The 53,519-nt window shown below is 24.7% G+C and overlaps 9 protein-coding genes across 12 annotated transcripts; 4 read left to right on the forward strand and 5 right to left on the reverse strand.

Annotated features, from left to right (window-relative positions):
• Positions 1 to 2,228: 2,228 nt before the first annotated feature.
• Positions 2,229 to 7,134, forward strand: LOC122509695 (histone deacetylase complex subunit SAP30 homolog). The gene is made up of 4 exons (XM_043623926.1): positions 2,229 to 2,951; positions 3,495 to 3,630; positions 3,883 to 4,110; positions 6,194 to 7,134. The coding sequence occupies exons 1-4, from the start codon at positions 2,917 to 2,919 to the stop codon at positions 6,320 to 6,322; spliced, it is 528 nt and encodes a 175-aa protein (XP_043479861.1). The 5' UTR covers positions 2,229 to 2,916; the 3' UTR covers positions 6,323 to 7,134.
• Positions 7,036 to 12,159, reverse strand: LOC122509693 (exosome complex component RRP45). Its single transcript, XM_043623923.1, has 9 exons — positions 11,961 to 12,159; positions 11,727 to 11,821; positions 11,379 to 11,601; positions 10,830 to 11,047; positions 10,433 to 10,660; positions 10,169 to 10,305; positions 8,113 to 8,228; positions 7,697 to 7,829; positions 7,036 to 7,299 (listed from the first exon to the last, which is right to left on the reverse strand). The coding sequence occupies exons 1-9, from the start codon at positions 12,024 to 12,026 to the stop codon at positions 7,238 to 7,240; spliced, it is 1,278 nt and encodes a 425-aa protein (XP_043479858.1). The 5' UTR covers positions 12,027 to 12,159; the 3' UTR covers positions 7,036 to 7,237.
• A 47-nt stretch (positions 12,160 to 12,206) lies between these two features.
• LOC122509696 (mitochondrial import inner membrane translocase subunit Tim8 B) lies at positions 12,207 to 13,200 on the forward strand. Its single transcript, XM_043623927.1, has 2 exons — positions 12,207 to 12,468; positions 12,980 to 13,200. Exons 1-2 carry the CDS (start codon positions 12,349 to 12,351, stop codon positions 13,142 to 13,144), a joined length of 285 nt encoding a protein of 94 aa, XP_043479862.1. The 5' UTR covers positions 12,207 to 12,348; the 3' UTR covers positions 13,145 to 13,200.
• Positions 13,201 to 14,455: 1,255 nt separating this feature from the next.
• LOC122509598 (zinc finger C4H2 domain-containing protein) lies at positions 14,456 to 16,780 on the reverse strand. Of its 2 annotated transcripts, none has more exons than XM_043623779.1 (5): positions 16,474 to 16,780; positions 15,720 to 15,891; positions 15,386 to 15,567; positions 14,949 to 15,161; positions 14,456 to 14,712 (listed from the first exon to the last, which is right to left on the reverse strand). In XM_043623779.1, exons 1-5 carry the CDS (start codon positions 16,527 to 16,529, stop codon positions 14,583 to 14,585), a joined length of 753 nt encoding a protein of 250 aa, XP_043479714.1. In that variant the 5' UTR covers positions 16,530 to 16,780; the 3' UTR covers positions 14,456 to 14,582. The 2 variants fall into 2 exon arrangements, with proteins under 2 accessions (XP_043479714.1, XP_043479715.1); XM_043623780.1 differs by having other exon boundaries at positions 14,958 to 15,161; positions 16,474 to 16,777.
• A 975-nt stretch (positions 16,781 to 17,755) lies between these two features.
• Positions 17,756 to 20,075, reverse strand: LOC122509607. The gene is made up of 4 exons (XM_043623791.1): positions 19,809 to 20,075; positions 19,427 to 19,604; positions 18,569 to 18,809; positions 17,756 to 18,434 (listed from the first exon to the last, which is right to left on the reverse strand). Exons 1-4 carry the CDS (start codon positions 19,889 to 19,891, stop codon positions 18,163 to 18,165), a joined length of 774 nt encoding a protein of 257 aa, XP_043479726.1. The 5' UTR covers positions 19,892 to 20,075; the 3' UTR covers positions 17,756 to 18,162.
• A 3,151-nt stretch (positions 20,076 to 23,226) lies between these two features.
• Positions 23,227 to 26,349, reverse strand: LOC122509650 (peroxynitrite isomerase THAP4-like). Its single transcript, XM_043623855.1, has 4 exons — positions 26,129 to 26,349; positions 25,360 to 25,540; positions 24,114 to 24,342; positions 23,227 to 23,955 (listed from the first exon to the last, which is right to left on the reverse strand). The coding sequence occupies exons 1-4, from the start codon at positions 26,221 to 26,223 to the stop codon at positions 23,747 to 23,749; spliced, it is 714 nt and encodes a 237-aa protein (XP_043479790.1). The 5' UTR covers positions 26,224 to 26,349; the 3' UTR covers positions 23,227 to 23,746.
• A 744-nt stretch (positions 26,350 to 27,093) lies between these two features.
• On the forward strand, positions 27,094 to 34,688 carry LOC122509649 (protein suppressor of hairy wing-like). 3 transcript variants are annotated; one of them, XM_043623852.1, is made up of 12 exons: positions 27,094 to 27,330; positions 27,480 to 27,533; positions 28,689 to 28,772; positions 29,163 to 29,245; positions 29,611 to 29,806; positions 29,932 to 30,220; positions 30,424 to 30,526; positions 30,876 to 31,139; positions 31,327 to 31,350; positions 32,036 to 32,357; positions 32,638 to 32,981; positions 34,268 to 34,688. In XM_043623852.1, exons 1-12 carry the CDS (start codon positions 27,315 to 27,317, stop codon positions 34,532 to 34,534), a joined length of 2,046 nt encoding a protein of 681 aa, XP_043479787.1. In that variant the 5' UTR covers positions 27,094 to 27,314; the 3' UTR covers positions 34,535 to 34,688. The 3 variants fall into 3 exon arrangements, with proteins under 3 accessions (XP_043479787.1, XP_043479789.1, XP_043479788.1); XM_043623854.1 differs by lacking the exon at positions 28,689 to 28,772; XM_043623853.1 differs by lacking the exon at positions 31,327 to 31,350 and having other exon boundaries at positions 27,096 to 27,330.
• Positions 34,689 to 35,723: 1,035 nt separating this feature from the next.
• Positions 35,724 to 42,337, reverse strand: LOC122509603 (translation initiation factor eIF-2B subunit epsilon). The gene is made up of 3 exons (XM_043623787.1): positions 41,535 to 42,337; positions 37,482 to 38,611; positions 35,724 to 36,005 (listed from the first exon to the last, which is right to left on the reverse strand). Exons 1-3 carry the CDS (start codon positions 42,327 to 42,329, stop codon positions 35,888 to 35,890), a joined length of 2,043 nt encoding a protein of 680 aa, XP_043479722.1. The 5' UTR covers positions 42,330 to 42,337; the 3' UTR covers positions 35,724 to 35,887.
• A 167-nt stretch (positions 42,338 to 42,504) lies between these two features.
• LOC122509604 (FGFR1 oncogene partner 2 homolog) lies at positions 42,505 to 52,748 on the forward strand. The gene is made up of 4 exons (XM_043623788.1): positions 42,505 to 42,619; positions 42,878 to 43,012; positions 43,602 to 43,853; positions 52,051 to 52,748. Exons 2-4 carry the CDS (start codon positions 42,878 to 42,880, stop codon positions 52,267 to 52,269), a joined length of 606 nt encoding a protein of 201 aa, XP_043479723.1. The 5' UTR covers positions 42,505 to 42,619; the 3' UTR covers positions 52,270 to 52,748.
• The last annotated feature ends 771 nt before the right edge of the window (positions 52,749 to 53,519 follow it).

The raw sequence follows: 53,519 nt of genomic DNA on the forward strand, positions 1-53,519 counted from the left end.
GTGACCAAAAACGGTCGAGTTTATTTTATTTCACCACATTTGGCAACTCGCTCAATTTTATTCAATGAAATAAATGATCAAGTGGCCCGCGATCCGAACACATTCGAGTCACCAATCGTCAAACGAAATGAACGAAAAAAAAAAAAAAACACCAAAACAATTTCGTCCCGAGCGGCAACGATTTCCAGCGTCGCGGTCCACTTGGTCAAAACACAGAACAAAACCTCACTCACAGGCAGCCATTTGCCTTTGACGGTTGCTTGCTTGTGAAATAAAAAGAGTGACAATCATCATTCACTGAATCACATTCGCATTATAGTTACAAGCACCATTTACCGATCGATATCACTTAATAATATAACGCGTCGCGAAAATCTGTCAACACATTGCTCACGAGCTATTTGGAATTTTTCTTACCTGATACACGGATCTCTCTGTATACAGCTAAAAGGATTCTCGCTTCGAATATCTTGCGACCCCACGCCACTCGTGCGGCATATGAGAATTGCTTGTGTTGGAAAATGCGTTCCACCATTGGCGCATTTCAGATAAGCCGCAAAAAGTACACCAATCAGCGTCAACCTTTTACGTTTTCGTCGAGTTTCTTTTCACCCCACCAATCTACGAATGTCTGCTCGGATAAAAGCGCGGGAATTAGAATATTATCCAATGTCCCAATGACAATATTCACTCGAAATTCATGACAAAAATTATTCACAATCTATATCAACTGTAAATTATCTTTTCCCCACACTGTCATAATTTTAAGAGAAATTTTTTATCAATTTTAAAGTTTGTCAATAATTTGTCTTTTCGTTGGGGTCTAGAAATTGACCGACAGGGCGCAGCACATTGTTGATGGATGAGCAGCTGTCGCTTAACTATACAGGGCTGCCAGCATTTTAAAAAAAAGTCACGACGACCTCGACATATCAAAACAAGGAAAACAAATTTAAATGTTATTTATTGTCACCAGACTCATTTCAATGTAATTTAAACCATTTATAAATGATTTTAAACAAAGAAAGAAGAAAATTTTTATTTGATTTTTATTCGAAATAGTGGGGAGGGGGGGGGGGAGAAGGAGAAATAGAAATTTGTCGATATTTTTTCCTTCTTTTAGATTGTAGTCGCAAAAGCAAATTTATAGGTTATGATGAATTATTCGAAACAAAAATCTTAGTTTGTAGTAATTTTTACGAAAAATCGCAGTGGAATTTTAAAAGTGACGTTTATTAAGTTTTTTTAGAGAGAAAAAGGGGCGGTGTGCGTCAATTTGCTGCGCAATAGTAAAGTTGTGTGCAATACAATCACAAAGACAGGAGTTATAAATGTCCTCAGGGCCGTAACTTGTATTTTTATATTTTCTGAATTTCTTTTTATTTATATAATAACTTTTCGTGTCCAATAATAGAAAATTTAATAATAAACATATTTTTTTAACTAATGAAACAATTTAAGCCGTACGCATTTTAATCTTCATTCAGCCTCAGGCGAATAATTAATTGACATTAAATTATAAAATTCCCTATTTTTTTTAGAACAATTTTCTAAATTTTTCAAAAATTATTAATTACTGTAAACAGATTTTAAAAATAAAAATAAAATTTTTTATAAGTAATATTTACCCACTGATTTACAATTTTTATTTTTTGGTAAGGTAAGTATTTTTACTTTATCGACTTTTAAGCCAAGTTCACATGTAAGGAATTGCATTTTACTTCACAGCTGATTTCTTTGTGCATGATGATCGTCATGGTAACGTGAAAGAGGAAGAGAAATAAAAAAATTCTCTATCTCTTTTACTCTTACATGTTACCATGACGACCATGCAACATGCAAGTTGTGATCGCTCCTTGACTTTTTGGCAACTACCCAACCTTGCTATTGTGCATGAAAAAGCTATTGTGCATCGACCTTTAAAAATTTCTTTCAACAGGGTTGGGCAGTTGGCAAAAATGTCGCATTTGGCAAATTAGGAAAGTTGCCAAATGTGCCATTTCTAATTACCTTCGTCAACTGCCCAACCTTGCTGTATGAAAAATTCGGAATGGTCAGTTTTTTTCATGTCCAATATAAAAACACACCATTGTGAGGACAGCTTTAGAAAAAAATTTCCTTTCACGTTTTCAATGCGCCTATCTATCTAAATAACTACTTCACTGGCGCGCATGCGCATTTCATGAAAAGTTGACAAAAATTGAAAAACTCATTGTGTTTATAATGTTGGCAACAGTGCCTCGTACCTAGCAAAGCCGGATTTTATCCCCCAACACGACGACGTGAAAACTACGTGTGTGACGCATATGTGCCGATTTTTAACAAAAATCAACTTTCTCGACATAAAATAAAAATATTCATTAAAATAAATTGAATTCATAAATTTTTGTTGAAAAAATATTTGTCAATACGACAAGTTAAAACACAAGGACAATTTAACGAAACTTTAGTGAATTAAAACAATAAAGTTTCTCAAGTGCCGAAAACGAATTAAACACAGCGGACGATAAATTTTTCAACCTCCTGTCATCTTCCGAAAAAAGTGAAGTGAACCTTGAAAATAGTGAATTATTTAAATTTATTTTATATCAATAATTTCAAATTATAAGTGTAGGAAAAATTTGTTTAAATTTCTTCTCCTCCGAATATCCAAAATATCCAAATTTTCGATTAAACATTTGCATTGATAAGAAAAATCTAAAATTTGATTAAAATACATAATAGGAAAGGGGAAAAAAATTTGTCGGTGTACTAAAAAATCATGTGTGAAAAGTGTGATCTTTGTGGCAGAAAATTTTTCCGTGAAAAATCGTGAAATTATCGACATTTAAAATTTAAAGGAGAAATCGTCTTTTTTTTTCTTTACACAACAAGTGCGTTATAACACAAGTGTTTATATTATTCTGACATAAGAAAATGAACGGATTCAGTACCGGAGAGGAAGATTCCAGGTAATTTTTCGTAATCGCGTCATTTTTCCCCTCTTCCGGGGTGTTTCCAAATTTTGTTTTTCAGTCAAAATTTATCCTTACAAAAAACAAAACGTGGAAATTTAAAAATAATTTCGGAGTTTTTTTTTAGAATTTTATTTTCTATTTTTATTCTCGTTTGTTGTGTATTTTGATCATAGTTTACAATGAAATGTCTTGAAATGGAAAAAAAGAATTGAAAGTTTTGTTAAGTGTTTTTTTTTATTAATAAAAAAAAAAATTAAGAAAAATTATAATAAAAAAAAAATTTTTTATAAAAAATTAATGAAAATAATAATGTTGAGTAAACAATTTTTTGATCGTTTCTGCTTTATTAAATCTTTTTTTGTAGATAAATATTCCAGAATAAATTTAGAAAAAAGCTAATATAATTTTTTTTAGTAAAAATTATACGAAAAATGGTTTAAAAAAACGTAAATTTATATTTTCTTAATTATTTTTTTTTTTATTTCCATGAAAATGATTCTGAAAATATTAAAATGTATTTAAATTGAAAATTTTCAGAGGAGCGGCCGATCAAATTTGTTGTTTAACTGACGAGGGCGAAAGATGTTCGCAACCGGCAGGAAATGCTTCGTACAGCAAACGCATTCAAAAAACCGTCACTCAACGACGATTAAAACTCAACATCGATCCAATGGTTCTTATTTTTATTTATATAAATTCAGGCTTTCGATTTTCTCCTTTTTTCAAATATTTGAAACTATTTTAAACTATTTTCCAAAAACGGCGACTTTTCTAGAATTTCTTTTTAACTTAAAATCTTTTTAGTAAAATTTTTGAAATTTAAGAACGATTCACGACATTAAAAAATATTTTTTAATTTAAAAAATTTAAATTAAGGAAAAAATGAAGTACGGAGAAAAATCAATAATAAAAATTAATTTTACAGGCTCGTCACATTTATATTTGTGATTATCACAAATTAGTTATTCAAAATGCGAGGACGAAGCAACAACAACAGAGACGAAGGAAAGATTCTGAGGATGATTCAGGTGAAACGGATAACGATCAACCGGAAGTTAATCTTTTTCAACTGCAATTTGGAACCTTGAAGCGATACAAGCGGCATTTTAAAATTCCCACGAAACCGGGGATAAATAAAAATCAACTTGCCGACGTAATTATTTTAAAATTTCACTACATCCAAAATTTATTATTTTCTTAACTAGCATAAATGGACGCACAAGAAATTTTACCGCTCAGTATTAGAAAAAAATAACTTTCTTTTTCAAATTTAATGAAAACATTGTTATTTTTTAAAAAATTAAATTTTTCGAAGTATAATTCTTCAAAAATAGGATTATTTTTCAAAACAGTATTTAAAAAGTGATAAAATTAAATTCTTTCAAATATAAAACCTTTTTAAATTTAATTATTTCTAAAAATTCGATTAAATTCGAGTCAAAATTTCAATTATCTTTAAAAATATTAAAATTCTTCTCCGAAATTCAATTATTTTCAAAAATTTTAATAAAATTCTTAACAAAATTTCAAATATTTTAAAAAATAATAAAAATTTCACAGGAATTTAATTATTTACAAATTTTTTATAAATTTCATCGCAATAAATCAATTATTTTCAAAAATTTTAATAAAATTCTTGGCAAACTTTCAATTATTTTCAAAAAATTCCCGCAATTCAATGTTTTTCAATATTTAATATTTTCATAAAATTTGACAAAAGAATTCAATTATTTAAAAAAAATTTAATAATATTTCTACACAAACTTTTAATTACATTAAAAAAAATAAAATTTTTACAGGAATTCAATTATTTAAAATTTTTTTTATAAATTTCTTCACAATAATTCAATTATTTTCATGAAAAATAAAATTCTTTTTCAAAATTCAATTATTTTCATAAAAAATAAAATTATTTTTCGAATTCAATTATTTTCAGAAAAAAATAAAATTCTTGTTTGAAATAATTTTAGAAATTCAATTTATTTGAAATTTTTTTTTAAAAAATCACGCGAAAATTTCAATTATCTTCAAAAATAATAAAATTCTTCTACAAAAATTTAATTATTTTCAGAAGTTTTTATAAAATTCTTGACAAAATTTCAAAAATTTTCCTCAATTCAATTATTTCCAATATCTTATATTTTAATAAAATCTGCCAAAAGAATTGAAATATTTAAAGAAATTTTTGATAAAATTCTTCGCAAAAATTCACTTATTTTAAAAAATAATAAAAATTTCACAGGAATTTAATTATTTACAAATTTTGTTATAAATTTCTTCGCAATAATTTAATTATTTTCAAAAATTTTAATAAAATTCTTGGCAAAATTTCAAAAATTTTCCTGAATTCAGTGATTTTAAATATTTAATATTTTAATAAAATTTTTCAAAAGAATTCAATTATTATTTAAAACAAATTTTGATCAAATTCTTCGCTAACATTCATTTATTTTCATATAATAATAATAATTTCCCAGGAATTCAATTATTTAAAATTTTTTTTTGTAAATTTCTTCACAATAATTCAATTATTTTCATAAAACTGAATAAAACTCTATCGCAGAATTTCATTTATTTTTAATACAATTTTAATCGAATTCCTCGAAAAATGTAATTATTCTAAAATTTTTTATTAAAATTCGTCGAAAGAATTTAATTATTTAAAAATTTATTAATAAAATTCTTTATGAGAATTAAATTTTGAGAAACATTCAATTATTTAATAAATTATTTATTTTTTCTATGTATTTAAATATGTAATTGAATTCTCGTAGAATTTTCGAATCAAAATTGATTCAAACATGAATTTAAGTTAAAATTTTTAGTTAATAATTGAATATTAAAAGAATTTTTCCGTCAATTATTAGAAATAATTGAATTTTGAAAAGGTTTCAAATTAAAATCTTTAATTTTAATCTTTAATTTTAATCTTTAATCTTTTAGTTATAAAAATTGTAGAAAATAATAATTGAATTGAAATGATGAAAATAGTTTTGAAAAAGTTACAGTAACAATATTCTTATAATTAAAATACTGATTTTATCACTCGGTCCGAGTCGAAGACTCGGAGTAATTGATTTCTTCATGTTTTATAATATATTTTTATAAGTTAAATGAAAATTTAATTTTTTTTGTCTAACTTGGATTGATTAATAATTATTAATTATATATATTTTTATAAGTTTGTTGAATTTAAAAAAATTAATTCTGAAACTTTTTTTTTTGTCTTTTTACAGACCCTTATGAAGCACTTCAAGACAATTCCAATAGTTGAAAAAGAAGCGTTGAGTTTCTTTTTTTATGCCGTGAAGACAAATGCAAATAAACTCGATCAAAAAAATGGATTGAACAGTGATACAACGTAGCCGAAATCTCCATCCGTGGAGTCAATCGACGTTGTCACATGAATTTTTACTCCCGACAATTATATATAAATATATAAATATATATATAGTTTTCGTTTGTCAAAATGAAATTACAAGACGTCCTGCGTAACAATCGTATGTGCGACTGTAATGAACAAAAAAAAAAAAAAATTTCCCCGCCAAAAAACATCGAGAGAGGTGAAAAAATAGACTGAAAAAAATTCGATCAAATCTTAAATGTAATTAATTCTCTTAAGAATACTCGCGAAATGTATTTAACTCCAATTTCTAGAACAATTTTTAACTGATTTATAAAACTATAGGAACAAATTTAGAAAATTTAAAATTTACATTTTTACATTATTGATTTTTTTTAAACTTTACAGATTTTTTTTTATTGTATTTTACAGAAAATATTTGATTTACAGCAATGAAAGAGAAATTTTTTTTTAATGATTTTTTAAACAGGAGTTAAATACGAGAAACGTGTAAAGAAAAATTGTCTAAATGATGAAAGAATTTAGAGTAAAAAAAAAATTTACGTTCATGTGTTTGAAAAAAATCAAGTGAAAAAGAAAATCTATTTTTGCATTCTCTTGTGTTTGTGAATCTCGAATTGAATGATTGGAAAAAGAGAAGAGTGACTGGAAATTAATTTTCCCCTTTGTTTTCTTTTCTCCTTTTTTTTAAAGTTACGTTAGTGACGTCCATTCTTTTTGTAAAAGAAATTTTTTTATTTGTAAGATAATAATTATAACTTACTTATTAGGGAAAAGAAAAGTTATATAAATAGATATATTTGCAGAAATTCATCTACTGTACGTCTTCTTCTTCTTCTTTATGTAAATCAAGTTAGGAAATTTTGAAAAACCTTTTTTTTATTCGAAAAAAAATACTTTTAAATTACCGCAAATTTTATTCCAGGTCCTTGGTTGAAATCGTTGTTGTCGTTTCTTCCTCACTGTCCCCACTTAATTCTGAAAGACAAAAAAAAAAGGTACAATCGAATTCAATTTAGGGGAAAAGTTTCTAAATTAAAAAAGAAATTTCCAAAAAGAAAATTTTTTTTTTTTTCAAAAAGAAATTTTATCTTAAAATCTAGGCATGTGCATTAAAAATTGTAAAAACTTTCTATTATAAACTTAACCAAATTTAAATAATAAAAAATAAATCGACCAAATATGGAATAAATAGAAAAATTATAAAAAAAAGAAAAATATTTATTTTAAATGTTTTTGTATATTTATTGCAACTTTTAATTTATACTTTTTCTTCAAAATTTTTAGCGAAATGTTTAGATTAAAAATTAATAAAAATAAATGAAATTGTTACTTTTGATTTTACGATAGGAATAAAAATACACAAAAAAATTACCAATGTCATCGAGAACTCTTTTTTTTGTTTTTGTCACTTGCACTATTTCAACGTCCTTTATGCCCGGATCATCATCATCCTCTGAATCGGAACTATGCCAAGTGTTGAAACCGCCCATGCCGATCATTTTACTCTATAGAAGGAAAAATTTTTGAATTAAAAGAATTATTATTTTATATTAAAATATAAAGATATTGTCTGTCCAAAATGGAAATTTTAATGAATTTAGTGGAAATTTTATTTTGTTTGTATAAATTTGGAGAATATTGTAATATTTTGTTATTGAATAAAAAATAATGAGTAAGTAGAATGTTTAAAAGATATTTTAAAAGAAGAAAGAATAAGTGTGGCTATGTGCACAAAACTGTGAATCATTTATGAAGTTTTAGAAAATACTTCAATTTTTTTAACGTTACCTTATCTTCGAATAATTCGGCAGATCCTTCTCCTGTTTTTACGATTACTTCCTCACTGTCCAAGTCCATTTTCACGTCGTCACTCTCCTCACCCTCGTCCATACTTTCGTCCAAAACTATTTTTCAACAAATTTTTATATTTTTGTCATTTAAAAACTTTTTCAGTATTAAAATTATTATTATTATTATTATTATTATTATTAATATTATTATTTATTATTATTATTATAGCTAAATTAATATTCTTAATTAACAGAAAATATAAATTAATACATTTCAATGTTTTTAAAATTTTTAAACTATTTTTTAATTATTAATAATTAATATTTTCTTTTAGTTAAATCCGTTTTTCGATTATTTATAATAACCATATCTAGCAGTGTTTTAAATTCAAATTTTACAAAATTTTAGTTCTTAATAAATTAAAATAGAAATTTTAAAGAACTTAGATTTTTGAAAAATTTTAATAATTCAAATTCTTCTGAAATTAGTTAAATTTTTTAATATATATATATTTAATTATTTATTCAAAATACTGGATTTGTAGATAAATTTTTAGTTAATAACATTTTTAAAAAAAATTGAATTTTGTAAAAATTTAAGAAGTAATTGAAGAAATTCAATTATTTTCAAACGTAATAAAATTCTTCTCCAAAATTCAATTATTTTCAAAAATTTTAATGCAATTCTTGGAAAAATTTCAATTATTTTTAAAAGCGAGTCAAAAGTAATAAAATTCTTTGTAGAAAATCAATTATGTTTAAAATTTTCTTCAAAATTTCAATTATATTAATAAATAATAAAATTTTTTTTGGTGATTAATTATCAAAAATTTAAATAAAATTCTCTGCAAAATTTCAATTACTTTCAAGTTTTCCTCAATTCAATGATATTCAATAACTAAGTTGAAAAAATTCAATTATGATCAGAAAAATTTAAAAATAATTCTCATCAAAATTTCAATTATCTTTATAAATAATAAAATTCTTCTTCAAAATTAAATTATTTTCAAAAAAATTTTAATAAAATTCTTGTCAAAATTTCAATTATTTTAAAAAGTTTTTCTCAATTCAATGATTTTCAAATCAAATTTCCGGGTAGAATTCAATTATTTAGAAAAAATTTGGATAAAATTCTACGCAAACATATAATTATTTTCATAAATAACAAATATTTCACTGAAATTCAATTCTTTTCAAATTTTTTATAAATTTATTCCCCTTAATTCAATTATTTTCATGAATAATGAAATTATTCACAGGGTTTCAATTCTTTTCATAAATAATAAAATTCTTTTTAGGAATTCAATTATTTTCATGAATAATAAAACTCATCGTAGAATTTGAATTACTTTTAACACAATTTTAATCGAATTCCACGAAAAATGTAATAATTTTTAAAAATTTTATTAAAATTCGTCGAAAGAATTCAATTATTTAAAAATTTATTGATAAAATTCTTTACGAGAATTGAATTTAAAGAAACATTCAATTATTCAATAAATTATTTATTTGCATTTTATTTGTATTTAAATAATTGAATTCTCGTAGAAATTTCTTTTAAAAATTAATTTAAAAATGAATTTCAGTTAAAATTTTAGGCAATAATTGAATTTTTAAAATGTTTCAAATTAAAATCTTTGAAAATTTGAAATTTTCATATTTTTAACTAACAATTCTGTGGAATTAATTTTTTTTTTGAGAAACTTTAAATGCTGATTTTTTTTTTTTTTTGAAATTATTTAAAGTTTTTATTTTCTAATATATATATTTAATTGAAGAATTTACGAATAATCGATGAAATTTCGTAAAAATGAATTGTAAACAAATGGATTTGAAAATTCTCGAAGAACTTTTTAAAAAGTTATTAAAAATAATTGATTTAAAGAAGAATTTTAGTTAATCATTTAATTATTATAAGTTTGTTGAATTTCAAAAAAGTTTGAATTTAAAATGTTTTGAAGAATCTTAATTCTTATGGAAAAATAATTAAAAATAGTAAAATTTTTTGTTTTAATTTATATCGAATAAAATTAAAGGAAGAGAGGAATTCATACCAGGAACTTTTGGCATAATTCCAGTGTGCCAGGCGGACAATTGAATAATTATTTTTTCAGCTTTCAACGCAGTGACTTTGTCTTGCGTTATACAATCCTTAAATGTGAGACCTCCCTCGTTTTCCAATTTTGCATACCTTAAAGAAAAAAAATTTTTTTTTTAATTAAAATAGTAAACTATAAATGTTGCCTTTAATTGTTAGTAATATTACTTAGTATAGTATTATTATATTATATAGTATAGTATTTATTTAGTAAACTTACCTAGCTTTTATATCCTTTTGGACAACTTCTTTAATTAAACTAGTCAATTGACTCGCGTAATAAGCGGCGAAATCGGAAACAGAGGGAATAACATCAACGGCCAACGTCGTTTCGGTTAAATAATCAAAGTGTAAACAACAAACTTCTCTGTAAGAATTGATGCCCATCGTTAATTGTGCGACGCCGACTCTTTCTTCTAAATACGTTGGATCAATTACCGTGTGCCCACTGAAAGAATAAATAAATAAATCAATCAATCAATTTTTTTTAATATATTAAAATTTAAAAAGCAGTATTTTTATTATTATTATTACTATTCATTATTAGCAAATATTTTTAAATATAAAATATAGTTTCAAAGTTAAAATATTTTTGTGAAAAAATAAATTTTTCTTACTTTTCGAATACAATGAAGGACACACAGACTGGATAGTGATAAATAGTGAGTGGCAGTGGATCTCTTTCGGAAAATGAGTGGATCGTCACTTCCTCTCCATCGCAAGTGACATCGGGTCGATGAAAGTGAGAAAGGGCTGTGATTGCTGCTATGGAGGCGCAATCAATTAAATTTCCGTCGTGATTTATTATATTTATGTCCACTCTTATGTCCCATACCTGTAAAAATCAGGTTTTAGACTTTAGTTTTAAAACATACGCTTAAGTTTTAAGACTTATGCCTCAGGTCTTAGGCTTTAGTTTAAAGTCTTAAATTTTAAAAGTCTTAGGCTTAAATTTTAAGGATTTTAAGACTTAAGCCTCAGGTCTTAGGCTTAAATTTTAAGACTTAGGCTCAGGCCTTAGGTCTAAGTTTTAAGTCTAACGCCTTAGGTCTTAGGCTTAAGTCTTATGTTTAAATTTCAAGACTTATTCCTTAGGCCTCATGCATAAGTCTTAGGTCTTAGTGCCTTAGGCTTAATTTATTATTAATATTTAAATTAAACATTACCTTCTTGTCGGCGACAATACAAAGTGATTCTAAATCCACGCATTTCGAATCCTTTATGCATTTTTCAATTTGTCTGTTTATTAAGGCCGTGACTTCTGATTGCTTCGACGTTTCTGATTGCACAGCGATAAAGGAGCTTAAATTTACATAAATATGTAGAGTGCCTTCGTTTGGTCGCGATCCTAATGGCGCTTGAATATCGCATGAAACTTGAGCGAAAACCCTGCAAAAAGAAATTATTCGCAAATACTTAGTTTTTATTCATATATTCCGAACTCATTTTATTAAATTTTAAATAATTTCAAAAAATTATAAATTTTGTAAATTCCAAACAAATTTTGTACTCACTTGGTTCGTCCTAAAGTTACAAAACAACTTCCCCAATTTGAGCCAAAATAAATTTTCACTGGTCGTGCTTCGAGAAATTTTCTCCCATCTAAACGCTATAAAAATGCCAATACTTTTTCTATTATTGCCAAAGTGGTTGTTATTTTAAAAAATATAAAATATAAAACAAAATTATAATTACAATAAATGAAATTATTAAAAATAAGAAATATAGTTGACGTAGAGAAAAAATACCGTATCGAAGGAAATTGCTTTGTTGACAAAATTACGTTCACAATTCGATAAAACCGTCTCCTTCATTTTGCCCCCTTTTTTCTCTCTTCTTTTTCAATTGTAAAAAATATAAAAATTCTATTTCCCTCGAAGCATCGATTTTTCTTTTTAAAAAAAAAATAATCTTTACGTTCCTTGTAATTAAAAAAAATAAACTCTTTTATTTACAATTGTTAAAATTTCGTTCTTAAGATTTTTAAGGTTATGTTCGACAAACACGTGCGACGTGCGTTAATGACTGACGCATGCGCATTAGATTGTTTAAAGAGCGGCTTTCATTCTCATTTCTCAACTGGGATTTTTTTAGTTAAAATATTTTACTCTCATTTTTTAATAGAAAAAACCAAAAATGTCTGATTCCTTCGCAAGTACTGGCTTTGACGATAATACTGATAAACAAAAAGGCATTGAAACTGAACTCAAGGATTTAATAGAAACGGAGAAAAATCAAATGGAATTTAATTCACAGGTAAGATTTTCTTTGCAATATTTTGAGGTTAGAATATAAACGAAAGGAAACATCGTTTAATTATATCAATTAATGTTTTTTTAATTTTAAAAAATCGATTTTTTGGTCAATTATCATATCTTAAAAATGTTGAATATTAGTAATTGATATTTGTACCTAATTTAAGATTGAATTTTGATGATTTTGATTAATTTTAAAATAGTGTAATTTTGATTTTTGTTTCATTTTTTTCCATGAACTTTAATCCTATAAGTACCAGGGGTCGAATATTAATTAATTCTCAAAAATAAATTAGTACCGTCAAGCAGGGAAACTATGGAACAAAAAACACAATTTTTTAGAAAACTCACTGTTCATACTTATCCAAAATCTTCAACCCCTTTCCCTCTCTACAATTTTTTATAAAATTATTTCAAAACACTTGGTGGTTGAAATACTCATTCATAGTACTAAATATTGTGCAAATATTAGCCGGATCCAACAATTAATATAAAAATATATTAATTTTCAGTTGCACGAATTTAACGGCATTTGCTGGGACATGTGCGTAGACCGACCAAGCTCGAAATTGGACAGTAAAACAGAGAAATGTTTAAAAAATTGTGTCGATAGATTTATAGACACATCACTTTTTATCACCACCAGATATGCGCAATTATTGCAGAAAAATTTGTAATTATTTTAATAAGTTCAACACAAAAAAAAAATAAATAAATAAGTAGGTAATAAATATTTTCAATATTTTTTGCTTTTTCTTCAAATTCACCGTGTACAAAGAAAAAGTATTCTTTGAATACTTTTTTTAATTACTTAAATACATGGGAAGAAGCTTAGCTTAGCTAAGGTTCAGTCTAAGACACTTAGACATGAATGGCTTAATCTTTGAGACAATTTATTTTTTTTTACAACAAATTCCGAAACTATTTTAATAATTAGTTTTTAAACATATTTTAATGTAATTTTTCGAAAATAATTGAATTTCTTAAAAGAATTTTTGTATAATTTAAAAAAAAAACTAATTTTTTGATGAATTTTAATTAAAAATTTTGAGCATGATTGTTTTCTTCAAAATGTTAAAAATAATTTTTGTATGTATGTATTTGAATTTTCGGAAATATTTAATTGAAAATATTGAATTTTAAAAAATTAGAAGCTACTTTTCATTTTTAAATTTACCTTTAAAGATTTTTCATTAAAGTTTTTTATAATTCAATTATTTTCAAAATTTGCAATTAAAATTCTTCAAAAGATGATTTTCAAAAATTGTAACAAAATACTTAAAATAAATGAATTTAATTTAATTTCAATTAAATTTTACAAAATTTCAACTATACAAAAAGATTTTTATTTGAAAAATTTGATTATGTTAAAAAATGATTCAAAATAACAATTTTTAAAATATTTGTTTATAGTTATTTTTCGCATTATAAAAATCAAAATAAGTTGCACTTTTTTTTACTATAAAAAAATTGTGGTATTTTGTTGCAATGTTTGGAAGGAAAATCGAAAAAGTCGCAATTCAAAATTTCTAGAAGCAGGTTTTTGAAATTATTTTTGATTAATAACTCACAACACATTTGTTTTTTTATCATACATTTATTTTATTCAATTAAATAAAAACACAATATTGTATTCTAAATCGAAATTTCGTGTTGAAAATAACAAAGTGCGATACAACTCTTTTCTTCTTAAAAATTAAAACCTTGTAGCAAATACAAAACACACAATAAGCAAAAGAAAATTATCTAACTCCTAATCTTATAGATAATAACGATAATTTATCATTAACTATCAAAAGTAGCTAAAAAATTAAAAAAAAATAATTACCACTAGTTTTTAATAATTATATTCTAAAATATCAATAAATGGAAGATTTTAAAAATCTTGATTATTACGCACAATAAAGTCATTTCTCAAATTCGACTAAAATACGATTAGTAATTTAAAACAGTCTTGGAAGATTTTCTTTCTCCTAAATTCTATATAAATTTGCATTGATGAGAAGATTCGGAACTATAGTTTGTTACATTCTATAAATACCGTTACATTGAGTATTGCAATTTTAATTAAAAAAAACCGGGATATCGAACACATCGTAGTTTTTATTTTTACTTTTAGTCTTTCTTCTTTGGCTTCTTGGGATTTCGTGAACGTGATTTTGCCTTACAGAGAGGGCAGATGGGTGCGTTTCGGTGAATTTGCTGATGGCAGGATAGACACGATTTCATTGGCGGTGGTTGTTGCCTGAAAATTAGAAAATATTTTTTTCAATTTCAAGTTCTATTCTCGATTAATAGTAAAAAGCACTCTTTTTTTATATATATTCAGAGAACTAGAAAATTTGTTCGTTTAAAGAAAAATTTGTTTTTTTTTTAATTTTATTTTATTTTTTATTTTAATGGGTGCGAAGGCTGATGTTGGAGAAATTTGTGAATAAAAATGGATTTATGTAAATTTTGCAATGAAAAATTGAGTTATACCAGGAATACCTGAATGTGGGCCCTGGAGGAGGACAAGGAGCTGGTGGTAGTGGCCTCTGTTCGATTTTACTTGATCCTTGAAGTGGTTGAGGAGCTAGAAATGTATTGCCTCCCGGATGACCCGGATGTCCGTGAATATTCACTGATGACATAATTTCCTCATTGCGAATGTCCATTCGCCATTCGGACTTTTGTACCGGACGATCGAAGTAACTGAGATTGAAAAATCAAAAATTAGTCACATTTTTTTTTACTTCAAAGGCATTTCAAGTCAGAAATATCATAATTTCCAAAAGGTTGGCCGATTTTCGCGAAACTTCGTGGGATTATTTTTAAAAACTTCTTTTCCTCAATTTTTTTAAAAATTCAAAATTGTCGAAGATACGCCATTTTGAATTTTAATATTAATTTTATAAAATTGTAAGTGGTGGACTTACTCGGAAGAAATGAGATCAGATTCCACTTCGCACAATTCAGGTAATCTCTCGAGGCCCAAATAATCTCTTCTCATTCGGTCAATGTCGTGTTTAAGCGGTTGATAATCGTTTATGTGAATCATTTTTGCCGTCTCTCTTGATCTGTTTCGCGATTCTTCAGCTTGCTTTATCACAGTTTCCATCTTGAACAATTTAATTATTTGAAAAACTTATTTTTGCAAATAAGTCGAAAAAAGTCGCATTTTTTGAAAATTTGCGAAAAAGTCATAATATCCGAGGCTTGAAAATTATATAAGTTGTTGAATTAAAAATTGTAGAAAAAAAAAATAATTACCGTGTTTATATCAGCGTGAATCTGACGAAGTTCCTCGACATGTGCCATTTTTTCCTGCATCAATAAATTCATTTCTTGTTTGTATTCGAATAAACATTTGTCCTCTTGTTCTGTTTGTTCAACTTCCTGAACTATTCTCTGCTTCACTTTTTCCAATTGTACAGTTTTCGATCTGGAAAATTTATTTTTTACATACAATTATAACGATAAATAAATTTGAGTAAATTTAGATCGATTTAAACGTTTTTCTTATTTTATTTATTTATGTATATAAAATTTATTTATTTATATAAATAAAATAAAAATAAGAAAAACAATATGTAAATTGGCAAAAAATTAATCTTTTATTAATTGTTTCCAGTTCTTAAAAATTCTCTTTCGTTTTTTCAAATTTACCAAAAAATAATAAACGAAAATTTAAATTTCGCGCCAAACGAATGCGCCATCTGGAATTTTTTTGACATTTTTTATTTCAGGAAATTTCACGCCCCTCTTTGTCTATTGTTTTCATATAGTTATTAGAAAAATCATTAAATATCAACAATGTTTTGTCAACAAACTGGTTTATTTTTTTTTTTCATTTTAAATCTTCATTTTTAGATCTTTTCGTAATTTTTTCGATTTTTTTTAATACGATTTCTACAAACAACAATGTTTGCATTTAAAGGTTTCAGTTACAGAAAAAACTAAATTAACTACCGCGGAAAGACCCGTAATTTTTATATAAATTGAAAAGAAATATTTTTTTACTTACCTGATATCTTTTAAAGCCTCTAGCTTTGCAAAGAGAACTGTCGCTTCAGTTGTCATTGTTTTGAGGTTATGGTCAATAATTTGACAAGTGACGACTTTAAAAATGTATAAAAATTCTATTATTTGGCAAAATTTTCACTTCGGTCACACATTAATTTCACTGTATTTTACTTTTAATCAGTATTATTTTTTATTCGACTCGCGAGATGATGAAGAACAGAAGAAATTTGAGAATATATAGACGAAAAGAGAGGAAGCGTCTAGTCGTCAAACGAGAAATAAAGTTGTCTTATGAGCATGTGTGACTTTTTCACACTTGTGTAAGTGTCATTGTTGTGATGATTGCCACGATCACCACCACATACGTTACAGGATTATTATATTCTACCGCAGAGAGTGGATCGATTTTTTATATCCTGATCAAACGCTTATAAATTATTTATATAAAATCATTATTTATTTTAATTAATAATTTTTATAAAATAATAATTATTTATTTTTACAAAATTAGAATTTAATTTTGTCGTTATATTTTCTATTTCGAATAAATTTTATTCCTTTAGCTAAAGCAGAATTATTTCGATTTGAGGAACAGAGAATATATTAGAAAAGGACAGAGACTATCGATGTCCTTTTCTATCTCATGTCCTGTGGCTAAAATCTGCTTTTGACTTTATATACTCTTTTAAGTATTTTTAAAGTTCGAATTTTGACTTGATTAAATTTTATAATTTATTAAAATCCATTTAAATAGAAATCAAATATAAATTATTCATTGAATATGAAATAAGTAATAGAACTTTATTTTATTCATTTTTTTTTTTAAATTAAAAAAATTTTTTTTGATTTATTTTCAAAAGAGTTATTTGCGGTTAAATACTGGGCTATAAAGTATTTAATAATGAAAAAAAGATTTCGTTAATTTAACTGCAAGAGAAAAAGAATGCTTTTATAGAAATAAGCATTTTGTCAAACGATCATATTTTTTTATAATTAAAAAATTTGTTTCTTATTTATTTTAAAAAGAGTTATTTGCGGTTAAATACTGGGCTATATAGTATTTATTAATAAAAAAAATTTTCGTTAATTTAACCAAGAAAAAAAATGCTTTTAAATGAAAGCATTTCGTCAACGATTAATTTAGCTGAATTGTATAAAATAAAAATTATATATCTACATATAATTTTTAAATAAAGACACATGGTTAACATGTATGTTTTTTGAAAGTTTGAAAATATGGAATAGATAAAAGTCATAATAGGTGAAAGTATATAGAACAAATATTTTCTGAAAAAATTATTTTTTACGTATATTTTTTTTACAAAAATCTATAAATTACAGGTACAAAAGAAATTAATGTTACTTAACAGTGCGGTAACTCTCGACATCTTAAATTCTATCAATGTTTTACATATATAAATAATACTATATACTTTTTTATAACATGCACTAATACTTTACAATTTTATTTTCTGATGTCTTTAATAATCGGCAGAAGTTCGATTAGTATATTTGTCATGAATATAAATAACACAAAGAAAAGTTGAAAAATTAAACAATATTTTCTGCAGTTATTTTCGAAAAAAAACGAGAACGGAAAAAAATTGACGAAAATTATATGAAACACGATTTTTAAACCCTAATGGAACAAAATTACATAAATTCAAATATTCAACTTATCTTTTTAAAACTAATAAATCTTAACGGTCATTGTGTATTCGGAAACTGATTTTTGCAGTTTATTTATCTCTTGTCTCAAACTATTTATATCCTTTTCCATTGTCATTATATTTAAACTAGCAAGACGCAGTTTTTCAGTTAGTTTATCAGCTATTACATTATTCTTGTGATAATTATTTTTTTCCTCACAACTGTCTTGATTTAATTCTACCTTTGGAATTGTGATTTCTTTTTGTGGTGATAGTGACGTTCCTCGATCGTTAAACTTCTCTGGTCTCAAACCTATAAAATATTTCTTTTGTAAAATTTATAAATTTTTAAATTCTTTCTCCATGAGGAATAAAATCAATTATTAAAATTTTTACTAAGTGGATAGAAATATAATTTTATAGTGAAAAATGTTTAAATAAACTTACGAAATTTATTTTCATTTGTTACTTCATCCTCTTTTCGAACAACGGATATTTCTAAGAAACTCTTATAAGGTGAATCGAAAATTAATGATGGTGATCTTTTTAATGTGCCATCGCATTCAACAGAAGTTATAAACGCATCGAGATTATGTAGTTTTTTAGGTGAAAACGGTGAAAATTTCTCTTCCTCCGATTCACTGACTTGTGAATCATTGTCGACTTCCTTCTTTATTTCACATGCGTACTAAGTTAAAGTGAAAATTAATAAATTAATAAAAATTACGAAAGATAGTTCAAACTTTTATTTTCGAAAATTTTGAAATAATTAAATAATTAAATAATTCAAAAATTATTAAGTAATTAAATTTTTTTAATTTTTCGAAGTATATTATTTAGATGAGTTGAAATTTCACTGGTCCCTCCCCTTAAATATAAGTAAGTTCAAAATTATAATTTAAATTATTTATATTAATATAATTTATTAAATACTTTATAAATGTAAATTTATTAATTTAAATAATTTTCGTTATTTACATTTTTTATTTATTTATATATTCTTATAGATTTTTAATCTCACAAAAATCTTTATTTAAAAGTCCCAAAAAGCAAAATTTTAAGATTTTATCATTTAAAAGAAAAATCTCCGCCATATTGGTTCCGCCATTTTGAATTTTAAAAACCTAAGAAATCGACAATAATTTAAAAATATTTTAAAATAATTATTGACAAATTATATATTTTAAAATTATAAATAATTATTATTTATTAATTACTAATTTCTTATTGTAATAATTATCCTCCGAATGAAGATATAAATCTTAAAGGTTTATAAAATAATTTTGATTAATAAAACATACTTACAAAAGAACTCAAAAAAGGAATGGCATTCTTTTTCACTCTTATTCTGGACGATATACTTTTGTCAATATCATGTTTTAAAAAATGTTTCGAACAAACCCGTTGATTATTGAGAATAACATCTTTACCTAATTGTAAAGCTCTCGCCCATTGTTTTCTAAGAAATGGATCTTTAGGAAACCTAAAAAAATTTGTTTAATTTTGTTTTAAAAAATAATCGATTTTTTTATTTTTCGTCCCACTGTTAGAAAATAAAAATTCTAACTGATATTTGCTTATTTTTTTAAACTGATAATTGAATGAAAAATAGGATAGGATTTAAATTTTTAACCTCAAAAATAAACACATGGGGTATATATCTATAAACATTAATTATATTTCTCACCGATGATATGTAATTCCGGTTCGTTTACGCTGTTTACTTCTTGTTAATTTATTTTCACAATTTTTTACAACACACTGAACCATTTTTTCAAAAAAAAAAGTTAGAAGTACATATAAAGAAAATTCTTCTTCTTTTGTGTGTTGTTTGCTATTTTTCTCAATATCTTTTCGATTCTTAGAATTTCAGTTTATGTCATGTATTGTGTGACCAATCACTGATTTGGCCCCCACGTGTGTGTGTTGTTAATTCTGCATCTTAACCAAAACGTAAATAGGCCTAAAAGCTGAATGAAACCTAAATCGTATTTCGTAATTTTTACACGTGAGAGAGAGAAGGATAGGAATATCGTTTAGCTTTTTCTAGAAAGAAGAAAGAGATATTTCTATCCTTTTCTCTCTCGTGCAAAAATTACAATATACGATTTAGTGGTTTGCATTTTGCTTGTAGGCTTAATTGTGCGATAAAGAAAAATGGAAGATGTTTTTATCCTTTTCTCTCTTATTATCCGACTTTCCTACCATGAAATCTTGCAATTTTAAAGTAAGTATAAAATTAAGGACGTTATGCACGTAGAATTCTGTGTGTAATTTTTTCTTCTTTCTGAACTCACCTTAAGGTCCGGTAGCTTTTAGGTACTGCCACACCGGAAATGTAACGGAAGAATGAGTTAAAGAAGGATAAACACTATACCTATCTTTCTCTAACTCATTCCTCCGTTTGCGATTACGGTTACGATTCCTAACCTCAAAATTAAACAATAAAATGAGAAGCAAATGCCTGCATGGGATAGAAAAGGACAGATGATATTTCTGTTTCTTTCTATCACACATGCAAGCATTTCCGTTTAATTCTGTCCCATGTGAAAAGATTTCGGAAATAATTTTTTTTCGAAAATTCTTCGTAATTTTCATTGATATATGAAAATTAAGGAATGTAATATTATTAAATAGGAAAAAAACAAACAACAGGGATGAATAAGTTTTATTTTTCATAATATTTGTTTTGAATACTTATACGTTTAATTTTTTTTAAAATAGAATACATTTTTTGTAGGCTATGTTACAATTTTTAATATTTAATAATTTTAAAGTGTAAACAAATTGCAAAAATATAAGTTACTAAACTTGTTCTATTAAAGCTAAATTAACTTTAAATAATAAAAATTTTTTATTTGTCACTTTATATTGGCTATAAATAATAATACACTGGAGCTTCACTTATTTTCACTAAGTCCAAACAAACTGAAAGGCAAAGTCGCACTTATTTTCACTCTGAAACGTAACATTCGAGTTGATTTGATTGGTGGATTCTTTAACATCAACCAATGAGAACGCACGGAGAACCATTTAACTGAAAATAAGTGAGACTGGAAATGGTGAAAATAAGTGAGACTGAAAATAAGTGAGACTGAAAATAAGTGAAGCTCCAGTGTATGACAAAATTTTAAAAAATTAGCTTAAAAGCTAGAATTATCTATATAGACTTATGTCAACGAACATTAGATCAGAATTAAAGATTATTTTACATATTTTCTGTTTCAAAAATACTGTTATCAAAAAAATATAAATAAATATCGAAAAATAAAATACAGAGAATTTCAGGGCTTATTAATAAATTTGTTGCAAAAATATTTTCAATAATTTCGTTTGCGGGCTTGTCTTTCAATTTCGAATTTATTCTACTTTCAGAAATAAGATAATTATTAAGTTTTTTTTAATAATTTGACATTCTTGAACAGGTTCAAATTACGGAAAAAATGAAAAAAAGTGGTCCTTGGTAAAGACCAACATTAAAATCCTAAAAAAATTAAAATTCTATTCATATATAAATATAATTAATATTAATAATATTCAATAAAAATTTTTTTTTATTTCAGGTAATAAAGTTAAAATGGTTAAAAACTAACACAAGTACAACTTAAAGTATTTTGAAGCTAAAGTGTCTTTTATCGTTGTACTGTGTTGTATTGTCGTTGTTTGTGCTTGTGATAAAAATGAAGAACAATATGTGATATTTTGACAAAATACAGTATTTTTATTTACAAGAATACAAAATGAACTCTTTTTACAAAATACAATTTTAATAAAATGAAAAAAATATTTTACCTTTCATAGATTTGATACAGTGTTTTTACAGTAAGTACTTCGACGATGCACTTGTAATCAAATAATTTATAAAATCATATTTTTCATATGCTCCTTTTGTAACAATGAACGAGATGAAATTAATAACGATTTTAAAGTTAATAGACAGACATTTTTTTCCGAAAAACTTAGTCTATCTAAAATGAGTGAAGGTTACCCAATAGGATTTTTTTATGATAAATATATTAGTTAAAATTTTCAAAAATTTTTAGGATGAGTAAGTCTAAACCAGTTCTACTTGCGTATTACTTAAATTTTTTCAGATAAAATTCTCGTCAACATCATAAGTCTGTAATCCAACTTCCCTGTGGGTATTGCAATGAATTTGTATGTGACAAAAGACAATCCAATATATGAAGTATTAAAAGAAGGTACAGTTGGTACAATAACGTTAAGTTATAATGGTATTAAGTATGCAAATTTCAAATAATTTATAAAATCATATTTTTCAGATGCTCCTTTTGTAACAATGAACGAGATGAAATTAATAACGATTTTAAAGTTAATAGGACAGACATTTTTTTCGAAAAACTTAGTCTACCTAAAATGAGTGAAGGTTACCCAATAGGATTTTTTTATGATAAATATATTAGTTAAAATTTTCAAAAGTTGTTAGGATGAGTAAGTCTAAACCAGTTCTACTTGCATATTACTTAAATTTGTTCAGTAAAATTCTCGTGAACATCATAAGTCTGTAATCCGACTTCCCTGTGGGGAAGTCTGCACGTATAAAACATCTGCATACAAACAGATTGTTAAACATGATTATATGGTGCTGTCTGTAAAGCAAGCTTGTTTACTAGCTATGGAGACATTTGCCTTAGTAGGCATGAAGTATTAAAAGAAGGTACAGTTGGCACAATAACGTTAAGTTGTAATGGTATTAAGTATGCAAATTAGTCTAACATTACTTTTAAGAAGGTTGATGATAAACATACTTAAATTTTTTCAAATGAAATCTAAATTGAGATGCTAATTTCTTTTAGCATTCCCAAATGATTACATTAATTATGAGTGCAAAATGCAAGTGAAATATTGAGTTACCTCAATAATTATATTAATTCCTTTTTCCTACAAAAATTTAAAACTTAATCAAAAAGTTCGAAAAAGTGTAGGTTACAATTAGTTATTAAATATTTATTCAATTTGTCCTTTATGAAATTATATAATGAAAATTATTATAATGGTTATTGTAATTATTATCCTAATGAAAATGTTTTATGAAAATATTTCTTTTATTTATTTCAAAATATATTTGCGGTTGAATACTGGGCTAGTGTTTATTAATGAAACATTACTTAAAAAGTAAGAATATAAAATTGTCTATGTTTACTTCTGGAAACGATTTCGAATTTATTTTGAAACCGATAGTAAATCTAGAATTAAATCACATTGTCATAGACAAATTAACAAAATAGTAAAATTAACTAAATCGTCTCGAGCAACAACATACCCTATAGTTTTTCAATTAAACGAACTATAAAACCACTTAAAACAGTTATTTACAATCTTTTATGAATAAAAAAATAATTCAGAAGAGTTTTATTCAAAAGAATAAATTAAATAAATCTCTAGAGACAAATGAAGTGAAAATTTTAGTACTAATTTAGAACAGTAGGAGTTCATCTCGTTCACTTTAGTTTTATGAATAAATTGTTAAAAATTTCGCAAATTTTTCATCTTTGACAAAGACTTTTCTTTGTTATCAAAGACTTAATATTTTCAAAATATGTGAAAGAATCTAACCAAGAAAATGTTTTACATTACCAAATTATCAATAATTTGATGAGTTTTCTAGTTTTGTTGTTTCATTTTCAATAATTCTGCTTCTAGAGATGCAATTTTTAAGTAAGCTTCTTCTAAGTTCTGCTTTAGAATTATTATTTCCTTTTTCTCATTTTCTTCTCCTTTGCTGCAATCTTGACTGGCGGAAGTCTCAACTACTTCCTCTGGAATTGATGAAATTGATGTTGAGCAATCCAAAAGAATCCTCTCATTCGAATCTGGAAAATTTTGATTTCAATTAATTTTTAAAATAAATTCATCTACTTTAGAAGAAAATTAAAATAATTTATAATTATTAGTTAATTTATCCAGAAAGGAAAGAATTGTCCCAAATTAATAAACGAGAAGTTTACAATTTTTTTAATTTATTACTCACCGTCCCTTTCGTTTACTGTTGTTTCTGCTTCAATTATCGTTTCCTCGAAATTAAATTCTTCATTTTTGAGCGTATCCAAACGAAGTGAGGGAGATTTTTCCAAAGTTTCCTCTTCTTCAAGTGTTAGAATTGCTTCTGAGTTGTTCAACACTTCTGATGATGAAGTTAATTTCTGAGATTCTCTGCTGCTTGAATTACTGTCGATTTGCGACGTTGTTTCACATTCGATCTGAACAGAATTTTTTATTTTAAAAATCAATTCTTCTAAGAAAGTTCTACTAGAATTTAATTATTTAAATACAAAAATGAATAATTTATTGAATTCAATATTTCTTAAATTGGAATTCTTATAAAGAGCTTTATCAAATCTTTTTTAAATAATTGAATTGTTAGGATGTATTTTATTAAAATATTTTTTAAATAATTCAATTGTTAGGATGAATTTCATTAAAATTTTTTTAAATAATTCAATTCTTTCGACAAATTTAATTAAAATTTTATTGAAAATAATTATTACGAATAAAGAAATTATATCTAACTTTTTAATAATAATTCAGTTCTTTCGAAGAATTTTAATAAAATTTTTAGAATTGCATTTTTTTAAAGGAATTTATTTAAAATTATATTAAAAATAATTGAAATCCTGAGATAAATTTTCTGTTATCTTATTAATTTATGATTTACTTAATTATTAGTTTATTAAAATACAGAAAGTAAATATAAAATGAAATATTTAAAATGCAAAAATATTTTTATATGGGGCCGTCCATAAACTACGTCACGCCTTAGAGGGGGGGGGGGTGGAATTCATTTTTTATGACGTTCTGTAGAAAAAATGGCGCTAAAGCATGTAAAATTTGTGACGAGGGTAGGGGGGGGTGGAAAAATTATGCAAAATAGTGTGACGTAGCTTATGAACGGCCCCTATATAACAATATAGAAATTTATATTATAAAATTAATTTATTTCTTTTTTGGAATTATTAACAATAATATTTTAAAAATAATTAACAATTATATTCTATTGTTAATTGTTCCCAACCAAGAAAAAAGTTTCCATTCTGAGAAGGGTCAGAATTTTAACGGTTGTAAATTTAAATAGTAACGACAGTTTAAAAATTCTTCTTAGTTTATTTCTTTCTATGAGAAAAAAAATTTATAATACTGAGTCTGCCAAATATAGAAAACAACTTTTAATGTTAAATATAAATAAAAAAAAATTTGTTTAAAAATAAATTAATACTTACATAATCATGATTTAAAAATGGAACCGCATTTCTTCGCAGCCTCACTAGAGATGGTACTGTTTTATCAAAATCCCCTTCCAAAAAGTGTTCAGAACAAAGACGATGACTTTCGGTGATATTTTCTGACCACAACTGTAACGCATTCACCCATTTTTGCCGACTTATTGAATTCTTCGGAAAGCTATACATAAAAAAACAGAATTTTATTTATTTTTTCTTTTCTTTACTATTTATTATATATGTGTCTTTCTATTTATACTAAAAATTGATTATTAATTAGTTTTTGATTCTGTATAAAAATGGCTCCAATATAAGGGTGTAATATTTTTATTTTCCAACGAATTCTAATTTATTTATTGAAAAATTTATGTTCTAACTGTTGCTAAATTGACTCCCTGAAAAGGAAATCTGTGGAGTAACATTAAACAAATCTTTGTCTGAATGACTTCGATTTTCTTTCTTATTATAATTTTAGAAAATTTAATAAAAAATTTTTAATTAAATTCCATTTTTTCGAATTAACGGAAAATGATTCATTGAAAAATAGCTCTCACCCCCCCATACCCGTTAAGCAAGGAGGGGGAGGGTTAAGCTACTTGTTACAAAGGAAAGGGGGGGGGTTTCAAACAAAAGCGTTACGTATTTTTTTTTAATAACTTTGTTATTCAAATTTTGAATTCTTTTTCTAAATTTAATTTTTATTTATTTTCTTTTTGGGAAAAAGGTGTTTTTTTTGTAAATTGAAATAAATTAAATTGTGTATAATTACCGGTGAAAAGTCAATCCTAGTTGTTGAGCTCGATTCCTTTTTATTGTTTTAGCATATTTACAATTTTTTACTATGCACCTTCCACTTGTAACCATTTTTTCTTTTTTTTTGGTAAAATTTAAAAAAAGAAATTGATTTGTGACTATCAAGGCATTTTAAAATTACACGATGCAAAACGGAGCGACTTCTCTCCAAGAAGGGACATGATGAAATGGAAGAATATTTCAATGGGCGATGATTTTTTCCGGCGTGGTTATTATGGTGATTTTGCAATAAACACCAAAAGCGAGGCTTGAATGTTTCTTAAGCCTTCTTCACAAGCATTTTCTTTGCAATTGTCTTCTTAAGTTCTGTTCACAACCACTATCTTTGCAATTGCTCTTGTGGTAAAATTAATAAAATGTGACAACTTGAAACCGTTAATTTCTGAGATATTAAAAACAATTATAATTTCCTTTATTTTTCAAAAGTGCTTTAAGTTGCATTGCTTTTTTTTTACGTGCGACACGAACAAAATCGTAGAATTTAAATTGTAGAATTGGAAGAGAAAATTTTGTAATGAGAAAGAGAAGGACAGACATATACGCATATCCCTCTCTTTCTCATTCTTAAATTTTACGATTTTGCTATTTAATTATGCTTAAGTGTATTTAAATCATTAGTTAGTTAAAAAAAACTAAATATAAAGCTCCATAAAATTGATAAAATTAAAAATACTATTTTTTAACGTTTTATTATAAATCGAACCTGAAAATAATAAAAAATTGGTTTAATTTTAGAAATTTTAATTAATTCCTCATAAAGATTTTTTTTTGCACTAATATTTAAATTTTATAATTATTGTATATTTTGTATTTTAAATTGCCTTTTTTTTGCCTGAAAATTATAAGCCTCAGAATATTTTTACTCTTTTTTTTATTTTTAAACCCCCCAATGTATATACGGCACTGGCAGCAGCAACACATTCAGAAGAATTTATATGAGCATGGGAAATTATTTTCGTGTCAAAGGCCTCAATGGCTGCCGTATATGAGAATATTTCTAGTTTCTGTCAATTTATCACCATATTTATTGAGTTGATAAAGTCTCGTGAATTTTTTCCATGAAACTTGCAATTCTCCATTAAATACATATGTAATTCGTAATTGAGAATAGTGTCTTTAAAGAGGCAAAATTAACGGAAAAGATGAGTCGATCGATCGGTGAGTTTTTTTTCTCTTCTTCTTGGTTTTCTCAATTTATTTTAGATCCTAATTCAACTTTCTAAATAATTGGAAAATTTTCATAATTTCCCCATAATTTTTATAGAGGGAAAATATTGTTGATTATATCAATTTAATTTAATTTCTAGATGTCGTGAAAGTTGAGGAAATTCTAACAAAAAGCAGTAGTCTTATTAGAGACGGTGAGTTTTTTTTTTGATTCTTTCAATTGTTTCTTTTTCGATTGTAATTTCTCATTCTTGTCAATGTTCATTTATTTATTGTTGGGTTTATTGTTTAGTAAATGTTTTGAAATTGAGGGATTTCGGAGTTGTTTTTGCTTGGTTTTTTCCGAATAATTTTCAATATTTCGTCAAATATAGTAATGAAATGTTGAAATAGAGATGAGAATAGTGTTTTGTGTGCGTGTGCATGTGATGAAAAAAATGGTGAGACTGACAAATTATGTTTCTTTTTGACGTTAAGCTTTGAATTTCTGCCACGTGAATCTGTTTATATTTTTTACGTCTTTTCTGGTTTTTTAATTTTTTCTCTACTTTTTTACTTTTATTTCTATTTTTTTATTACTGATTATGTCATTTTGCTTGACCTTAAAATTTGAAATGTTACCTTTTAAGAATTTATTTATTTCCTTTTTTTATTTATTCAAAAAAATAATTTACTCCTATTTTTAAGTTTATTATTATTTACCTTTCGTTAAAATCGCTTTTTTTAAATTATTTCATGTGGTTTTATTTCTAAAGTATTTTAATACATAAATAAAATAAATTAATAAATAATTTAAATTTAAATTTATTTAATTAATTTAAATTTAAATTAATAAATTAGAAATATAAATACAAACATATTTATATTGTTATATTTTTATTTATTTGTCAGTTTTATGTAATAAAATAAATATTATTTTTCAAATTAAATTTTTTTTATATTTTATTTTAAAAATTAAATTTTTTATTTGTATTGTTACAATTTTTATATTTATATTTTTTATGTTTTATTTAGTGATATTCTTATATCACTAAATTCATAGAGAAATAAAATAGATAATTTATAACCAAATAAAGTTTTTTACATTCTTTTTAAATTAATTAATTTTTTATTTATTTTTCATTTATATAATTTATATTTTTTATAGTAAATAACAAGTTAGTTTAATCAAAATAAATTTTAATCAAAAAAATAAAAAATTTTTTGGCAAAATTTCTTGTTTAATTTTTTGCTTTAATTGTTTTGATTTTGTGCTTTTAAGAGTTCTAATTAATAAATATTATGAAATAAAATATTGTGAAATAAATGAATAATTTTCGAAATTATGAATTTTTAATTTAATTTTTTAGATACTTTAAACTCCTGTGAAACAGTTAGTGAGTCTTTAATAATTCCAGAAACATTAGATACTGTTGAAGTTAATAAAGATGGATGTAAGTTTTATTTTTTGTCTCTTAAAAAAAATTATTTATAATTTCAATAATTTCTATTTATTTTATTTACAGTATAAACCGTTTTACAATAAGAAAACTTTTATTATAAAAGTCTAAGATTTTTATTATTTATTATATTCCATTTTATTTTTATGATTTTATTTATTTATTTATTTACTTACTTATTTATAGTCACTCAATTTAATTTGTTTAAGTTTTTAAAAATAATTTTTCTTATGCAATAACTTTGAAATTTGTTTTTTTAGGTAAAAATTATTTTTCTCTTTAATTTTTTCAGTTTTTTTCCTTATAAACACGTTTACTCAGTTTTAATGTAAAATTTTAATATATTCCAAATTTTTTTAAGAGAAAAAATATTTTTTTTTACAGATTTTACACACAATGGACATCTTATTGAAATTGTTATGGACTACGAGTGTGTCACGTGCCACAGAATCTTCCAGAATAAAGACGTAAGAAAGAATGATTTTCAAAAACTCTGCTTATATTCTGAATGAAAAAATTTACATTATTAAAATAATTATTTTAATTAATATGTACAATTTTTCATTATTTTTATAAATTTTTTGTTTCTCTTTTTTTTGTAATTTAACTATTTTTTTTGTATTTCGAATTCACGATGAGAAATTTACGAAAATTTACTAGAAATTAAAGATAAATTTTGTTGAAATTTGTACTTTGTAAAGATATTTTTTTTAAAACAATTTACAAAAAAATTTGGGTAAAAATGGAAATAAATGTTAATAAAAATTAAATGTAAATTAAATTTTTTACTTGATAAAAAATATTTACTGATTTGTAAAATAATTTTTTACAGTTGCTGACGGAGCATTTAGAAGTCTGCAGAGAGGAGGACGATGATAGAAATATTTTGGATTTGGGAAATCTCGAGGAATATTACGAATCGGACGAAGATGAAGGCGATGATGATGATGATGATGAAGATGATGATGGCGACGATGCCGATGATGTTGACGATCCAAAATTGTCACTTTCCGATGATAAATCTTCCGGTGAGAAAGTCGATTTAAAAATTATTTTCTATTTTAATAAATAAAAAATTTATAAATTTAAAAAATTTTTAAATAATAAATAAAAACTCTAATAAAAAGAAAACTAATTTTTTTTCTGATTTTAGATTCAGATCGATTGAAAAATAACAATGAGAAACCGAATATAAAACCAGTGTCGGAGAATCAGTGTCATTGTTGTGGTGAGGATTTGAAAAAAGCCCACAAAGGCGGTCCACACAAATGTAACGAATGCGATCTCTCATTTAAAAAAGCCGCTTCCCTTCAAAGACATACAATCATTATTCATTGGGAGAACGAGAATCACACTTGTAATCTTTGCGACGCCACATTTCGTGATAAAAAATCATTGGATAAACATAAATACACGACGCACGCTACCAATAAAGTTTACAAGTAAGAATTTATTTTGAAAACGAAAAAACTGAAACAAAGTCCAAAAAAACTAATTTAAATTATTTAAACTATTTAAACAATTTAATTTAAATTATTTAAACAAATACAATTCTTCTTCTATGAGGAAGCAATAATAAAAATAGAACAATTTGTTTTCTAGGAGAGATAATTTTTGCTTAAACTTAAAAAAATACTTTTTTCAGATGCGAGCGTTGCGATAAATATTTTTCAAGAAGTTATCATTTGAATCGACACAAACTTCAATCGGGATGTCACGGACAATTGCAGAATACGTTCTCTTGTCAAGTAAATTTTTTTCCGTTAACATATTTTTATGATTTTATTTTGTATTTAAAAATTTCAATTTTAATTTCACTTTCGATTTCAATTTGAAATTTACTTTCAATTTTTACTAAAATATAAACTTTTTCATTTTTTGAAGAATTTTAGGCAATTTAAATATTCTATCTACTTTTAAAAATATATTCTTGCTATTTTATTTATTTATTTATTTATTTGTTATTTATTTAGTTGTTATTTGTTTATTTTGTTATTTATGTAGTTTTTATTTATTTTTTTGTTATTTATTTATTTAATTGTTATTTATTTAGTTGTTATTTATGTAGAAAATTAAAAGAAAATTCCTTCTCTCCAGGTTTGCAGCAAGGAATTCACAAGAAAAGACAATTTACGTGAGCATTTGCGTTCGCACGCGGGAAATCAGACGCGACAAAAAAAGCGATGCTCCCAATGTCCAAAGGAATTTTACACATCGCAACAATTAATAATTCACGAGCGAATGCACACGGGAGAGAAGCCAATAAATTGCGATCTATGTACAAAATCATTTAATTCAACGCTCGCAATGAAAAAGCATCGTCGCGTTCACACCGGAGAAAAGCCATACGAGTGCAAATTTGTGAGTTTACAGTTTAATTACGCAAAAAAAAGCAAACAATTTTCGCAGTTTTTCTAATTTTTTTTTTACTTTCCCCCTTTAATACTTTATTTTTCGTTTCTCCTATAAAAGAAGAAAAAAAGGTTTTAAATGCTTTTAATCCCTCAATCTTTGTCATGATTCTTTATCTGATTTAATTACAAGCAAGCATTCTGGATATACCGACAAAATCGTAAGTAACTATATGTAAAAATAATTTTTAAACGACAATTTTTTTCCTAGAATTAAAATCCAAAATTTTAATCTACAAATTAAATTTTCTTAAATTAAAATTTACTATATATTAAATTTACTTTAAAATTTAATATTGTAAATACAAATAAAATTTCTATAAATTCTCAATTTTCAATATGAAACTTCAAAAATTAAGAAATAAACGAATAATAGTCATAAAAGTAATAATGAATAATTATAATAATAATAGTAATAACAGTAATAATAGTAATAATAGTAATAATAATAGTAATAACAACAATAATAGTAATAATAATAATAATTACTATTATTATTATTTTTCAAGTAATTTTACTTCCGTTTTTAAAATATTTTGTCAAATAAATTTTACGAGGCCTTTAAACGGATTTAAGCAGGTATTGAATTGTTTTTTTTTAAAAATAAACTTAATTTTATATTTTTATCCTTAAAAAATAAAGTTTCTTTTAAAAAAAGGTTTAATCCGTTTCCTCGTAAAATTAACTTGACAAAAATAAAAATTATTATTATCTTTTGAAGTCTTCACTTGGTTTAGAAATTTAATATAAATAATTAGTACCTAATTATTGTTATTATTATTATTATTTTTTATCAGTAATAATAATAGAAATTGAATGATTTATTTTTGAAAATAAAATTTTCAGTGCCAGAAGAAATTTGCCGCGAGGGAAACGTTAAATCGTCATCAGAGAATTCACACGGGGGAGAAGCCGCACGTTTGTCAGTATTGCAAAAAATCGTTTATTCAAGCGGCACAATTGCGAGCTCATATATTCCATCACACGGGCGAAAATGGTTTTAATTGTGAGGACTGTGGAAAGACGTTCAATCGCAAGGCGCGTCTCACTGTTCACAGAAAATTTGTCCACGAGGGCGTAACTCCATTTTTATGCGACGTCTGCAAAAGACCATTCACTCGAAAGGAGGATCTGGCAAAACACACTCTCCTTCACACCGGACTCAAACGTAATTTATTTTTCTTATTTATTTTATTCTTATTCAAAAATTGAAATCTAAATAAAATAAATATTTTTTTTTTAACAAAATATTTTTTTTAACTAATACAATTTACATGAAGTAAATGTATTTTTCTAATTTATATAATTTACATTAAACTATTTCTATTTTTAATTTTTAATTTCTATTTAATTTTTCTAATTAATAAAATTTATTATGAATTAATTATTATTCGTCTAATTTGACAAAAAAAAAAAAAAAATTAATAAAAACGTAATTTTTTTTATAGCGCACAAGTGTACAAAGTGTGAGAAATCGTTCGCGACAAAATCGTCGCTGCAGGCGCACTTGAATACTCATAGACGGGAACCGCCGCAATCGTGCGCCGAATGCGGAAGAGCTTTCATTCGTCAGGATTGTTTAATGAGACATATTCGCGCCAAGCATCGTGATTTACTGGAGGACATAATGGGCGAGGCGGAGAAACGTCACTTGCAATTGCAACTTTTTAATATCGCAAATACAGCTGCCGAGAAGCATAAAAAAGGCTCGTCAAGCACACTCAGCGCCGATCAATTACTAAAGGCAATTGTCGATCTTCTAACGATTCTCATCGAAGAGGAAACGTTGCAGGTACAAAACAAAGAGATTTTTCAAAAAAGAAATTCAAACCTTCCCTTGTTTTGTACTCGACAAAAATTGTATTTATTTTCTAAAAAGTTCATTATTTTCAAAAAATTTTTCATATAAATAATAAAATTTCCACATACATTCAATTAATTTAGAATAGCATTTTCAAAAAATTCAATTATTTAACAAAATTTTTATACAATTCTTCACAATTTTATACAATTTAATTACTTTCACTAATAATAATATTTTTCATATGGAAATTCAATTTTTAAAACAAAATTTTTTTAAATTCTAAGCAAGAATTCAATTATTTTCATAAATAATAAATCTCATCGAAGAATTTCAATTAATTTTAATACTATTCGAAAATTATCGAAAAATTCAATTATTTTCAAAAATAACAAAATTTTTCACAGAAATTCAATTTTTTTTGAACATTTAAATAAAATTTTTGCCAATAATTCAATTATTTTCTAAAATAGGTAATAACATTTTTCTAAAGAATTGAATTATTTTTATAAACAGTAAAATTTCTTGCACAATTCAATTATTTTCAACAAAATCGTAATAAAATTTCAAGAAATAATTTAATTATTTTCTAAAATTTTTAATAAATTCTTCAAAAAAATTCAATTACTTTTATAAATATAGTAAAATTCTTTGTCAAAAATTTATTTATTTTAAATACAATTTTAATAAAATTTATTGAAAGAATTTAATTATTTTCAAAAATTTTAATAAAATTCTTGACAAGAATGCAATTATTTCTCATAAATAATAAAAACTTTCACAGGAATTTAATTATTTTTACAAAATTTTAATAAAATTCATCGAGACAATTGGCAATTAATTCCAAAATTTTAATAAAATTCTTTACATGAATTCAATTATTTTTAATAAATAATCAAAATCTTTGAAGAAATTCAATTATTTTCAATACAATTTTAATATTTCTTTAAAGAATTCAATTATTTTTTTAATTTATTGTACAATTTTTCAAAAGAATACAATTATTTTTATAAAATAGTAAATTTTCTTTCGAAAATTAAATTATTTTCAACAAAATCATAAAATTTTACGAAATAATTCAATTATTTTCATTAATAATAATAACATTCTTCGGAAAAATTTAATTATTTATATAAATAATAAAATTTTTTTTCAAAAATTCAATTATTTTTTGTAAATAGTAAAATCTTTACAATAATTCAATTATTTTGAATAAAATTTCACGAAGGAATTTAATTTTTTTCTACATTGATTTAATTTTCGGTTTTTTTTTAAAGATCTTTGGCTGGCCGACTGAACCGGTTCAAGATATTTTGGAGGCAGTGATCAGAAGATGTGGACATGTACCAGTTACAGGCGATAGTGATTTGCCCTTTGAGGAAAGATTGAGGGCAAATGTTAAACTTTTATTCACCGTTGTTATTGAAGATCAAAATGTGAAAAAACTCCTCACTATACAAACAGTCGATGAGGTTATACTCCATGTTCTCAAACTCTCCAAGGATTTAGCAAAATCTACCGAACAATCTATCGAAACTCTGTGAGACTTTTTTTTCCGTCGAGAAGAATGGGCTAAACTTTTTTTCTCGAATTCAAAAAAGAATATTTTTTTCTTTGTTTTTTTTTTCATTTTTGGAAGTTTTTCTGTTTTTCACATACTTTTTCATTCATATTTCTCTGTTTTTCATTTTTAAAATTTTTCCTGTTTACACACTTTCGTTCATTTTTTTTTCAATTTTTTTTCGGTTTTCCGCACTTTTTCATATTCGTTTTTCCGTTTTTTCATTTCTCAGAGTATTTTCTCACCGTTTTTCTATCATTTTTCTGTATTTTTAAAAATTTTTGGTGTTTTGAAATTATTGCCTTCCTGCTGTGAATTTAAATAATTTTTGTCGCATTTAACATTTGTATCAAATTGTTTTCAATTTTTTGTTTTTATTTTCTACTGCCAATATTCAAGTATGGCGTCTCTTTGTCATTCAATTTTATTTTCACTTTATAGGTATTTACGTTTTTAAATAATGTATAATTTAAAATTACTTTTTCTTTATTTCTTTTTTTTTTTTTTTTTTTTTTTGAAAAGGGAATTTTTTTTCTATCTTTAGATTTTCTTTTGTATTTTCTATTTTCTAATATTGTAATTATTCCAATATCACGAGAGTAAATTAGAAAAGAAAATTTTCTAGAAATTATATTTATAAATGTTACAGAGTTGAATTTCTTTTTTTTTCAAAAATACTTTCGTTTTATTTGAACTTGGGCACTTGAGGGTTTATTTTCTAATTTCTTTTTTTTTTTGTCTTTTTATTTTATTTTTTGTATTTCTTTCTAATACAGATACAGAAAAGAATACTTTTCTATTTTTTTCTGTATCTTTTGCATAAAAGATAGAAATAAAGTAGAAAAAAAATGTTTATTTTTTCTTTTAAAATATAGAAAAATAGAAAAATTGATTATTTTTTTTCTATTAAAAGATAGAGAAGTAGAAAAAAATATTTACTTTTTGGTTTTTATTTCTTCAAGTGCTGAAAATAAATATTTGAAAAACAAGAAAATATTTAATAAGAACTGAATTAAACAAGTAAAGGACAAGTTGTGTACATTAATATTTAATGTAGGATGAGGATAAAGTAAAAATAAAAATAAAAACCATTCCGTACTGCGTGAACTTTTTTTCGTAATAAATTATTTGATAATAATGATAATAAAAAATAATCATTAAATAAATGCGAATTGTTGCAAAAAAAATGTATTATTTTCGATGTACAATTTACAACCTAAATACAAATGGTTTTTTAATTAGGAGTTTAAGTATAAATTGAGTTCGATTTTTTATTTCACCTCCCAAATTTTTTCCCTATAAATACCTCTCATTTTTTTTTCTTTTGAAAATAATTTCAATCTTCGTCGCTACTTGAATCTTCCTCTGCTTCCTGGAGCCATTTTATAAATGGCATCACGGCCTTTTTTAATGCTTGTACGTTCGCCTCCTTTTCGTCCAGATCGTTTTCATACCTGAAATTTATATATTTTTAATTTAATAATTTAATTAATTAATTAATTAAATTAATTTAATTGAAGTTTATAAAAATTGTATTGAAAATAATTGAATTCATAAGAAGAAGTTTATTATTTATAAATATAATTTAATTCTTGCTATGAATTTTTCTATACTTATAAAAATAATTGAATTGTTTCAAAGCATTTATTAAACGTTTAGAAAATAATTGAATTCTTTACTGAAATTTTAGGATTTTGTTGAAAATAATTGAATTTAAAAAAAAAATTTACTATTCATGAAAATAATTGAATTCTTTCGGAAAATTTTATTACCTACTTTAGAAAGATATTGAATTCTGCTGAAAAATTTTGTAAGGAATTAAGAAAAAAATTGAATTCCTTCGTGAAATTTTATTGAAAATAATTGATTTTTAGCAAATATTTTACTATTTAAAAAAATTATTGAATTGTTCCGAATGATTTAATAAAATTTTTGAAAATAATTAAATTGTTTCGAAGGATTTAATTAAAATTTTAGTAAATATTTGTATTGTTCAGAAAAATTTTATTAAAAATTTTTAAAAAATGGAATTGTTTTAATTTTAAAAATAATTGACTTCTTTTGAGAAATATTAAAATTTTATTAAAAATAATTGAATTCTTGCATAGATCTTTATTATTTAATAAAAATAATTGAATTCACGCAAAGAATTTTATTAAAAATTTTGAATTTACTCGATGAATTTTATTAAATTTTTTAAAAATAATTGAATTCCTGTAAAAATTTTTATAATAAATAATTGAAATAATTGAATTCTTGAGAAGAATTTTATTAAAATTTTTGATAATAATTGAATTGTTTTGTTGAATTATTATATATATGAAGTTTTTGAAAATTATTAAATTCTTTCGAGAATTTTTATTAAAATTGCATTAAAAATAATTCAATTGTTTTGAAGAATTTATTCAAAAATTTTAGAAAATAATTCAATTCTTTTGAAAAATTTTATAAAAAATTAAGAAAAAAATTTAATTCTTTCATGAAATTTTATTCAAAATAATAGAATTATTGCAAAGATTTTACTATTTACAAAAAATTAGGTATTGCATTTTTCCGAAGCATTTATTAAAATTTTAGAAAATAATTGAATTTTTTTGTTAAATTTTATTAAGATTTTGTAGAAAATAATTGAATTTTAGAAAAAAATTTTACTATTTTATAAAAATAATTGAATTCTTTCGAAGAATGTTATTTTATTTATGAAAATAATTGAATTCTCACGAAGAATTATATTAAAATTTTTGAAAATATAAACGATAATAATAATTAATTATTTACTTAATATGTAAATTTTTTAAATTTTGATTATAAAATTAAATAAATAAATAAATTGAAATTATTAAAAAATTTAGTACAATAATAATTGTGATTTGCATAAAAATAATAAATTAAATATCAAAATTCAAATCAAATATATTATGATTAAATACCATTCAATGATTTTCTCCTCGGAAAGAGCGTCACAATCGTAGAGGAAATGCAACAAATGATGTGTAAATGGCAAAAGTGCTTTAGTCGTATTCGCAACGTCCTCAATCGCTCTCAAGCAATCCTCCTGTGAATCTTCAGTTTTCATATAATTGACAATAATTTTCTTAAAATAAATCAACATTCCCTTCAGCGTCTTCCTGTAGACATCGTCACTCAACGGACTGTCACTGTGCTTCAAATAGTGCGCCGGAAGTCCCAACACCGCCTTAATCACATTATAGGTAACCTCTCGAATTGCCATATTATAAGCGTAACGCGACGAATTTATTTCCAAAATAAGATTCTCGCAATTCAATTTATCCTGATAGCCACGCGACAAACTGTCAATTACTTCCGACAAAAATATACTGACATCGTCAGGAACAGAGGCCGCATAACTTGCCTCACTACTGCTCTCATCGTTCGATTCCTCATCAATCTCATTATCATTCTCATTATTTTTTCTCTCAGCGAAAAATAAAAATTCCCCATCACCCTCGAGAAATTGCGGTTCAAAAATATCGTCAACCACAATTTCTCCCTTTGATTCGCTAATTATTTTATCGGTGAATTCACAATTTTTCAGTGAAACATTCGCAGTGACAATGCAATTATTTAAACGAACGCAATCGTCTATTTTACAATCGGGCATTATTAGACAGTCCTTTAAAAAAACATTGCCACCAATTTTTACATTTGTGAATAGATAGGAATTTTCCAATTCTGTTTTGTTGCCGATTTGACAATTGTCACCGATCACGGTTCTAATTAGGGTGCAATTTCCATTGATTAGTGATTTATCGCCGATTATTGAGTCATTTTTCAGGAATGAACCGCGTGATATTGTTGCCGTTTGATGTTTGTAGGTGCTTTTCAGAACTGAGAGGCATGAATAATTTTTGTAGAAACCAAGTAAATCGAGAGTCAATGGATATGCTTGGCGTTGTAAAATATCGCGGGTTAATTTGTGATAAGCTTTCCACGATGTCACTGGAAGTGCGTATTCCGTGGGACTCGGCGATTCCCAGTAAATTCGGGAATTGAGAATTTCCTCGTTTAGCAGGACGCCTTTTATGAAATCCTCCATTGTCTGCAAAAATAAAATACAAATCTTATTTTTTTATCTGTAATATTTTAATTTTTACGATCTTAAACTTAAATTTGATTTTTATTCTTTAAATCTTGTATTTTTGAATTTTTTTAAATTTTAATCTTTTTATAATTTAATTTCAAACTCAAACCTTTTGAAATTCAATAACTTATAAGAATTTTATTAAAACATGAAGAAATCAATCACTCCGAGTCTTCGACTCGGACTAATCGATTTCTTCATGTTTTATAATAATTCAAAATTTTAAAAATCATTATTTTATAAAATAAAAGAATATTGTTACTGTAACTTCTTCAAAATTATTTTCATCATTTCAATTCAATTACTATTTACTAAAATTTTTAACTACAATTCTTCTTTAAATCAATTATCTTTAATAATTAATAATTATAATTAATAATTTTTACAAAGTTTTTTGATATTTTTCAAATCTATTTGTTTACAATTCAATTTTTCGAAATCCCGAATAATCGACTATTCGAGAAATTTTCAATTAAATATATATTTGAGAAAATAAAAAATTCAAATAATTTTTTTAAAAAATTCAATTAATCTTTTTCAAAAAAAAAAAAATTTATTCGTTAAAAGAATGGAAAATTCAGATTTTCAAAGATTTTTGTTTGAAAACCTTTTCAAAATTCAATTATTTCTAAAAATTCACACAATAATGATTTTAATATTAAATTATTATCTAAAATTTTAACTAAAATTCAATTTTAAATCAATTTTTATTAGAATATTCTACGAAAATCCAATTATTCAAATAGAAAAATAAATAATTTTATATTAAATAATTCAATGTTTTTATGAATTTGAATTTTCATAAAGTATTTTATCAACAAATTTTTAAATAATTTTAATAAAATTTTGAAGAATAATGACATTTTTCAAGGAGTAAAGTTTTCATTAAAGTAAAGTTTTCGTAAAAATAATTGAAATTTTCCAATAAATTTTATTATTAATTAAAATAATTGAATCTCTATAAAAAGTATTTTTTTTTACTGTTTATAAGAATAATTGAATTGTTCAAGAAATTTTACTGTTTATAAAAATAATTGAATTCCTGGGAAAAATTTTTGTATTTATGAAAATAATTGAATTATTGCCAAACATTTTATTTAAATGTTTAAAAAGAATTGAATTTCTGTGAAAAGTTTTGTTATTTTTGAAAATAATTGAATTTCGGAGAAGAAATTTTATTTTTAAAGATATAATTGAAATTTTGACAAAAATTGCTTATTAGAAATTTCTACGAGAATTCAATTATTTAAATACGAAAATAAATAATTTATTGAATAATTCAATATTTCCTAAAAATGAATTCTTATAAAAAATTTTAACAAAAAATTTTCAAATAATTGAATTCTTTTGAAGAATTTAAAAAAAAAATTTAAGAATAATTGCATTTTTCAAAGAATTCAATTAAAATTCAATTAAAAATAAATAAAATTCTGTAATAAGTTTTATTATTTATGAAAATAATTGAATCCCTGTAAAAATTTTTATTATTTATGAAAATAATGTATATAAAAATAATTAAATATTTTGAGTAGAATTCTAACAAAAAATTTTTTTTTAAATTGAATTATTTGGATAATTTTATAAAAATTAGTAGATATTGAAAATTGTTGAATTGAGGAAGATTTTTGACAATAAATGAAATTTTGCTAAGAATTTTATTAAAATTTTTCAAAATAATTGAATTTTGAAAAAGAATTTTATTATTTATAAAGATAAATGAAATTTTGACAAGAATTTTTTATTTTACGGGAATTCAATTATTTAAATACAAAAATAAATAATTTATTAAATAATTGAATATTTTCGAAAATTTAATTCTCATAAAGAATTTAATCAACAAATTTTCAAAGAATTGAATTCTTTTGACGAATTTTAATAAAATTTTTAAGTATTAAAAATAATTGAAATTCTGCGATGAGTTTTATTATTTATGAAATTAATTGAATTATAGCGAAGAAATTTATAAATTTTTTTTAAATAATTGAATTCCTGTGAAATTTTTATTATTTATGAAAATAATTCAATTCATGCAAAGAATTTTATTAAAATTTTTTTTTTAAAGAATTGAATTTTATTTGTAAAATTATTGAAAAATAATTGAAATTTTTCCAAAGAATTTTATTAAAATTTTCAAATATAATTGAATTTCGAAGAAGAATTTTATTATTTACAAAGATAAAATTGAAATTTTGACGAGAATTTAAAAATTTTTTGAAATAATTGAATTTTCACGATGAATTTTATTAGTTTTGAAAATAATTGAATTTCTGCAATTATTTGTAACAAAAAAGACACAAAAATTCAGAATTTTCCTATGAATTCTAAAAATTTAATTTCTTCCAGTACTTTTAATAAAAATCCCTGATTTTTCCCTGATTTCCCTGAAATTGAGAAAATAAAGAATTAATTACAAATATTTAAATTTAGAAAAATTACAGTTTTTTTAAAAGTAAAACTTTCTTTTTTTTAAAAAAAAGAATTAATTTCCTTATTCGTGAAAAATTCTGGGAAAATTTAATTAATTTCCTTTTTTTTTAAAAGTAAAACTTTCTGTTTTTTTAAAAAAAGAATTAATTTCTATTTTTTTAAAAGTAAAACTTTTTTTTTTTTAGAAAAAGAATTAATTTCCTTTTTTTTATAGTAAAACTTTCTTTTTTTAAAAAAAAGAAATAATTTCCTTTTTTAGATTTTATTTCGTTTAATTTGTTCGAGTATAAAATACATTGTAATTCATTTTCTCCGTTAAATTTTTTGAAGCATAAAATAAAGATGAAACATTTATTATCATTTAATAAAACTTTTTTTTTATTATTTATTAAATTAAAATTATAAATAATACTAAAAATAGAAAATTGATTGAAATTAAATAAGAAGAACTCACCTGAAAATCGAAATTATCGGAGAAAAGTGGAAGAACAGATGGCGAACAAAAATAAACATGCGAATCCAATAGTCCAGAATTAATATGAATATTCTCATGATCTAAAAACCATTGTAATTCCATTTGAATTTTCTTCTCCTTCCGCATTTTTTTATAAAGTAAAACTTTATTGTCCTCATTATTTGACACCAATAAACAAGTCTCCTCCTTGAGGCAAGAATTTTGTAAATTACCAAAATTACTCAACAACAATGTCATACTATTGCCGGGATCTTTTTTTGTTTTTGCCCGATGCGATGTTATTAGACGTTTTAAATCGACATTTGTAAAGACATCACCGCGAATTAAAATAAAATCGCCCCTCACCCAGCCCTTAATGTCAATGTCCCGGAGAGCATCGCCCAGCGAACGACAACCGTCGGAGATTATCGGCGTTATTGTAATGTCACTGCGATTTAGAGTTTTAATGTAATTTTTCAATAGATCAATGTGATTGCTACAGTAGAGAAATACTTCTTGAACGCGAGAGGCAACGAGTGTTTCAATGAGATATTGAAGGAGAGGAGTATTTAAAACGGGAAGTAAAATAGTTGGCAGGACATTATCAAGGGGTGAGAGTTTTTCGGTAAAATCGTCGGCAAATACAATTGCCTGGAGAACGTCGTTTTTACCTAATTTTGTGTCGCGATTACTTGCCGTTTTTGACATTGTGACATATGTGGGTTTTTGGTGCACAATTTTTGTGTTTGTGAGGTTAGAAGTGTTTATTTTTGTCATGTGGAGTGTGGAGAGCATTGTCGTCTGCTAGTTCAGAGTAGGGTAGCTAAGAATACAAAAAAAAAATTTATCGTGACAAGCACCTTTACTCTTGTAAGCAACCGTCGCATTGTGATTGCACCCTAACATCCTAAAATACAAACCCTTATGAAATCACCTTTATATCAAAACAAACCATCAGTTTCCTCTCTACAAAAAACTCATTATTTTCAGACCTAAGACATCCACAGTTTTTGACATATATATTTTTATTGCTTATTGTTTTTGCTTATTTCGTGTCCTGTCAATTAAACAACAATAAGTGAAAGGTGAGTTTTTTTTAACACTAATCGTAGGATATTTTTTTAACTTTCTCTTTACGTAATTCTGATTGTTAACTCTTTTAGAAAAAAAAGAAAGAATTCGTTAATCAAAATAATTCACATACGTATTTAATGAAAATGTAAAGAACATTTTTTTCCAATTCGTTTTTTAAAATGTGTATACAATAACAACAAAGAGATTATTATTAAAATAATTAATTTTATCGTTTCGAAAAATAATATAAGATGTATAATTATTTTCAGATGTCTTTGACATTTCAACAAATTATATTAGATGCAAAAAAATTAGTAGGTCGAATATCCGATCAAGAGAGTAAAGCTGATAATTTAATTTGTGAAATTCAATCAGTTTGCACACAAATTGATGGAATGAAGCAGGTAAGTAAATTATTGATGTACCACTATTATTTATAGAATAGAATTCAACAGTAAAATTGGATTTCCCACGCGTTAAACATTTTATCAATTTTTTTTCTATTTTAAAACTTGATCTTTATTTCAGAGTACTTGAATCGTGTATTTTTATTTTATTGGAAAACTTTGTTTACACTTATATTTGTTGTTTATCTTCTCTCGTCGACATTTTTTATTATTAAAAATTTAATTAGTTAAAATATTTTATTACCTCTTTATGTATTTATTTTTTTTTGTTTAATTTTGAAAATTTTTTCTGTTAATCTTTAACATTGCAGAATTTTTTTATAAATAATAATAAACATAAAGAGAAATAAAAATGAAATTAGTAAAAATTGAAAAATAATAATAAAGAATTTTTAATTGTTTATTAATTTTCGTAATTTTATTCATTTTTATTAAAAATTAAATTTTTTTTTAACAAAAATTATGAAAATTAATAGATAAAATGATTAAACAATAGAAATAATTAAAATAAGTAATACAGTAATAATTAAAGTAATTTTTAAAGAGAAAAAATTGAAATCAATTAATTAATGAAAATTATTTGCAGTACCAAGAGGAAGTGGAAGTTTTAAATGCCGAGGCAAAACAAACTTCTCATTTGCAAGTTATCGCTGGAATTCAGCAAGAAAATAGACATCTTAGAGAAATTCAAGCTGAAAATCGAGAACTAAAAAGTGCTCTTGAAGATCACAAAAGTGCTCTCGAATTAATAATGTCCAAATATCGTAAACAGACAGCATCTCTTTTAAAACAATGGAAACCAGACTATACATCACTCTACAATTCTAAATACGCAAATGTAAGCTTTTTAAAAAATTTCTACATTTAAAAAAAAAAAATATCCTCAATTTTCTGTTGGAGCAAGAAAAATATTTAAAAATGTCAATCAGAAGTTATACTTTATTTGAAATAGGAATGTTGAAATCGAAACCGATTTTAATCGAAAATCGAATACTTCAGTGAAAAAATCGAATTATTACAATCAATTTTAAGTTATACTAAGAATCGAAAGTATTCGAATAATGATGTCGATTATTCGAGGGAAGTAATATAGTTGAACTATATATATATATTTAATTTAATACATTTTTTAAAATATATATAGGTTTATATTAATTTATAATAATATATTAATAAAACAGAGAATTCACGATTTTTTCAGATGATTTTTTTTAAATATGTCGATAACCGTCTAAATTGTGATAAAAATCCATTTCAAATTAAGCATAAGTAGTGACAGTAATTTTTAAAGGTTTTTCTTGTTCCGGAAACCAACCAACCTTAATATTTCTTGTTGAAACGTGTCAGAACAATTGTTTTTTATTAGATGGTTTTTTGCAATATTTAATATAAAATATCTTTTAGTGACTTATAGGGTTGGGTAGATATTTTTTTCCTATATTATACATTTTGTTTTTGGGGTGCGACCGTCTGTACAAAAAACATAAGTCCGCTCCGAATGCTCATTATGCCAAATACATAATTTAGAAATGACTAGATACGCAAATCCTCAATAAACTAAATTATATATTGAATGAAATTCAAAAAATTTGAAATTATTCTAATTTTTATGTTTGGAATTTCCACTTTACCTACATTTTATTAACTTGAATTCTAATTTAGTACAATATTTAACTGTCCGAATTATAATTTGTCAGAATGTCAATTCAATCGATTCTATATTTGCAAGAAATTCAATTTGACCGAATATCAATTTGTAAGAAACACTTTTTTGTAGAATTTTAATTTATCAGAATTGTAATTTTATAGAATATTAATATTGCCAAATCTAATTTTGGTAGAAATCTTCTTTATCACAATGATCAATGTTCGAATCCTCAAAACTCCTAATTTTATTTTTTCCTAAAATGGATGCAACGTAAATATTTGGCGCATATAGATTTGGCAATATTAATATTCTATAAAATTACAATTCTGATAAATTAAAATTATACAAAAAAAGTGTTTCTTACAAATTGATATTCGGTCAAATTAAATTTCTTGCAAATATAAAATCGATCGAATTGACAATCTGCCAAATTACAATTCGGACAATTACATATTCTACTAAATTAGAATTCAAATTAATAAAATGTAGCTAAAGTGGAAATTCCAAACATAAAAATTAGAATAATTTCAAATTTTTGAGAAAAAGAATTAGTGTAAACTAATATTCTTCATTATACCTATTGTATAATTTTATATTTTAGAATAATTATTTAAAAGTGTTCAGATACACATGCTAGTGTATCGATATACAATAAAGCGTACCAAATTTTGATTGTCTGATGGCGTTCGGGTGAGGGTGCTACTACTAAAAAATTGGAATAAAATTCTCTATTCTTCAGGATTGAGTAGTGTTCAGTCCCTACTAGAACTCTGGTAATTCTCAGATGATTAGCTTCATAAAATTTTAAAGAAATAAATTTTTATTTTCGTTATTACCAAATTTTGATTGTCTGATGGCGTACGGGTGGACCTGCTACTACTAAAAAATTGAAATAAAATTCTCTATTCTTCAGGATTGAGTAGGTTTCAGTCCCTACTAGAACTCTGGTAATTCTCAGATGATTAGCTTCATAAAATTTTAAAGAAATAAATTTTTATTTTCGTTATTACCAAATTTTGATTGTCTGATGGCGTACGGGTGAACCTGCTACTACTAAAAAATTGAAATAAAATTCTTTATTCTTCAGGATTGAGTAGTGTTCAGTCCCTACTAGAACTCTGGTAATTTTTAGATGATTAGCTTCATAAAATTTTAAAGAAATAAATTTTTATTTTCGTTTTTACCTAATTTTGATTATCTGATGGCGTACGGGTGGACCTGCTACTACTAAAAAATTGAAATAAAATTCTCTATTCTTCAGGATTGAGTAGTGTTCAGTCCCTACTAGAACTCTGGTAATTCTCAGATGATTAGCTTCATAAAATTTTAAAGAAATAAATTTTTATTTTCGTTATTACCAAATTTTGATTGTCTGATGGCGTACGGGTGAACCTGCTACTACTAAAAAATTGAAATAAAATTCTTTATTCTTCAGGATTGAGTAGTGTTCAGTCCCTACTAGAACTCTGGTAATTTTTAGATGATTAGCTTCATAAAATTTTAAAGAAATAAATTTTTATTTTCGTTTTTACCTAATTTTGATTATCTGATGGCGTACGGGTGGACCTGCTACTACTAAAAAATTGAAATAAAATTCTCTATTCTTCAGGATTGAGTAGGTTTCAGTCCCTACTAGAACTCTGGTAATTTTCAGATGATTAGCTTCATAAAATTTTAAAGAAATAAATTTTTATTTTCGTTATTACCAAATTTTGATTGTCTGATGGCGTACGGGTGGACCTGCTACTACTAAAAAATTGAAAAAAAATTTTCTATTCTTTAGGATTGTGTAGTGTTCAGTCCCTACTAGAACTCTGGTAATTTTCAGACGATTAGCTTCATTAAATTTTTATTTTCGATTTTACAAAATTTTGATTGTCTGATGGCGTTCGGGTGAGGGTGCTACTACTAAAAAATTGAAATAAAATTCTCTATTCTTTAGGATTGTAAAGTGTTTAGTCCCTACTAGAACTCTGGTAATTTTCAGATGATTAGATTAAATAAATTTGGAAAAAATAAATTTTTATTTTCGTTTTTACCAAATTTTGATTGTCTGATGGCGTTCGGGTGAGAGTGCTACTACTAAAAAATTGAAATAAAATTCTCTATTCTTCAGGACTGAGTAGGTTTTAGTCCCTACTAGAACTCTGGTAATTTTCAGATGATTAGCTTCATAAAATTTTAAAGAAATAAATTTTTATTTTCGTTATTACCAAATTTTGATTGTCTGATGGCGTACGGGTGGACCTGCTACTACTAAAAAATTGAAATAAAATTCTCTATTCTTTAGGATTGTGTAGTGTTTAGTCCCTACTAGAACTCTAGTAATTTTCAGATGATTAGCTTTATTAAATTTTAAAGAAATAAATTTTTATTTTCGTTTTTACAAAATTTTGATTGTCTGATGGCGTTCGGGTGAGGGTGCTACTACTAAAAAATTGAAATAAAATTCTCTATTCTTCAGGACTGAGTAGGTTTTAGTCCCTACTAGAACTCTGGTAATTTTCAGATGATTAGCTTCATAAAATTTTAAAGAAATAAATATTTATTTTCGTTTTTACCTAATTTTGATTGTCTGATGGCGTACGGGTGGACCTGCTACTACTAAAAAATTGAAATAAAATTCTCTATTCTTTAGGATTGTGTAGTGTTCAGTCCCTACTAGAACTCTGGTAATTTTCAGACAATTAGCTTCATTAAATTTTAAAGAAATAAATTTTTATTTTCGTTTTTACAAAATTTTGATTGTCTGATGGCGTTCGGGTGAGGGTGCTACTACTAAAAAATTGAAATAAAATTCTCTATTCTTCAGGACTGAGTAGGTTTTAGTCCCTACTAGAACTCTGGTAATTTTCAGATGATTAGCTTCATAAAATTTTAAAGAAATAAATATTTATTTTCGTTTTTACCTAATTTTGATTGTCTGATGGCGTTCGGGTGAGGGTGCAACTACTAAAAAATTGAAATAAAATTCTCTATTCTTCAGGATTGTGTAGTGTTCAGTCCCTACTAGAACTCTGGTAATTTTCAGATGATTAGCTTCATAAAATTTTAAAGAAATAAATTTTTATTTTCGTTTTTACCAAATTTTGATTGTCTGATGGCGTTCGGGTGAGGGTGCAACTACTAAAAAATTGAAATAAAATTCTCTATTCTTCAGGATTGTGTAGTGTTCAGTCCCTACTAGAACTCTGGTAATTTTCAGATGATTAGCTTCATAAAATTTTAAAGAAATAAATTTTTATTTTCGTTTTTACAAAATTTTGATTGTCTGATGGCGTTCGGGTGAGGGTGCTACTGCTAAAAAATTGAAATAAAATTCTCTATTCTTCAGGATTGTGTAGTGTTCAGTCCCTACTAGTACTCTGGTAATTTTCAGATGATTAGCTTAATTAAATTTGAAAGAAATAAATTTTTATTTTCGTTTTTACAAAATTTTGATTGTCTGATGGCGTTCGGGTGAGGGTGCTACTACTAAAAAATTGAAATAAAATTCTCTATTCTTCAGGATTGTGTAGTGTTCAGTCCCTACTAGAACTCTGGTAATTTTCAGATGATTAGATTAAATAAATTTGGAAAAAATAAATTTTTATTTTCGTTATTACCAAATTTTGATTGTCTGATGGCGTACGGGTGGACCTGCTACTACTAAAAAATTGAAATAAAATTCTCTATTCTTTAGGATTGTGTAGTGTTTAGTCCCTACTAGAACTCTGGTAATTTTCAGATGATTAGATTAAATAAATTTGGAAAAAATAAATTTTTATTTTCGTTTTTACCAAATTTTGATTGTCTGATGGCGTTCGGGTGAGGGTGCAACTACTAAAAAATTGAAATAAAATTCTCTATTCTTCAGGATTGTGTAGTGTTCAGTCCCTACTAGAACTCTGGTAATTTTTAGACGATTAGCTTCATTAAATTTTAAAGAAATAAATTTTTATTTTCGTTATTACCAAATTTTGATTGTCTGATGGCGTACGGGTGGACCTGCTACTACTAAAAAATTGAAATAAAATTCTCTATTCTTCAGGATTGTGTAGTGTTCAGTCCCTACTAGAACTCTAGTAATTTTCAGATGATTAGCTTAATTAAATTTGGAAGAAATAAATTTTTATTTTCGTTATTACCAAATTTTGATTATCTGATGGCGTACGGGTGGACCTGCTACTACTAAAAAATTGAAATAAAATTCTCTATTCTTTAGGATTGTGTAGTGTTCAGTCCCTACTAGAACTCTGGTAATTTTCAGACGATTAGCTTCATTAAATTTTAAAGAAATAAATTTTTATTTTCGTTTTTACAAAATTTTGATTGTCTGATGGCGTTCGGGTGAGGGTGCTACTACTAAAAAATTGAAATAAAATTCTCTATTCTTTAGGATTGTGTAGTGTTTAGTCCCTACTAGAACTCTAGTAATTTTCAGATGATTAGCTTTATTAAATTTTAAAGAAATAAATTTTTATTTTCGTTTTTACAAAATTTTGATTGTCTGATGGCGTTCGGGTGAGGGTGCTACTACTAAAAAATTGAAATAAAATTCTCTATTCTTCAGGATTGTGTAGTGTTCAGTCCCTACTAGAACTCTGGTAATTTTCAGATGATTAGCTTCATAAAATTTTAAAGAAATAAATTTTTATTTTCGTTTTTACCTAATTTTGATTGTCTGATGGCGTACGGGTGGACCTGCTACTACTAAAAAATTGAAATAAAATTCTCTATTCTTTAGGATTGTGTAGTGTTCAGTCCCTACTAGAACTCTGGTAATTTTCAGATGATTAGATTAAATAAATTTGGAAAAAATAAATTTTTATTTTCGTTTTTACCAAATTTTGATTGTCTGATGGCGTACGGGTGGACCTGCTACTACTAAAAAACTGAAATAAAATTCTCTATTCCTTAGGATTGTGTAGTGTTTAGTCCCTACTAGAACTCTGGTAATTTTCAGATGATTAGATTAAATAAATTTGGAAAAAATAAATTTTTATTTTCGTTTTTACCAAATTTTGATTGTCTGATGGCGTTCGGGTGAGGGTGCTACTACTAAAAAATTGGAATAAAATTGTCTATTCTTCAGGATTGTGTAGGGCTCAGTCCGTACTAGAACTCTGGAAAATTTCAGATGATTAGAATTGTTAAATTTGGAAGAAATAAATTTTTATTTTCGTTTTTACCAAATTTTGATTGTCTGATGGCGTTCGGGTGAGAGTGCTACTACTAAAAAATTGAAATAAAATTCTCTATTCTTCAGGATTGTGTAGGGCTCAGTCCCTACTAGAACTCTGGAAAATTTCAGATGATTAGAATTGTTAAATTTGGAAGAAATAAATTTTTATTTTCGTTTTTACCAAATTTTGATTGTCTGATGGCGTACGGGTGGACCTGCTACTACTAAAACAAGTTGTTCATTTTATGACTATTGAGCTTCCTCAATATATAAATAGAAATTCGTGATGTAATTCACGTTCATAATTTTGAAATTCAAAAATTCAAAAATTCGAATTTTTTGTGAAAAAGAAAAATATTTAATAATTTTATAAATTTTAATAAAATGTATACTTTGTATACATTAATCGATTCGTTTTCTTGTCAGGAATGTTATGTTGAGAATAATTAATGAAAATATTAACAAATAAAAAAATTATTTCGAAAAATACAAAAAAAATTTTTTTCTGAATTTTAAAAAAATTGTATAAAAAAAAATTTTGTGGATATTTTCGAAAATCCTTGTGTCAGATTTTAGGTATTAATGACAGCAAAAAACCAGCAAAATTTCAGGACAATCCATCAAAATTTGTCTGAGATAATTTGTACACAATTTTTGTGACATACAAACACACACACACATACATCTGGACATTTGCTCATAATTGAATATACATATGTTTTAGATGAAAATGAGTCCATATAACTTTCTTTTGAAAAATTGAAAATCGTCACGAATGCAAAGTTTCCTCATGAGGAAGCAATATTGTAGAAACACTCAAACTGTTCTTGTGGATTGGAACTTACATTAGGAATTTGTTCCCAACCCTGCTTTCGACGGTTAAAATTAAATAACTGACAGTTTATTTTTCTCTTTCCCACGCGTTATTGTCCGGTTTTCTGAATATAATTTTTTTTAATAAAGCTAGAATGTTTTTCTTTCTGAAATTACATTAAAAATATGCTTTTTAACTCGGAAATATTTACCGAATATGAAAAGTGTTGCAAACACGGCAACTATGTTTCTATAAGAAAGATGAATTTATCCTTTTTTGAAATAAGGTTATTCAGTAACCTTATTTCCTTATTATTAATAAAAAACAATATTTTTTCTATTTAAAACGCTCTGTTTGTAATTAAAGTCTATTTTAATAAGGGAATTTAAAGATTTTGGTAATTTTTTCTAATAAAAAAATTAAAAATCATCAAGGTTAGGCTAAAATATTTTTTAAATTGAAAATTCTTTGTGGTAATTAATTTTTTTTAAATTCAACAGTGGTAAATCGATTTCTAAGAATATTAATATTTTGAATATGTGTTTATCTCAATTGTTTTGAAAAATGGATTTATCAAATTTTGAAAAATTGATCCTCAATTATTATTCTCACATAAATAAGAATTATAACGGATAATAAAATTTATGGAACATAATATTTCGAATGGTTATTCATAACCTTATTAATAAAATATAAAAATTATAGTATATTCACATAAATAACAATTATAACAAATAAAATTAAGAAAAATAAAATTTATGGAACATAATATTTCGAATGTTTGAAAATGATATCAAATGCGGCAAATAAGATAATATTTAGAGTATAAGAATATTCAGACAAATAAGAATTATAACAAGTAAAAATATAAGAAAAATGAAATTTACGTATCATAATATTTTAGAGATTTGAAAATTTAGTCAAAATTGTCAATTCGAGTAAAGGAATTGACTTTTATTAATTTATTATTATATTTCTTTATTTAAATTTTTATTTTTATTTATTTTTATACCAATTTAAGGTTATATTTGAATAAAAATTATAATTTTTTGTCAATAATAAATTATGCAAGTAACATAACCTAACATTTTGACAAATGTTTCTGGTTTCTTATTAACAGAAAATTGTAATTTTTGTTCAAATGCAACTTTCAATCGTTTTAAATGTTCAAAATTAAATTCTTCGCACTTCCATCAAAACGAATTTAAAATTTAATTTGTCTTTTTCTTTTAAATTACAAAATTATGACATTGGACTAAATTTTGTTTTGACTGTACGTCAGATTCTTCCTTAATATAATTTGTGCCTGTGGAATAAAAAATACACTAAATATCATTATTAACTTTTGGTGAATAGAAACTAATTATAAATTAATTATTATTAATTATAATTCATTGTTTTTAAAACAGATAATTACCAGTCAAGCAGAAAAAATAAATGAAATGGCGGCTGTAATGAAAACAGCAGCCGCATTGGACGAGGAGAATGAAATGAAAGAAAAGGAATTAATTGCACGATTAAAAGAAGAAAATATTGTTCTCCGACAAATAGTTGACGTTGCAAATAAATATGGGTCTTTAAAAAACGACCCACCCACGGAGAATAAAACAGTTCAAACAGACGAATAATCACATTTATTCGTCTCTATTGTAAAATTCACCATTTTTTTATTTCAATTTTTTTTACACTAAATGAATGAATGAATGAATATTTATTATGTTATGTAAATTGTGTGAACGGAATCAAATTCCAAAAAAACTTTTCACTCAAATAACGAATAATTAACATTTTCTTCTCTCACTTTGTGATATAAAACAGTAAATCACTGTATTTACATTTTACTTTATTATTTTATTTATGTAAAAAGCTCGTTAATGTAAAACACGTTTTGTAGTTGAAGAAAAACCGGAAATATTTTTGTGGCTAAAATTTTCACTTCTACACGTATTAAAATATACATATATATATATATAAAGAAATATATTTTTGTAATTCAGAAGATTTAATGGTATTTCTTCGCTAAAAAATCGTGAAAAAACAATGAAATTATTGATTTTAAATTTCTAATTTCATTACATGTAAAATAATTGCGATTATCTTAATAATTTAATTATAATATATGATTTTTAATCTAATAGAAAATGAATTAATAATGAATTATAAAATAATTATATTAATTATTTTATAATTATTTAATTACGATTGTAATTTTATTAATAATTGCATTCTCATTTTTTTTATAGTTACAATTGTTGTGATATTTCAAAATGAAAAATTCCTCCGTTTTTTTACTATAATGAATGATTTAATTATAAAATTACTAACTTAATTATATAAATAATAATTTTGATCAGAATTATAATTAAAATATTAAGAGGGAAATTTTTTTCGTAACAAAAAAATATGTGCCGTCAAATTTGGATTATTGATTCCAGTTGTGAACGATGTAATAAAAATTATATAAGTGATGCGAAGCATTTGTAAAATAGATTACTGATATTAATAGATATTAAAAGGAAGTTTTCATTATTTAAAATAGAAACTTTTTTTTTTTTCTCAAAACTAATATTTTCGATCTTTTTTTTTTAAAGTAGAAAACACGTGGTTAAAATTTTAGGGTCGAGTAAAAGTTCTTATATTACATACCGCTTTATGGTTATAGCCATTTGGGGAGAAAAAAGAAAAAGGGAAAAAAAACTCTGCAAAATAAACACGGATTTATTTTGTGTGATTTTTGCTGAACCCTTGAGAAATCCTCATTTCTCATTATAAGAGTATTCTATTGTGAGTATTCAATGGGGGTCATTTGTGTATACCTATAAGCGGACTCCTGCAATAAAACTGCCAATTTTTCTCAAGTTTTTGGCAAATAAAATGC

This window comes from Leptopilina heterotoma, unplaced genomic scaffold (genome assembly GCF_015476425.1).
Source record: "Leptopilina heterotoma isolate Lh14 unplaced genomic scaffold, ASM1547642v1 Lhet_61, whole genome shotgun sequence".
In the NCBI taxonomy this organism is placed as follows: Eukaryota; Metazoa; Arthropoda; class Insecta; order Hymenoptera; family Figitidae; genus Leptopilina; species Leptopilina heterotoma.

What these genes read in the sequence shown, in the direction of transcription:
- LOC122509695 (XM_043623926.1), top strand. Translation starts at nt 2,917, where the DNA reads ATGAACGGATTCAGTACCGGAGAGGAAGATTCCAG. An exon ending in AACTCAACATCGATCCAATG is followed by an intron (nt 3,631 to 3,882) that starts GTTCTTATTTTT and finishes TTAATTTTACAG; the next exon opens with GCTCGTCACATTTATATTTG. An exon ending in ATAAAAATCAACTTGCCGAC is followed by an intron (nt 4,111 to 6,193) that starts GTAATTATTTTA and finishes GTCTTTTTACAG; the next exon opens with ACCCTTATGAAGCACTTCAA.
- LOC122509693 (XM_043623923.1), bottom strand. Translation starts at nt 12,026, where the DNA reads ATGAAGGAGACGGTTTTATCGAATTGTGAACGTAATTTTGTCAACAAA. An exon ending in GTATTGTCGCCGACAAGAAG is followed by an intron (nt 11,048 to 11,378) that starts GTAATGTTTAAT and finishes TGATTTTTACAG; the next exon opens with GTATGGGACATAAGAGTGGA. An exon ending in AAGAGTTCTCGATGACATTG is followed by an intron (nt 7,300 to 7,696) that starts GTAATTTTTTTG and finishes TTTGTCTTTCAG; the next exon opens with AATTAAGTGGGGACAGTGAG.
- LOC122509696 (XM_043623927.1), top strand. Translation starts at nt 12,349, where the DNA reads ATGTCTGATTCCTTCGCAAGTACTGGCTTTGACGATAATACTGATAAA. An exon ending in AAATGGAATTTAATTCACAG is followed by an intron (nt 12,469 to 12,979) that starts GTAAGATTTTCT and finishes ATTAATTTTCAG; the next exon opens with TTGCACGAATTTAACGGCAT.
- LOC122509598 (XM_043623779.1), bottom strand. Translation starts at nt 16,529, where the DNA reads ATGACAACTGAAGCGACAGTTCTCTTTGCAAAGCTAGAGGCTTTAAAA. An exon ending in GAGGCTTTAAAAGATATCAG is followed by an intron (nt 15,892 to 16,473) that starts GTAAGTAAAAAA and finishes TAAATTTTCCAG; the next exon opens with ATCGAAAACTGTACAATTGG. An exon ending in CCCACATTCAGGTATTCCTG is followed by an intron (nt 14,713 to 14,948) that starts GTATAACTCAAT and finishes TCTAATTTTCAG; the next exon opens with GCAACAACCACCGCCAATGA.
- LOC122509607 (XM_043623791.1), bottom strand. Translation starts at nt 19,891, where the DNA reads ATGGTTCAGTGTGTTGTAAAAAATTGTGAAAATAAATTAACAAGAAGT. An exon ending in TTCCTTTTTTGAGTTCTTTT is followed by an intron (nt 18,810 to 19,426) that starts GTAAGTATGTTT and finishes ACTTTAACTTAG; the next exon opens with TACGCATGTGAAATAAAGAA. An exon ending in AACAAATGAAAATAAATTTC is followed by an intron (nt 18,435 to 18,568) that starts GTAAGTTTATTT and finishes AATATTTTATAG; the next exon opens with GTTTGAGACCAGAGAAGTTT.
- LOC122509650 (XM_043623855.1), bottom strand. Translation starts at nt 26,223, where the DNA reads ATGGTTACAAGTGGAAGGTGCATAGTAAAAAATTGTAAATATGCTAAA. An exon ending in CTAGGATTGACTTTTCACCG is followed by an intron (nt 25,541 to 26,128) that starts GTAATTATACAC and finishes TTTTATGTATAG; the next exon opens with CTTTCCGAAGAATTCAATAA. An exon ending in CATTTTTAAATCATGATTAT is followed by an intron (nt 24,343 to 25,359) that starts GTAAGTATTAAT and finishes AATTCTGTTCAG; the next exon opens with ATCGAATGTGAAACAACGTC.
- LOC122509649 (XM_043623852.1), top strand. An exon ending in GAATCTTCCAGAATAAAGAC is followed by an intron (nt 29,246 to 29,610) that starts GTAAGAAAGAAT and finishes AATTTTTTACAG; the next exon opens with TTGCTGACGGAGCATTTAGA. An exon ending in GCTACCAATAAAGTTTACAA is followed by an intron (nt 30,221 to 30,423) that starts GTAAGAATTTAT and finishes TACTTTTTTCAG; the next exon opens with ATGCGAGCGTTGCGATAAAT.
- LOC122509603 (XM_043623787.1), bottom strand. Translation starts at nt 42,329, where the DNA reads ATGCTCTCCACACTCCACATGACAAAAATAAACACTTCTAACCTCACA. An exon ending in CCGATAATTTCGATTTTCAG is followed by an intron (nt 38,612 to 41,534) that starts GTGAGTTCTTCT and finishes TTATTTTTGCAG; the next exon opens with ACAATGGAGGATTTCATAAA. An exon ending in GAGGAGAAAATCATTGAATG is followed by an intron (nt 36,006 to 37,481) that starts GTATTTAATCAT and finishes TATAAATTTCAG; the next exon opens with GTATGAAAACGATCTGGACG.
- LOC122509604 (XM_043623788.1), top strand. Translation starts at nt 42,878, where the DNA reads ATGTCTTTGACATTTCAACAAATTATATTAGATGCAAAAAAATTAGTA. An exon ending in AAATTGATGGAATGAAGCAG is followed by an intron (nt 43,013 to 43,601) that starts GTAAGTAAATTA and finishes AATTATTTGCAG; the next exon opens with TACCAAGAGGAAGTGGAAGT. An exon ending in ACAATTCTAAATACGCAAAT is followed by an intron (nt 43,854 to 52,050) that starts GTAAGCTTTTTA and finishes TTTTTAAAACAG; the next exon opens with ATAATTACCAGTCAAGCAGA.